Source organism: Salmo salar, chromosome ssa16, assembly GCF_905237065.1.
Source record: "Salmo salar chromosome ssa16, Ssal_v3.1, whole genome shotgun sequence".
Taxonomy (NCBI): Eukaryota; Metazoa; Chordata; class Actinopteri; order Salmoniformes; family Salmonidae; genus Salmo; species Salmo salar.
This window is the reverse complement of record NC_059457.1, coordinates 109,674-181,762: the sequence shown is the minus strand read 5'-3', so window position 1 is coordinate 181,762 and position 72,089 is coordinate 109,674. Positions and strand designations below refer to the sequence as shown.

General features: G+C 36.8%; 1 long non-coding RNA gene across 1 annotated transcript; it reads left to right on the top strand.

The window, feature by feature from the left end:
• Window positions 1–41,388: 41,388 nt before the first annotated feature.
• LOC123727749 (uncharacterized) lies at window positions 41,389–43,316 on the top strand. Its single transcript, XR_006759625.1, has 3 exons — window positions 41,389–41,804; window positions 42,526–42,572; window positions 43,015–43,316. It is a non-coding gene; the product is annotated as an uncharacterized lncRNA (long non-coding RNA).
• Window positions 43,317–72,089: the final 28,773 nt, after the last annotated feature.

Genomic DNA, 72,089 nt, shown 5'->3' with positions numbered 1-72,089 from the left:
CCTAGCAGTACTACTGATTTCTCTGAGAGTGAGACATATATATATATTATTACTGTATAAAACCTAACAGTACTACTGATTTCTCTGAGAGTGAGGTATATTATTACTGTATAAAACCAAACAGTACTACTGATTTCTCTGAGAGTGAGGCAGATATATATTATTACTGTATAAAACCTAGCAGTACTACTGATTTCTCTGAGAGTGAGAAAGATATATATTATTACTGTGTAAAACCTAGCAGTACTACTGATTTCTCTGAGAGTGAGACATATATATATATATATATATATATTATTACATATAAAACCTAGCAGGGCAACTGATTTCTCTGAGAGTGAGTCAGATATATATTATTACTGTGTAAAACATATCAGTAATACTGATTTCTCTGAGAGTGAGGCAGATACATATTCTTACTGTGTAAAACCTAGCAGTACTACTGATTTCTCTGAGAGTGAGGCAGATATATATTCTTTCTGTGTAAAACCTAGCAGTACTACTGATTTCTCTGAGAGTGAGGCAGATATATATTATTACTGTGTAAAACCTAGCAGTACTACTGATTTCTCTGAGAGTGAGACATATATATATATATATTACTGTATAAAACCTAACAGTACTACTGATTTCTCTGAGAGTGAGGTATATTATTACTGTATAAAACCAAACAGTACTACTGATTTCTCTGAGAGTGAGGCAGATATATATTATTACTGTATAAAACCTAGCAGTACTACTGATTTCTCTGAGAGTGAGAAAGATATATATTATTACTGTGTAAAACCTAGCAGTACTACTGATTTCTTTGAGAGTGAGACATATATATATATATATATATATATATTATTACATATAAAACCTAGCAGGGCAACTGATTTCTCTGAGAGTGAGTCAGATATATATTATTACTGTGTAAAACATATCAGTAATACTGATTTCTCTGAGAGTGAGGCAGATACATATTCTTACTGTGTAAAACCTAGCAGTACTACTGATTTCTCTGAGAGTGAGGCAGATATATATTCTTTCTGTGTAAAACCTAGCAGTACTACTGATTTCTCTGAGAGTGAGGCAGATATATATTATTACTGTGTAAAACATATCAGTAATACTGATTTCTCTGAGAGTGAGGCAGATATATATTATTACTGTATAAAACCTAGCAGTACTACTGATTTCTCTGAGAGTGAGGCAGATATTATTATTACTGTGTAAAACCTAGCAGTACTACTGATTTCTCTGAGAGTGAGGAAGATATATATTATTACTGAATAAAACCTAGCAGTACTACTGATTTCTCTGAGAGGGAGGCAGATATATATTATTACTGTATAAAACCTAGCAGTACTACTGATTTCTCTGAGAGTGAGGCAGATATTATTATTACTGTGTAAAACCTAGCAGTACTACTGATTTCTCTGAGAGTGAGGAAGATATATATTATTACTGAATAAAACCTAGCAGTACTACTGATTTCTCTGAGAGGGAGGCAGATATATATTATTACTGTGTAAAACCTAGCAGTACTACTGATTTCTCTGAGAGTGAGACATATATATATATTATTACTGTATAAAACCTAGCAGTACTACTGATTTCTCTGAGAGTTATTCAGATATATATTATTACTGTGTAAAACCTAGCAGTACTACTGATTTCTCTGAGAGTGAGGCAGATATATATTATTACTGTATAAAACCTAGCAGTACTACTGATTTCTCTGAGAGTGAGAAAGATATATATTATTACTGTGTAAAACCTAGCAGTACTACTGATTTCTCTGAGAGTGAGACATATATATATATATATATTATTACTGTATAAAACCTAGCAGGGCAACTGATTTCTCTGAGAGTGAGTCAGATATATATTATTACTGTGTAAAACATATCAGTAATACTGATTTCTCTGAGAGTGAGGCAGATACATATTCTTACTGTGTAAAACCTAGCAGTACTTCTGATTTCTCTGAGAGTGAGGCAGATATATATTCTTTCTGTGTAAAACCTAGCAGTACTACTGATTTCTCTGAGAGTGAGGCAGATATATATTATTACTGTGTAAAACCTAGCAGTACTACTGATTTCTCTGAGAGTGAGACATATATATATATTATTACTGTATAAAACCTAACAGTACTACTGATTTCTCTGAGAGTGAGGTATATTATTACTGTATAAAACCAAACAGTACTACTGATTTCTCTGAGAGTGAGGCAGATATATATTATTACTGTATAAAACCTAGCAGTACTACTGATTTCTCTGAGAGTGAGAAAGATATATATTATTACTGTGTAAAACCTAGCAGTACTACTGATTTCTTTGAGAGTGAGACATATATATATATATATATATATATATTATTACATATAAAACCTAGCAGGGCAACTGATTTCTCTGAGAGTGAGTCAGATATATATTATTACTGTGTAAAACATATCAGTAATACTGATTTCTCTGAGAGTGAGGCAGATACATATTCTTACTGTGTAAAACCTAGCAGTACTACTGATTTCTCTGAGAGTGAGGCAGATATATATTCTTTCTGTGTAAAACCTAGCAGTACTACTGATTTCTCTGAGAGTGAGGCAGATATATATTATTACTGTGTAAAACATATCAGTAATACTGATTTCTCTGAGAGTGAGGCAGATATATATTATTACTGTATAAAACCTAGCAGTACTACTGATTTCTCTGAGAGTGAGGCAGATATTATTATTACTGTGTAAAACCTAGCAGTACTACTGATTTCTCTGAGAGTGAGGAAGATATATATTATTACTGAATAAAACCTAGCAGTACTACTGATTTCTCTGAGAGGGAGGCAGATATATATTATTACTGTGTAAAACCTAGCAGTACTACTGATTTCTCTGAGAGTGAGACATATATATATTATTACTGTATAAAACCTAGCAGTACTACTGATTTCTCTGAGAGTTATTCAGATATATATTATTACTGTGTAAAACCTAGCAGTACTACTGATTTCTCTGAGAGTGAGGCAGATATATATTATTACTGTATAAAACTTAGCAGTACTACTGATTTCTCTGAGAGTGAGAAAGATATATATTATTGCTGTGTAAAACCTAGCAGTACTACTGATTTCTCTGAGAGTGAGACATATATATATATATTTATTATTACTGTATAAAACCTAGCAGGGCAACTGATTTCTCTGAGAGTGAGTCAGATATATATTATTACTGTGTAAAACATATCAGTAATACTGATTTCTCTGAGAGTGAGGCAGATACATATTCTTACTGTGTAAAACCTAGCAGTACTACTGATTTCTCTGAGAGTGAGGCAGATATATATTCTTTCTGTGTAAAACCTAGCAGTACTACTGATTTCTCTGAGAGTGAGGCAGATATATATTATTACTGTGTAAAACCTAGCAGTACTACTGATTTCTCTGAGAGTGAGACATATATATATATATTATTACTGTATAAAACCTAACAGTACTACTGATTTCTCTGAGAGTGAGGTATATTATTACTGTATAAAACCAAACAGTACTACTGATTTCTCTGAGAGTGAGGCAGATATATATTATTACTGTATAAAACCTAGCAGTACTACTGATTTCTCTGAGAGTGAGAAAGATATATATTATTACTGTGTAAAACCTAGCAGTACTACTGATTTCTCTGAGAGTGAGACATATATATATATATATATTATTACATATAAAACCTAGCAGGGCAACTGATTTCTCTGAGAGTGAGTCAGATATATATTATTACTGTGTAAAACATATCAGTAATACTGATTTCTCTGAGAGTGAGGCAGATACATATTCTTACTGTGTAAAACCTAGCAGTACTACTGATTTCTCTGAGAGTGAGGCAGATATATATTCTTTCTGTGTAAAACCTAGCAGTACTACTGATTTCTCTGAGAGTGAGGCAGATATATATTATTACTGTGTAAAACCTAGCAGTACTACTGATTTCTCTGAGAGTGAGACATATATATATATATTATTACTGTATAAAACCTAACAGTACTACTGATTTCTCTGAGAGTGAGGTATATTATTACTGTATAAAACCAAGCAGTACTACTGATTTCTCTGAGAGTGAGTCATATATATATTATTACTGTGTAAAACCTAGCAGTACTACTGATTTCTCTGAGAGTGAGACATATATATATATATATATTATTACATATAAAACCTAGCAGGGCAACTGATTTCTCTGAGAGTGAGTCAGATATATATTATTACTGTGTAAAACATATCAGTAATACTGATTTCTCTGAGAGTGAGACAGATATATATTATTACTGTATAAAACCTAGCAGGGCAACTGATTTGTCTGAGAGTGAGGCAGATATTATTATTACTGTGTAAAACCTAACAGTACTACTGATTTCTCTGAGAGTGAGGCAGATATATATTATTACTCTATAAAACCTAGCAGGGCAACTGATTTCTCTGAGAGTGAGTCAGATATATATTATTACTGTGTAAAACATATCAGTAATACTGATTTCTCTGAGAGTGAGGCAGATATATATTCTTACTGTGTAAAACCTAGCAGTACTACTGATTTCTCTGAGAGTGAGGCAGATATATATTATTACTGTATAAAACCTAGCAGGGCAACTGATTTCTCTGAGAGTGAGGCAGATATATATTATTACTGTATAAAACCTAGCAGGGCAAATGATTTCTCTGAGAGTGAGTCAGATATATATTATTACTGTGTAAAACCTAACAGTACTACTGATTTCTCTGAGAGTGAGCAGATATATATTATTGCTGTGTAAAACCTAGCATTACTACTGATTTCTCTGAGAGTGAGGCAGATATATATTATTACTGTATAAAACCTAGCAGTACTACTGATTTCTCTGAGAGTGAGGCAGATATATATTATTACTGTGTAAAACCTAACAGTACTACTGATTTCTCTGAGAGTGAGGCAGATATATATTATTACTGTATAAAACCTAGCAGGGCAACTGATTTCTCTGAGAGTGAGTCAGATATATATTATTACTGTGTAAAACCTAACAGTACTACTGATTTCTCTGAGAGTGAGCAGATATATATTATTGCTGTGTAAAACCTAGCATTACTACTGATTTCTCTGAGAGTGAGGCAGATATATATTATTACTGTATAAAACCTAGCACTACTACTGATTTCTCTGAGAGTGAGGAAGATATATATTATTACTGTGTAAAACCTAGCAGTACTACTGATTTGTCTGAGAGTGAGGCAGATATATATTATTACTGTTTAAAACCTAGCAGTACTACTGATTTCTCTGAGAGTGATGCAGATATATATTATTACTGTGTAAAACCTAGCAGTACTACTGATTTCTCTGAGAGTGAGGCAGATATATATTATTAATGTATAAAACATAGCAGTACTACTGATTTCTCTGAGAGAGTGGGGCAGATATATATTATTACTGTGTAAAACCTAGCAGTACTACTGATTTCTCTGCGAGTGAGGCAGATATATATTATTACTGTATAAAACCTAGCAGTACTACTGATTTCTCTGAGAGTGAGGCAGATATTATTATTACTGTGTAAAACCTAACAGTACTACTGATTTCTCTGAGAGTGAGGCAGATATATATTATTACTGTATAAAACCTAGCAGGGCAACTGATTTCTCTGAGAGTGAGTCAGATATATATTATTACTGTGTAAAACATATCAGTAATACTGATTTCTCTGAGAGTGAGGCAGATACATATTCTTACTGTGTAAAACCTAGCAGTACTACTGATTTCTCTGAGAGTGAGGCAGATATATATTCTTTCTGTGTAAAACCTAGCAGTACTACTGATTTCTCTGAGAGTGAGGCAGATATATATTATTACTGTGTAAAACCTAGCAGTACTACTGATTTCTCTGAGAGTGAGACATATATATATATTATTACTGTATAAAACCTAACAGTACTACTGATTTCTCTGAGAGTGAGGTATATTATTACTGTATAAAACCAAACAGTACTACTGATTTCTCTGAGAGTGAGGCAGATATATATTATTACTGTATAAAACCTAGCAGTACTACTGATTTCTCTGAGAGTGAGAAAGATATATATTATTACTGTGTAAAACCTAGCAGTACTACTGATTTCTCTGAGAGTGAGACATATATATATATATATATATATTATTACATGTAAAACCTAGCAGGGCAACTGATTTCTCTGAGAGTGAGTCAGATATATATTATTACTGTGTAAAACATATCAGTAATACTGATTTCTCTGAGAGTGAGGCAGATACATATTCTTACTGTGTAAAACCTAGCAGTACTACTGATTTCTCTGAGAGTGAGGCAGATATATATTCTTTCTGTGTAAAACCTAGCAGTACTACTGATTTCTCTGAGAGTGAGGCAGATATATATTATTACTGTGTAAAACATATCAGTAATACTGATTTCTCTGAGAGTGAGGCAGATATATATTATTACTGTATAAAACCTAGCAGTACTACTGATTTCTCTGAGAGTGAGGCAGATATTATTATTACTGTGTAAAACCTAGCAGTACTACTGATTTCTCTGAGAGTGAGGAAGATATATATTATTACTGTGTAAAACCTAGCAGTACTACTGATTTGTCTGAGAGTGAGGCAGATATATATTATTACTGTTTAAAACCTAGCAGTACTACTGATTTCTCTGAGAGTGATGCAGATATATATTATTACTGTGTAAAACCTAGCAGTACTACTGATTTCTCTGAGAGTGAGGCAGATATATATTATTAATGTATAAAACATAGCAGTACTACTGATTTCTCTGAGAGAGTGGGGCAGATATATATTATTACTGTGTAAAACCTAGCAGTACTACTGATTTCTCTGCGAGTGAGGCAGATATATATTATTACTGTATAAAACCTAGCAGTACTACTGATTTCTCTGAGAGTGAGGCAGATATTATTATTACTGTGTAAAACCTAACAGTACTACTGATTTCTCTGAGAGTGAGGCAGATATATATTATTACTGTATAAAACCTAGCAGGGCAACTGATTTCTCTGAGAGTGAGTCAGATATATATTATTACTGTGTAAAACATATCAGTAATACTGATTTCTCTGAGAGTGAGGCAGATACATATTCTTACTGTGTAAAACCTAGCAGTACTACTGATTTCTCTGAGAGTGAGGCAGATATATATTCTTTCTGTGTAAAACCTAGCAGTACTACTGATTTCTCTGAGAGTGAGGCAGATATATATTATTACTGTGTAAAACCTAGCAGTACTACTGATTTCTCTGAGAGTGAGACATATATATATATATTATTACTGTATAAAACCTAACAGTACTACTGATTTCTCTGAGAGTGAGGTATATTATTACTGTATAAAACCAAACAGTACTACTGATTTCTCTGAGAGTGAGGCAGATATATATTATTACTGTATAAAACCTAGCAGTACTACTGATTTCTCTGAGAGTGAGAAAGATATATATTATTACTGTGTAAAACCTAGCAGTACTACTGATTTCTCTGAGAGTGAGACATATATATATATATATATATTATTACATGTAAAACCTAGCAGGGCAACTGATTTCTCTGAGAGTGAGTCAGATATATATTATTACTGTGTAAAACATATCAGTAATACTGATTTCTCTGAGAGTGAGGCAGATATATATTATTACTGTGTAAAACATATCAGTAATACTGATTTCTCTGAGAGTGAGGCAGATATATATTATTACTGTATAAAACCTAGCAGTACTACTGATTTCTCTGAGAGTGAGGCAGATATTATTATTACTGTGTAAAACCTAGCAGTACTACTGATTTCTCTGAGAGTGAGGAAGATATATATTATTACTGAATAAAACCTAGCAGTACTACTGATTTCTCTGAGAGGGAGGCAGATATATATTATTACTGTGTAAAACCTAGCAGTACTACTGATTTCTCTGAGAGTGAGACATATATATATTATTACTGTATAAAACCTAGCAGTATTACTGATTTCTCTGAGAGTTATTCAGATATATATTATTACTGTGTAAAACCTAGCAGTACTACTGATTTCTCTGAGAGTGAGGCAGATATTATTATTACTGTGTAAAACCTAACAGTACTACTGATTTCTCTGAGAGTGAGGCAGATATATATTATTACTGTATAAAACCTAGCAGGGCAACTGATTTCTCTGAGAGTGAGTCAGATATATATTATTACTGTGTAAAACATATCAGTAATACTGATTTCTCTGAGAGTGAGGCAGATACATATTCTTACTGTGTAAAACCTAGCAGTACTACTGATTTCTCTGAGAGTGAGGCAGATATATATTCTTTCTGTGTAAAACCTAGCAGTACTACTGATTTCTCTGAGAGTGAGGCAGATATATATTATTACTGTGTAAAACCTAGCAGTACTACTGATTTCTCTGAGAGTGAGACATAAATATACATATTATTACTGTATAAAACCTAACAGTACTACTGATTTCTCTGAGAGTGAGGTATATTATTACTGTATAAAACCAAACAGTACTACTGATTTCTCTGAGAGTGAGGCAGATATATATTATTACTGTATAAAACCTAGCAGTACTACTGATTTCTCTGAGAGTGAGAAAGATATATATTATTACTGTGTAAAACCTAGCAGTACTACTGATTTCTCTGAGAGTGAGACATATATATATATATATATTATTACATGTAAAACCTAGCAGGGCAACTGATTTCTCTGAGAGTGAGTCAGATATATATTATTACTGTGTAAAACATATCAGTAATACTGATTTCTCTGAGAGTGAGGCAGATACATATTCTTACTGTGTAAAACCTAGCAGTACTACTGATTTCTCTGAGAGTGAGGCAGATATATATTCTTTCTGTGTAAAACCTAGCAGTACTACTGATTTCTCTGAGAGTGAGGCAGATATATATTATTACTGTGTAAAACATATCAGTAATACTGATTTCTCTGAGAGTGAGGCAGATATATATTATTACTGTATAAAACCTAGCAGTACTACTGATTTCTCTGAGAGTGAGGCAGATATTATTATTACTGTGTAAAACCTAGCAGTACTACTGATTTCTCTGAGAGTGAGGAAGATATATATTATTACTGAATAAAACCTAGCAGTACTACTGATTTCTCTGAGAGGGAGGCAGATATATATTATTACTGTGTAAAACCTAGCAGTACTACTGATTTCTCTGAGAGTGAGACATATATATATTATTACTGTATAAAACCTAGCAGTATTACTGATTTCTCTGAGAGTTATTCAGATATATATTATTACTGTGTAAAACCTAGCAGTACTACTGATTTCTCTGAGAGTGAGGCAGATATATATTATTACTGTATAAAACCTAGCAGTACTACTGATTTCTCTGAGAGTGAGAAAGATATATATTATTACTGTGTAAAACCTAGCAGTACTACTGATTTCTCTGAGAGTGAGACATATATATATATATATATATTATTACTGTATAAAACCTAGCAGGGCAACTGATTTCTCTGAGAGTGAGTCAGATATATATTATTACTGTGTAAAACATATCAGTAATACTGATTTCTCTGAGAGTGAGGCAGATACATATTCTTACTGTGTAAAACCTAGCAGTACTACTGATTTCTCTGAGAGTGAGGCAGATATATATTCTTTCTGTGTAAAACCTAGCAGTACTACTGATTTCTCTGAGAGTGAGGCAGATATATATTACTACTGTGTAAAACCTAGCAGTACTACTGATTTCTCTGAGAGTGAGACATATATATATATATATATTATTACTGTATAAAACCTAGCAGGGCAACTGATTTCTCTGAGAGTGAGTCAGATATATATTATTACTGTGTAAAACATATCAGTAATACTGATTTCTCTGAGAGTGAGGCAGATACATATTCTTACTGTGTAAAACCTAGCAGTACTACTGATTTCTCTGAGAGTGAGGCAGATATATATTATTACTGTGTAAAACCTAGCAGTACTACTGATTTCTCTGAGAGTGAGACATATATATATATTATTACTGTATAAAACCTAACAGTACTACTGATTTCTCTGAGAGTGAGGTATATTATTACTGTATAAAACCAAACAGTACTACTGATTTCTCTGAGAGTGAAGCAGATATATATTATTACTGTATAAAACCTAGCAGTACTACTGATTTCTCTGAGAGTGAGACATATATATATATATATATATATTATTACATATAAAACCTAGCAGGGCAACTGATTTCTCTGAGAGTGAGTCAGATATATATTATTACTGTGTAAAACATATCAGTAATACTGATTTCTCTGAGAGTGAGGCAGATACATATTCTTACTGTGTAAAACCTAGCAGTACTACTGATTTCTCTGAGAGTGAGGCAGATATATATTCTTTCTGTGTAAAACCTAGCAGTACTACTGATTTCTCTGAGAGTGAGAAAGATATATATTATTACTGTGTAAAACCTAGCAGTACTACTGATTTCTCTGAGAGTGAGACATATATATATATATATATATATTATTACTGTATAAAACCTAGCAGGGCAACTGATTTCTCTGAGAGTGAGTCAGATATATATTATTACTGTGTAAAACATATCAGTAATACTGATTTCTCTGAGAGTGAGGCAGATACATATTCTTACTGTGTAAAACCTAGCAGTACTACTGATTTCTCTGAGAGTGAGGCAGATATATATTCTTTCTGTGTAAAACCTAGCAGTACTACTGATTTCTCTGAGAGTGAGGCAGATATATATTATTACTGTGTAAAACCTAGCAGTACTACTGATTTCTCTGAGAGTGAGACATATATATATATATTATTACTGTATAAAACCTAACAGTACTACTGATTTCTCTGAGAGTGAGGTATATTATTACTGTATAAAACCAAACAGTACTACTGATTTCTCTGAGAGTGAGGCAGATATATATTATTACTGTATAAAACCTAGCAGTACTACTGATTTCTCTGAGAGTGAGACATATATATATTATTACTGTATAAAACCTAGCAGTATTACTGATTTCTCTGAGAGTTATTCAGATATATATTATTACTGTGTAAAACCTAGCAGTACTACTGATTTCTCTGAGAGTGAGGCAGATATATATTATTACTGTATAAAACCTAGCAGTACTACTGATTTCTCTGAGAGTGAGAAAGATATATATTATTACTGTGTAAAACCTAGCAGTACTACTGATTTCTCTGAGAGTGAGACATATATATATATATATATTATTACTGTATAAAACCTAGCAGGGCAACTGATTTCTCTGAGAGTGAGTCAGATATATATTATTACTGTGTAAAACATATCAGTAATACTGATTTCTCTGAGAGTGAGGCAGATACATATTCTTACTGTGTAAAACCTAGCAGTACTACTGATTTCTCTGAGAGTGAGGCAGATATATATTATTACTGTGTAAAACCTAGCAGTACTACTGATTTCTCTGAGAGTGAGACATATATATATATTATTACTGTATAAAACCTAACAGTACTACTGATTTCTCTGAGAGTGAGGTATATTATTACTGTATAAAACCAAACAGTACTACTGATTTCTCTGAGAGTGAGGCAGATATATATTATTACTGTATAAAACCTAGCAGTACTACTGATTTCTCTGAGAGTGAGACATATATATATATATATATATATATATATATATTATTACATATAAAACCTAGCAGGGCAACTGATTTCTCTGAGAGTGAGTCAGATATATATTATTACTGTGTAAAACATATCAGTAATACTGATTTCTCTGAGAGTGAGGCAGATACATATTCTTACTGTGTAAAACCTAGCAGTACTACTGATTTCTCTGAGAGTGAGGCAGATATATATTCTTTCTGTGTAAAACCTAGCAGTACTACTGATTTCTCTGAGAGTGAGGCAGATATATATTATTACTGTGTAAAACCTAGCAGTACTACTGATTTCTCTGAGAGTGAGACATATATATATATATTATTACTGTATAAAACCTAACAGTACTACTGATTTCTCTGAGAGTGAGGTAAATTATTACTGTATAAAACCAAGCAGTACTACTGATTTCTCTGAGAGTGAGACATATATATATTATTACTGTATAAAACCTAACAGTACTACTGATTTCTCTGAGAGTGAGGTATATTATTACTGTATAAAACCAAGCAGTACTACTGATTTCTCTGAGAGTGAGGCATATATATATTATTACTGTGTAAAACCTAGCATTACTACTGATTTCTCTGAGAGTGAGATATATATATATATATTATTACTGTATAAAACCTAGCAGGGCAACTGATTTCTCTGAGAGTGAGTCAGATATATATTATTACTGTGTAAAACTTATCAGTACTACTGATTTATCTGAGAGTGAGGGAGATATATATTCTTACCGTGTAAAACCTAGCATTACTACTGATTTCTCTGAGAGTGCGGCAGATATATATTATTAATGTAAAAAACATAGCAGTACTACTGATTTCTCTGAGAGTGAGACATATATATATTATTACTGTATAAAACCTAACAGTACTACTGATTTCTCTGAGAGTGAGGTATATTATTACTGTATAAAACCAAGCAGTACTACTGATTTCTCTGAGAGTGAGGCATATATATATTATTACTGTGTAAAACCTAGCATTACTACTGATTTCTCTGAGAGTGAGATATATATATATATATTATTACTGTATAAAACCTAGCAGGGCAACTGATTTCTCTGAGAGTGAGTCAGATATATATTATTACTGTGTAAAACTTATCAGTACTACTGATTTATCTGAGAGTGAGGGAGATATATATTCTTACCGTGTAAAACCTAGCATTACTACTGATTTCTCTGAGAGTGAGGCAGATATATATTATTAATGTAAAAAACATAGCAGTACTACTGATTTCTCTGAGAGTGGGGCAGATATATATTATTACTGTGTAAAACCTAGCAGTACTACTGATTTCTCTGAGAGTGAGGCAGATATATATTATTACTGTATAAAACCTAGCAGGGCAACTGATTTGTCTGAGAGTGAGGCAGATATTATTATTACTGTGTAAAACCTAACAGTACTACTGATTTCTCTGAGAGTGAGGCAGATATATATTATTACTCTATAAAACCTAGCAGGGCAACTGATTTCTCTGAGAGTGAGTCAGATATATATTATTACTGTGTAAAACATATCAGTAACACTGATTTCTCTGAGAGTGAGGCAGATATATATTCTTACTGTGTAAAACCTAGCAGTACTACTGATTTCTCTGAGAGTGAGGCAGATATATATTATTACTGTATAAAACCTAGCAGGGCAACTGATTTCTCTGAGAGTGAGGCAGATATATATTATTACTGTATAAAACCTAGCAGGGCAACTGATTTCTCTGAGAGTGAGTCAGATATATATTATTACTGTGTAAAACCTAACAGTACTACTGATTTCTCTGAGAGTGAGCAGATATATATTATTGCTGTGTAAAACCTAGCATTACTACTGATTTCTCTGAGAGTGAGGCAGATATATATTATTACTGTATAAAACCTAGCAGTACTACTGATTTCTCTGAGAGTGAGGCAGATATATATTATTACTGTGTAAAACCTAACAGTACTACTGATTTCTCTGAGAGTGAGGCAGATATATATTATTACTGTATAAAACCTAGCAGGGCAACTGATTTCTCTGAGAGTGAGTCAGATATATATTATTACTGTGTAAAACCTAACAGTACTACTGATTTCTCTGAGAGTGAGCAGATATATATTATTGCTGTGTAAAACCTAGCATTACTACTGATTTCTCTGAGAGTGAGGCAGATATATATTATTACTGTATAAAACCTAGCACTACTACTGATTTCTCTGAGAGTGAGGAAGATATATATTATTACTGTGTAAAACCTAGCAGTACTACTGATTTGTCTGAGAGTGAGGCAGATATATATTATTACTGTTTAAAACCTAGCAGTACTACTGATTTCTTGAGAGTGATGCAGATATATATTATTACTGTGTAAAACCTAGCAGTACTACTGATTTCTCTGAGAGTGAGGCAGATATATATTATTAATGTATAAAACATAGCAGTACTACTGATTTCTCTGAGAGTGGGGCAGATATATATTATTACTGTGTAAAACCTAGCAGTACTACTGATTTCTCTGCGAGTGAGGCAGATATATATTATAACTGTATAAAACCTAGCAGTACTACTGATTTCTCTGAGAGTGAGGCAGATATTATTATTACTGTGTAAAACCTAACAGTACTACTGATTTCTCTGAGAGTGAGGCAGATATATATTATTACTGTATAAAACCTAGCAGGGCAACTGATTTCTCTGAGAGTGAGTCAGATATATATTATTACTGTGTAAAACATATCAGTAATACTGATTTCTCTGAGAGTGAGGCAGATACATATTCTTACTGTGTAAAACCTAGCAGTACTACTGATTTCTCTGAGAGTGAGGCAGATATATATTCTTTCTGTGTAAAACCTAGCAGTACTACTGATTTCTCTGAGAGTGAGGCAGATATATATTATTACTGTGTAAAACCTAGCAGTACTACTGATTTCTCTGAGAGTGAGACATATATATATATATTATTACTGTATAAAACCTAACAGTACTACTGATTTCTCTGAGAGTGAGGTATATTATTATTGTATAAAACCAAACAGTACTACTGATTTCTCTGAGAGTGAGGCAGATATATATTATTACTGTATAAAACCTAGCAGTACTACTGATTTCTCTGAGAGTGAGAAAGATATATATTATTACTGTGTAAAACCTAGCAGTACTACTGATTTCTCTGAGAGTGAGACATATATATATATATATATATTATTACATATAAAACCTAGCAGGGCAACTGATTTCTCTGAGAGTGAGTCAGATATATATTATTACTGTGTAAAACATATCAGTAATACTGATTTCTCTGAGAGTGAGGCAGATACATATTCTTACTGTGTAAAACCTAGCAGTACTACTGATTTCTCTGAGAGTGAGGCAGATATATATTATTACTGTGTAAAACCTAGCAGTACTACTGATTTCTCTGAGAGTGAGACATATATATATATATTATTACTGTATAAAACCTAACAGTACTACTGATTTCTCTGAGAGTGAGGTATATTATTACTGTATAAAACCAAACAGTACTACTGATTTCTCTGAGAGTGAGGCAGATATATATTATTACTGTATAAAACCTAGCAGTACTACTGATTTCTCTGAGAGTGAGAAAGATATATATTATTACTGTGTAAAACCTAGCAGTACTACTGATTTCTCTGAGAGTGAGACATATATATATATATATATATATTATTACATATAAAACCTAGCAGGGCAACTGATTTCTCTGAGAGTGAGTCAGATATATATTATTACTGTGTAAAACATATCAGTAATACTGATTTCTCTGAGAGTGAGGCAGATACATATTCTTACTGTGTAAAACCTAGCAGTACTACTGATTTCTCTGAGAGTGAGGCAGATATATATTCTTTCTGTGTAAAACCTAGCAGTACTACTGATTTCTCTGAGAGTGAGGCAGATATATATTATTACTGTGTAAAACATATCAGTAATACTGATTTCTCTGAGAGTGAGGCAGATATATATTATTACTGTATAAAACCTAGCAGTACTACTGATTTCTCTGAGAGTGAGGCAGATATTATTATTACTGTGTAAAACCTAGCAGTACTACTGATTTCTCTGAGAGTGAGGAAGATATATATTATTACTGAATAAAACCTAGCAGTACTACTGATTTCTCTGAGAGGGAGGCAGATATATATTATTACTGTGTAAAACCTAGCAGTACTACTGATTTCTCTGAGAGTGAGACATATATATATTATTACTGTATAAAACCTAGCAGTACTACTGATTTCTCTGAGAGTTATTCAGATATATATTATTACTGTGTAAAACCTAGCAGTACTACTGATTTCTCTGAGAGTGAGGCAGATATATATTATTACTGTATAAAACCTAGCAGTACTACTGATTTCTCTGAGAGTGAGAAAGATATATATTATTACTGTGTAAAACCTAGCAGTACTACTGATTTCTCTAAGAGTGAGACATATATATATATATATATATTATTACTGTATAAAACCTAGCAGGGCAACTGATTTCTCTGAGAGTGAGTCAGATATATATTATTACTGTGTAAAACATATCAGTAATACTGATTTCTCTGAGAGTGAGGCAGATACATATTCTTACTGTGTAAAACCTAGCAGTACTACTGATTTCTCTGAGAGTGAGGCAGATATATATTCTTTCTGTGTAAAACCTAGCAGTACTACTGATTTCTCTGAGAGTGAGGCAGATATATATTATTACTGTGTAAAACCTAGCAGTACTACTGATTTCTCTGAGAGTGAGACATATATATATATTATTACTGTATAAAACCTAACAGTACTACTGATTTCTCTGAGAGTGAGGTATATTATTACTGTATAAAACCAAACAGTACTACTGATTTCTCTGAGAGTGAGGCAGATATATATTATTACTGTATAAAACCTAGCAGTACTACTGATTTCTCTGAGAGTGAGACATATATATATTATTACTGTATAAAACCTAGCAGTATTACTGATTTCTCTGAGAGTTATTCAGATATATATTATTACTGTGTAAAACCTAGCAGTACTACTGATTTCTCTGAGAGTGAGGCAGATATATATTATTACTGTATAAAACCTAGCAGTACTACTGATTTCTCTGAGAGTGAGAAAGATATATATTATTACTGTGTAAAACCTAGCAGTACTACTGATTTCTCTGAGAGTGAGACATATATATATATATATATTATTACTGTATAAAACCTAGCAGGGCAACTGATTTCTCTGAGAGTGAGTCAGATATATATAATTACTGTGTAAAACATATCAGTAATACTGATTTCTCTGAGAGTGAGGCAGATACATATTCTTACTGTGTAAAACCTAGCAGTACTACTGATTTCTCTGAGAGTGAGGCAGATATATATTATTACTGTGTAAAACCTAGCAGTACTACTGATTTCTCTGAGAGTGAGACATATATATATATTATTACTGTATAAAACCTAACAGTACTACTGATTTCTCTGAGAGTGAGGTATATTATTACTGTATAAAACCAAACAGTACTACTGATTTCTCTGAGAGTGAGGCAGATATATATTATTACTGTATAAAACCTAGCAGTACTACTGATTTCTCTGAGAGTGAGACATATATATATATATATATATATTATTACATATAAAACCTAGCAGGGCAACTGATTTCTCTGAGAGTGAGTCAGATATATATTATTACTGTGTAAAACATATCAGTAATACTGATTTCTCTGAGAGTGAGGCAGATACATATTCTTACTGTGTAAAACCTAGCAGTACTACTGATTTCTCTGAGAGTGAGGCAGATATATATTCTTTCTGTGTAAAACCTAGCAGTACTACTGATTTCTCTGAGAGTGAGAAAGATATATAATATTACTGTGTAAAACCTAGCAGTACTACTGATTTCTCTGAGAGTGAGACATATATATATATATATATATATATATATTTATTACTGTATAAAACCTAGCAGGGCAACTGATTTCTCTGAGAGTGAGTCAGATATATATTATTACTGTGTAAAACATATCAGTAATACTGATTTCTCTGAGAGTGAGGCAGATACATATTCTTACTGTGTAAAACCTAGCAGTACTACTGATTTCTCTGAGAGTGAGGCAGATATATATTCTTTCTGTGTAAAACCTAGCAGTACTACTGATTTCTCTGAGAGTGAGGCAGATATATATTATTACTGTGTAAAACCTAGCAGTACTACTGATTTCTCTGAGAGTGAGACATATATATATATATATTATTACTGTATAAAACCTAACAGTACTACTGATTTCTCTGAGAGTGAGGTATATTATTACTGTATAAAACCAAACAGTACTACTGATTTCTCTGAGAGTGAGGCAGATATATATTATTACTGTATAAAACCTAGCAGTACTACTGATTTCTCTGAGAGTGAGACATATATATATTATTACTGTATAAAACCTAGCAGTATTACTGATTTCTCTGAGAGTTATTCAGATATATATTATTACTGTGTAAAACCTAGCAGTACTACTGATTTCTCTGAGAGTGAGGCAGATATATATTATTACTGTATAAAACCTAGCAGTACTACTGATTTCTCTGAGAGTGAGAAAGATATATATTATTACTGTGTAAAACCTAGCAGTACTACTGATTTCTCTGAGAGTGAGACATATATATATATATATATTATTACTGTATAAAACCTAGCAGGGCAACTGATTTCTCTGAGAGTGAGTCAGATATATATTATTACTGTGTAAAACATATCAGTAATACTGATTTCTCTGAGAGTGAGGCAGATACATATTCTTACTGTGTAAAACCTAGCAGTACTACTGATTTCTCTGAGAGTGAGGCAGATATATATTATTACTGTGTAAAACCTAGCAGTACTACTGATTTCTCTGAGAGTGAGACATATATATATATTATTACTGTATAAAACCTAACAGTACTACTGATTTCTCTGAGAGTGAGGTATATTATTACTGTATAAAACCAAACAGTACTACTGATTTCTCTGAGAGTGAGGCAGATATATATTATTACTGTATAAAACCTAGCAGTACTACTGATTTCTCTGAGAGTGAGACATATATATATATATATATATTATTACATATAAAACCTAGCAGGGCAACTGATTTCTCTGAGAGTGAGTCAGATATATATTATTACTGTGTAAAACATATCAGTAATACTGATTTCTCTGAGAGTGAGGCAGATACATATTCTTACTGTGTAAAACCTAGCAGTACTACTGATTTCTCTGAGAGTGAGGCAGATATATATTCTTTCTGTGTAAAACCTAGCAGTACTACTGATTTCTCTGAGAGTGAGGCAGATATATATTATTACTGTGTAAAACCTAGCAGTACTACTGATTTCTCTGAGAGTGAGACATATATATATATATTATTACTGTATAAAACCTAACAGTACTACTGATTTCTCTGAGAGTGAGGTATATTATTACTGTATAAAACCAAGCAGTACTACTGATTTCTCTGAGAGTGAGACATATATATATTATTACTGTATAAAACCTAACAGTACTACTGATTTCTCTGAGAGTGAGGTATATTATTACTGTATAAAACCAAGCAGTACTACTGATTTCTCTGAGAGTGAGGCATATATATATTATTACTGTGTAAAACCTAGCATTACTACTGATTTCTCTGAGAGTGAGATATATATATATATATTATTACTGTATAAAACCTAGCAGGGCAACTGATTTCTCTGAGAGTGAGTCAGATATATATTATTACTGTGTAAAACTTATCAGTACTACTGATTTATCTGAGAGTGAGGGAGATATATATTCTTACCGTGTAAAACCTAGCATTACTACTGATTTCTCTGAGAGTGAGGCAGATATATATTATTAATGTAAAAAACATAGCAGTACTACTGATTTCTCTGAGAGTGGGGCAGATATATATTATTACTGTATAAAACCTAGCAGTACTACTGATTTCTCTGAGAGTGAGGCAGATATATATTATTACTGTGTAAAACCTAACAGTACTACTGATTTCTCTGAGAGTGAGGCAGATATATATTATTACTGTATAAAACCTAGCAGGGCAACTGATTTCTCTGAGAGTGAGTCAGATATATATTATTACTGTGTAAAACCTAACAGTACTACTGATTTCTCTGAGAGTGAGCAGATATATATTATTGCTGTGTAAAACCTAGCATTACTACTGATTTCTCTGAGAGTGAGGCAGATATATATTATTACTGTATAAAACCTAGCACTACTACTGATTTCTCTGAGAGTGAGGAAGATATATATTATTACTGTGTAAAACCTAGCAGTACTACTGATTTGTCTGAGAGTGAGGCAGATATATATTATTACTGTTTAAAACCTAGCAGTACTACTGATTTCTTGAGAGTGATGCAGATATATATTATTACTGTGTAAAACCTAGCAGTACTACTGATTTCTCTGAGAGTGAGGCAGATATATATTATTAATGTATAAAACATAGCAGTACTACTGATTTCTCTGAGAGTGGGGCAGATATATATTATTACTGTGTAAAACCTAGCAGTACTACTGATTTCTCTGCGAGTGAGGCAGATATATATTATAACTGTATAAAACCTAGCAGTACTACTGATTTCTCTGAGAGTGAGGCAGATATTATTATTACTGTGTAAAACCTAACAGTACTACTGATTTCTCTGAGAGTGAGGCAGATATATATTATTACTGTATAAAACCTAGCAGGGCAACTGATTTCTCTGAGAGTGAGTCAGATATATATTATTACTGTGTAAAACATATCAGTAATACTTATTTCTCTGAGAGTGAGGCAGATACATATTCTTACTGTGTAAAACCTAGCAGTACTACTGATTTCTCTGAGAGTGAGGCAGATATATATTCTTTCTGTGTAAAACCTAGCAGTACTACTGATTTCTCTGAGAGTGAGGCAGATATATATTATTACTGTGTAAAACCTAGCAGTACTACTGATTTCTCTGAGAGTGAGAAATATATATATATATTATTACTGTATAAAACCTAACAGTACTACTGATTTCTCTGAGAGTGAGGTATATTATTATTGTATAAAACCAAACAGTACTACTGATTTCTCTGAGAGTGAGGCAGATATATATTATTACTGTATAAAACCTAGCAGTACTACTGATTTCTCTGAGAGTGAGAAAGATATATATTATTACTGTGTAAAACCTAGCAGTACTACTGATTTCTCTGAGAGTGAGACATATATATATATATATATATTATTACATATAAAACCTAGCAGGGCAACTGATTTCTCTGAGAGTGAGTCAGATATATATTATTACTGTGTAAAACATATCAGTAATACTGATTTCTCTGAGAGTGAGGCAGATACATATTCTTACTGTGTAAAACCTAGCAGTACTACTGATTTCTCTGAGAGTGAGGCAGATATATATTATTACTGTGTAAAACCTAGCAGTACTACTGATTTCTCTGAGAGTGAGACATATATATATATATTATTACTGTATAAAACCTAACAGTACTACTGATTTCTCTGAGAGTGAGGTATATTATTACTGTATAAAACCAAACAGTACTACTGATTTCTCTGAGAGTGAGGCAGATATATATTATTACTGTATAAAACCTAGCAGTACTACTGATTTCTCTGAGAGTGAGAAAGATATATATTATTACTGTGTAAAACCTAGCAGTACTACTGATTTCTCTGAGAGTGAGACATATATATATATATATATATTATTACATATAAAACCTAGCAGGGCAACTGATTTCTCTGAGAGTGAGTCAGATATATATTATTACTGTGTAAAACATATCAGTAATACTGATTTCTCTGAGAGTGAGGCAGATACATATTCTTACTGTGTAAAACCTAGCAGTACTACTGATTTCTCTGAGAGTGAGGCAGATATATATTCTTTCTGTGTAAAACCTAGCAGTACTACTGATTTCTCTGAGAGTGAGGCAGATATATATTATTACTGTGTAAAACATATCAGTAATACTGATTTCTCTGAGAGTGAGGCAGATATATATTATTACTGTATAAAACCTAGCAGTACTACTGATTTCTCTGAGAGTGAGGCAGATATTATTATTACTGTGTAAAACCTAGCAGTACTACTGATTTCTCTGAGAGTGAGGAAGATATATATTATTACTGAATAAAACCTAGCAGTACTACTGATTTCTCTGAGAGGGAGGCAGATATATATTATTACTGTGTAAAACCTAGCAGTACTACTGATTTCTCTGAGAGTGAGACATATATATATTATTACTGTATAAAACCTAGCAGTACTACTGATTTCTCTGAGAGTTATTCAGATATATATTATTACTGTGTAAAACCTAGCAGTACTACTGATTTCTCTGAGAGTGAGGCAGATATATATTATTACTGTATAAAACCTAGCAGTACTACTGATTTCTCTGAGAGTGAGAAAGATATATATTATTACTGTGTAAAACCTAGCAGTACTACTGATTTCTCTAAGAGTGAGACATATATATATATATATATATTATTACTGTATAAAACCTAGCAGGGCAACTGATTTCTCTGAGAGTGAGTCAGATATATATTATTACTGTGTAAAACATATCAGTAATACTGATTTCTCTGAGAGTGAGGCAGATACATATTCTTACTGTGTAAAACCTAGCAGTACTACTGATTTCTCTGAGAGTGAGGCAGATATATATTCTTTCTGTGTAAAACCTAGCAGTACTACTGATTTCTCTGAGAGTGAGGCAGATATATATTATTACTGTGTAAAACCTAGCAGTACTACTGATTTCTCTGAGAGTGAGACATATATATATATTATTACTGTATAAAACCTAACAGTACTACTGATTTCTCTGAGAGTGAGGTATATTATTACTGTATAAAACCAAACAGTACTACTGATTTCTCTGAGAGTGAGGCAGATATATATTATTACTGTATAAAACCTAGCAGTACTACTGATTTCTCTGAGAGTGAGACATATATATATTATTACTGTATAAAACCTAGCAGTATTACTGATTTCTCTGAGAGTTATTCAGATATATATTATTACTGTGTAAAACCTAGCAGTACTACTGATTTCTCTGAGAGTGAGGCAGATATATATTATTACTGTATAAAACCTAGCAGTACTACTGATTTCTCTGAGAGTGAGAAAGATATATATTATTACTGTGTAAAACCTAGCAGTACTACTGATTTCTCTGAGAGTGAGACATATATATATATATATATTATTACTGTATAAAACCTAGCAGGGCAACTGATTTCTCTGAGAGTGAGTCAGATATATATAATTACTGTGTAAAACATATCAGTAATACTGATTTCTCTGAGAGTGAGGCAGATACATATTCTTACTGTGTAAAACCTAGCAGTACTACTGATTTCTCTGAGAGTGAGGCAGATATATATTATTACTGTGTAAAACCTAGCAGTACTACTGATTTCTCTGAGAGTGAGACATATATATATATTATTACTGTATAAAACCTAACAGTACTACTGATTTCTCTGAGAGTGAGGTATATTATTACTGTATAAAACCAAACAGTACTACTGATTTCTCTGAGAGTGAGGCAGATATATATTATTACTGTATAAAACCTAGCAGTACTACTGATTTCTCTGAGAGTGAGACATATATATATATATATATATTATTACATATAAAACCTAGCAGGGCAACTGATTTCTCTGAGAGTGAGTCAGATATATATTATTACTCTGTAAAACATATCAGTAATACTGATTTCTCTGAGAGTGAGGCAGATACATATTCTTACTGTGTAAAACCTAGCAGTACTACTGATTTCTCTGAGAGTGAGGCAGATATATATTCTTTCTGTGTAAAACCTAGCAGTACTACTGATTTCTCTGAGAGTGAGAAAGATATATAATATTACTGTGTAAAACCTAGCAGTACTACTGATTTCTCTGAGAGTGAGACATATATATATATATATATATATATATATTATTACTGTATAAAACCTAGCAGGGCAACTGATTTCTCTGAGAGTGAGTCAGATATATATTATTACTGTGTAAAACATATCAGTAATACTGATTTCTCTGAGAGTGAGGCAGATACATATTCTTACTGTGTAAAACCTAGCAGTACTACTGATTTCTCTGAGAGTGAGGCAGATATATATTCTTTCTGTGTAAAACCTAGCAGTACTACTGATTTCTCTGAGAGTGAGGCAGATATATATTATTACTGTGTAAAACCTAGCAGTACTACTGATTTCTCTGAGAGTGAGACATATATATATATATTATTACTGTATAAAACCCTAACAGTACTACTGATTTCTCTGAGAGTGAGGTATATTATTACTGTATAAAACCAAACAGTACTACTGATTTCTCTGAGAGTGAGGCAGATATATATTATTACTGTATAAAACCTAGCAGTACTACTGATTTCTCTGAGAGTGAGACATATATATATTATTACTGTATAAAACCTAGCAGTATTACTGATTTCTCTGAGAGTTATTCAGATATATATTATTACTGTGTAAAACCTAGCAGTACTACTGATTTCTCTGAGAGTGAGGCAGATATATATTATTACTGTATAAAACCTAGCAGTACTACTGATTTCTCTGAGAGTGAGAAAGATATATATTATTACTGTGTAAAACCTAGCAGTACTACTGATTTCTCTGAGAGTGAGACATATATATATATATATATTATTACTGTATAAAACCTAGCAGGGCAACTGATTTCTCTGAGAGTGAGTCAGATATATATTATTACTGTGTAAAACATATCAGTAATACTGATTTCTCTGAGAGTGAGGCAGATACATATTCTTACTGTGTAAAACCTAGCAGTACTACTGATTTCTCTGAGAGTGAGGCAGATATATATTATTACTGTGTAAAACCTAGCAGTACTACTGATTTCTCTGAGAGTGAGACATATATATATATTATTACTGTATAAAACCTAACAGTACTACTGATTTCTCTGAGAGTGAGGTATATTATTACTGTATAAAACCAAACAGTACTACTGATTTCTCTGAGAGTGAGGCAGATATATATTATTACTGTATAAAACCTAGCAGTACTACTGATTTCTCTGAGAGTGAGACATATATATATATATATATATATTATTACATATAAAACCTAGCAGGGCAACTGATTTCTCTGAGAGTGAGTCAGATATATATTATTACTGTGTAAAACATATCAGTAATACTGATTTCTCTGAGAGTGAGGCAGATACATATTCTTACTGTGTAAAACCTAGCAGTACTACTGATTTCTCTGAGAGTGAGGCAGATATATATTCTTTCTGTGTAAAACCTAGCAGTACTACTGATTTCTCTGAGAGTGAGGCAGATATATATTATTACTGTGTAAAACCTAGCAGTACTACTGATTTCTCTGAGAGTGAGACATATATATATATATTATTACTGTATAAAACCTAACAGTACTACTGATTTCTCTGAGAGTGAGGTATATTATTACTGTATAAAACCAAGCAGTACTACTGATTTCTCTGAGAGTGAGACATATATATATTATTACTGTATAAAACCTAACAGTACTACTGATTTCTCTGAGAGTGAGGTATATTATTACTGTATAAAACCAAGCAGTACTACTGATTTCTCTGAGAGTGAGGCATATATATATTATTACTGTGTAAAACCTAGCATTACTACTGATTTCTCTGAGAGTGAGATATATATATATATATTATTACTGTATAAAACCTAGCAGGGCAACTGATTTCTCTGAGAGTGAGTCAGATATATATTATTACTGTGTAAAACTTATCAGTACTACTGATTTATCTGAGAGTGAGGGAGATATATATTCTTACCGTGTAAAACCTAGCATTACTACTGATTTCTCTGAGAGTGAGGCAGATATATATTATTAATGTAAAAAACATAGCAGTACTACTGATTTCTCTGAGAGTGGGGCAGATATATATTATTACTGTGTAAAACCTAGCAGTACTACTGATTTCTCTGAGAGTGAGGCAGATATATATTATTACTGTATAAAACCTAGCAGGGCAACTGATTTGTCTGAGAGTGAGGCAGATATTATTATTACTGTGTAAAACCTAACAGTACTACTGATTTCTCTGAGAGTGAGGCAGATATATATTATTACTCTATAAAACCTAGCAGGGCAACTGATTTCTCTGAGAGTGAGTCAGATATATATTATTACTGTGTAAAACATATCAGTAACACTGATTTCTCTGAGAGTGAGGCAGATATATATTCTTACTGTGTAAAACCTAGCAGTACTACTGATTTCTCTGAGAGTGAGGCAGATATATATTATTACTGTATAAAACCTAGCAGGGCAACTGATTTCTCTGAGAGTGAGGCAGATATATATTATTACTGTATAAAACCTAGCAGGGCAACTGATTTCTCTGAGAGTGAGTCAGATATATATTATTACTGTGTAAAACCTAACAGTACTACTGATTTCTCTGAGAGTGAGCAGATATATATTATTGCTGTGTAAAACCTAGCATTACTACTGATTTCTCTGAGAGTGAGGCAGATATATATTATTACTGTATAAAACCTAGCAGTACTACTGATTTCTCTGAGAGTGAGGCAGATATATATTATTACTGTGTAAAACCTAACAGTACTACTGATTTCTCTGAGAGTGAGGCAGATGTATATTATTAATGTATAAAACCTAGCAGGGCAACTGATTTCTCTGAGAGTGAGTCAGATATATATTATTACTGTGTAAAACCTAACAGTACTACTGATTTCTCTGAGAGTGAGCAGATATATATTATTGCTGTGTAAAACCTAGCATTACTACTGATTTCTCTGAGAGTGAGGCAGATATATATTATTACTGTATAAAACCTAGCACTACTACTGATTTCTCTGAGAGTGAGGAAGATATATATTATTACTGTGTAAAACCTAGCAGTACTACTGATTTGTCTGAGAGTGAGGCAGATATATATTATTACTGTTTAAAACCTAGCAGTACTACTGATTTCTTGAGAGTGATGCAGATATATATTATTACTGTGTAAAACCTAGCAGTACTACTGATTTCTCTGAGAGTGAGGCAGATATATATTATTAATGTATAAAACATAGCAGTACTACTGATTTCTCTGAGAGTGGGGCAGATATATATTATTACTGTGTAAAACCTAGCAGTACTACTGATTTCTCTGCGAGTGAGGCAGATATATATTATTACTGTATAAAACCTAGCAGTACTACTGATTTCTCTGAGAGTGAGGCAGATATTATTATTACTGTGTAAAACCTAACAGTACTACTGATTTCTCTGAGAGTGAGGCAGATATATATTATTACTGTATAAAACCTAGCAGGGCAACTGATTTCTCTGAGAGTGAGTCAGATATATATTATTACTGTGTAAAACATATCAGTAATACTGATTTCTCTGAGAGTGAGGCAGATACATATTCTTACTGTGTAAAACCTAGCAGTACTACTGATTTCTCTGAGAGTGAGGCAGATATATATTCTTTCTGTGTAAAACCTAGCAGTACTACTGATTTCTCTGAGAGTGAGGCAGATATATATTATTACTGTGTAAAACCTAGCAGTACTACTGATTTCTCTGAGAGTGAGACATATATATATATATTATTACTGTATAAAACCTAACAGTACTACTGATTTCTCTGAGAGTGAGGTATATTATTACTGTATAAAACCAAACAGTACTACTGATTTCTCTGAGAGTGAGGCAGATATATATTATTACTGTATAAAACCTAGCAGTACTACTGATTTCTCTGAGAGTGAGAAAGATATATATTATTACTGTGTAAAACCTAGCAGTACTACTGATTTCTCTGAGAGTGAGACATATATATATATATATATATATTATTACATATAAAACCTAGCAGGGCAACTGATTTCTCTGAGAGTGAGTCAGATATATATTATTACTGTGTAAAACATATCAGTAATACTGATTTCTCTGAGAGTGAGGCAGATACATATTCTTACTGTGTAAAACCTAGCAGTACTACTGATTTCTCTGAGAGTGAGGCAGATATATATTCTTTCTGTGTAAAACCTAGCAGTACTACTGATTTCTCTGAGAGTGAGGCAGATATATATTATTACTGTGTAAAACCTAGCAGTACTACTGATTTCTCTGAGAGTGAGACATATATATATATATTATTACTGTATAAAACCTAACAGTACTACTGATTTCTCTGAGAGTGAGGTATATTATTACTGTATAAAACCAAACAGTACTACTGATTTCTCTGAGAGTGAGGCAGATATATATTATTACTGTATAAAACCTAGCAGTACTACTGATTTCTCTGAGAGTGAGAAAGATATATATTATTACTGTGTAAAACCTAGCAGTACTACTGATTTCTCTGAGAGTGAGACATATATATATATATATATATATTATTACATATAAAACCTAGCAGGGCAACTGATTTCTCTGAGAGTGAGTCAGATATATATTATTACTGTGTAAAACATATCAGTAATACTGATTTCTCTGAGAGTGAGGCAGATATATATTATTACTGTATAAAACATAGCAGTACTACTGATTTCTCTGAGAGTGAGGCAGATATTATTATTACTGTGTAAAACCTAGCAGTACTACTGATTTCTCTGAGAGTGAGGAAGATATATATTATTACTGAATAAAACCTAGCAGTACTACTGATTTCTCTGAGAGGGAGGCAGATATATATTATTACTGTGTAAAACCTAGCAGTACTACTGATTTCTCTGAGAGTGAGACATATATATATTATTACTGTATAAAACCTAGCAGTACTACTGATTTCTCTGAGAGTTATTCAGATATATATTATTACTGTGTAAAACCTAGCAGTACTACTGATTTCTCTGAGAGTGAGGCAGATATATATTATTACTGTATAAAACCTAGCAGTACTACTGATTTCTCTGAGAGTGAGAAAGATATATATTATTACTGTGTAAAACCTAGCAGTACTACTGATTTCTCTAAGAGTGAGACATATATATATATATATATATTATTACTGTATAAAACCTAGCAGGGCAACTGATTTCTCTGAGAGTGAGTCAGATATATATTATTACTGTGTAAAACATATCAGTAATACTGATTTCTCTGAGAGTGAGGCAGATACATATTCTTACTGTGTAAAACCTAGCAGTACTACTGATTTCTCTGAGAGTGAGGCAGATATATATTCTTTCTGTGTAAAACCTAGCAGTACTACTGATTTCTCTGAGAGTGAGGCAGATATATATTATTACTGTGTAAAACCTAGCAGTACTACTGATTTCTCTGAGAGTGAGACATATATATATATTATTACTGTATAAAACCTAACAGTACTACTGATTTCTCTGAGAGTGAGGTATATTATTACTGTATAAAACCAAACAGTACTACTGATTTCTCTGAGAGTGAGGCAGATATATATTATTACTGTATAAAACCTAGCAGTACTACTGATTTCTCTGAGAGTGAGACATATATATATATATATATATATATATATATTATTACATATAAAACCTAGCAGGGCAACTGATTTCTCTGAGAGTGAGTCAGATATATATTATTACTGTGTAAAACATATCAGTAATACTGATTTCTCTGAGAGTGAGGCAGATACATATTCTTACTGTGTAAAACCTAGCAGTACTACTGATTTCTCTGAGAGTGAGGCAGATATATATTCTTTCTGTGTAAAACCTAGCAGTACTACTGATTTCTCTGAGAGTGAGGCAGATATATATTATTACTGTGTAAAACCTAGCAGTACTACTGATTTCTCTGAGAGTGAGACATATATATATATTATTACTGTATAAAACCTAACAGTACTACTGATTTCTCTGAGAGTGAGGTATATTATTACTGTATAAAACCAAACAGTACTACTGATTTCTCTGAGAGTGAGGCAGATATATATTATTACTGTATAAAACCTAGCAGTACTACTGATTTCTCTGAGAGTGAGACATATATATATATATATATATATATATATATATTATTACATATAAAACCTAGCAGGGCAACTGATTTCTCTGAGAGTGAGTCAGATATATATTATTACTGTGTAAAACATATCAGTAATACTGATTTCTCTGAGAGTGAGGCAGATACATATTCTTACTGTGTAAAACCTAGCAGTACTACTGATTTCTCTGAGAGTGAGGCAGATATATATTCTTTCTGTGTAAAACCTAGCAGTACTACTGATTTCTCTGAGAGTGAGGCAGATATATATTATTACTGTGTAAAACCTAGCAGTACTACTTATTTCTCTGAGAGTGAGACATATATATATATATATTATTACTGTATAAAACCTAACAGTACTACTGATTTCTCTGAGAGTGAGGTATATTATTACTGTATAAAACCAAGCAGTACTACTGATTTCTCTGAGAGTGAGTCATATATATATTATTACTGTGTAAAACCTAGCAGTACTACTGATTTCTCTGAGAGTGAGACATATATATATATATATATATATATATATATATATATGTATATATTATTACTGTATAAAACCTAGCAGGGCAACTGATTTCTCTGAGAGTGAGTCAGATATATTTTATTACTGTGTAAAACATATCAGTAATACTGATTTCTCTGAGAGTGAGGCAGATATATATTCTTACTGTGTAAAACCTAGCAGTACTACTGATTTCTCTGAGAGTGAGGCAGATATATATTCTTTCTGTGTAAAACCTAGCAGTACTACTGATTTCTCTGAGAGTGAGGCAGATATATATTATTACTGTGTAAAAGCTAGCAGTACTACTGATTTCTCTGAGAGTGAGACATATATATATTATTACTGTATAAAACCTAACAGTACTACTGATTTCTCTGAGAGTGAGGTATATTATTACTGTATAAAACCAAGCAGTACTTCTGATTTCTCTGAGAGTGAGGCATATATATATTATTACTGTGTAAAACCTAGCATTACTACTGATTTCTCTGAGAGTGAGATATATATATATATATATTATTACTGTATAAAACCTAGCAGGGCAACTGATTTCTCTGAGAGTGAGTCAGATATATATTATTACTGTGTAAAACCTAACAGTACTACTGATTTCTCTGAGAGTGAGCAGATATATATTATTGCTGTGTAAAACCTAGCATTACTACTGATTTCTCTGAGAGTGAGGCAGATATATATTATTACTGTATAAAACCTAGCAGTACTACTGATTTCTCTGAGAGTGAGGCAGATATATATTATTACTGTGTAAAACCTAACAGTACTACTGATTTCTCTGAGAGTGAGGCAGATATATATTATTACTGTATAAAACCTAGCAGGGCAACTGATTTCTCTGAGAGTGAGTCAGATATATATTATTACTGTGTAAAACCTAACAGTACTACTGATTTCTCTGAGAGTGAGCAGATATATATTATTGCTGTGTAAAACCTAGCATTACTACTTATTTCTCTGAGAGTGAGGCAGATATATATTATTACTGTATAAAACCTAGCACTACTACTGATTTCTCTGAGAGTGAGGAAGATATATATTATTACTGTGTAAAACCTAGCAGTACTACTGATTTGTCTGAGAGTGAGGCAGATATATATTATTACTGTTTAAAACCTAGCAGTACTACTGATTTCTCTGAGAGTGATGCAGATATATATTATTACTGTGTAAAACCTAGCAGTACTACTGATTTCTCTGAGAGTGAGGCAGATATATATTATTAATGTATAAAACATAGCAGTACTACTGATTTCTCTGAGAGTGGGGCAGATATATATTATTACTGTGTAAAACCTAGCAGTACTACTGATTTCTCTGCGAGTGAGGCAGATATATATTATTACTGTATAAAACCTAGCAGTACTACTGATTTCTCTGAGAGTGAGGCAGATATTATTATTACTGTGTAAAACCTAACAGTACTACTGATTTCTCTGAGAGTGAGGCAGATATATATTATTACTGTATAAAACCTAGCAGGGCAACTGATTTCTCTGAGAGTGAGGCAGATATATATTATTACTGTATAAAACCTAGCAGGGCAACTGATTTCTCTGAGAGTGAGTCAGATATATATTATTACTGTGTAAAACCTAACAGTACTACTGATTTCTCTGAGAGTGAGCAGATATATATTTTTGCTGTGTAAAACCTAGCATTACTACTGATTTCTCTGAGAGTGAGGCAGATACATATTATTACTGTATAAAACCTAGCAGTACTACTGATTTCTCTGAGAGTGAGGCAGATATATATTATTACTGTGTAAAACCTAGCAGTACTACTGATTTGTCTGAGTGTGAGGCAGATATATATTATTACTGTATAAAACCTAGCAGTATTACTGATTTCTCTGAGAGTGAGGCAGATATATATTATTACTGTGTAAAACCTAGCAGTACTACTGATTTCTCTGAGAGTGAGACAGATATATATATTATTACTGTATAAAACCTAGCAGTACTACTTATTTCTCTGAGAGTGAGACAGATATATATTGTTACTGTATAAAACATAGCAGTACTACTGATTTCTCTGAGAGTGAGAAAGATATATATTATTACTGTATTAAACCTAGCAGTACTACTGATTTCTTTGAGACTGAGGCAGATATATATTAATACTGTATATAACCTAGCAGGCAACTGATTTCTCTGAGAGTGAGTCAGATATATATTATTACTGTGTAAAACCTAGTATTTCTACTGATTTCTCTGAGAGTGAGGCAGATATATATTATTACTGTTTAAAACCTAGCAGTACTACTGATTTCTCTGAGAGTGATGCAGATATATATTATTACTGTGTAATTCCTAGCAGTACTACTGATTTCTCTGAAAGTGAGGCAGATATATATTCTTACTGTGTAAAACCTAGCAGTCCTACTGATTTCTCTGAGAGTGAGGCAGATATATATTATTACTGTGTAAAACCTAGCAGTACTACTGATTTCTCTGAGAGTGAGACATATATATATTTTATTACTGTATAAAACCTAGCAGGGCAACTGATTTCTCTGAGAGTGAGTCAGATATATATTATTACTGTGTAAAACATATCAGTACTACTGATTTCTCTGAGAGTGAGGCAGATATATATTCTTACTGTGTAAAACCTAGCATTACTACTGATTTCTCTGAGAGTGAGGCAGATATATATTCTTACTGTGTAAAACCTAGCAGTACTACTGATTTCTCTGAGAGTGAGGCAGATATATATTCTTACTGTGTAAAACCTAGCAGTACTATTGATTTCTCTGAGAGTGAGACAGATATATATTATTACTGTATAAAACCTAGCAGTACTACAGATTTCTCTGAGAGTGAGGCAGATATATATTATTACTGTGTAAAACCTAGCAGTACTTCTGATTTCTCTGAGAGTGGGGCAGATATATATTATTACTGTGTAAAACCTAGCAGTACTACTGATTTCTCTGAGAGTGAGGCAAATATATATTATTACTGTATAAAACCTAGCAGTACTTCTGATTTCTCTGAGAGTGAGGCAGATATTATTATTTCTGTGTAAAACCTAACAGTACTACTGATTTCTCTGAGAGTGAGGCAGATATATATTATTACTGTATAAAACCTAGCAGGGCAACTGATTTCTCTGAGAGTGAGGCAGATATATATTATTACTGTGTAAAACCTAGCAGGGCAACTGATTTCTCTGAGAGTGAAGCAGATATATATTATTACTGTGTAAAACCTAGCAGTACTACTGATTTCTCTGAGAGTGAGAAAGATATATATTATTACTGTATTAAACCTTGCAGTACTACTGATTTCTCTGACAGTGAGTCAGATATATTTTATTACTCTGTAAAACCTATCAGTACTACTGATTTCTCTGAGAGTGAGTCAGGTATATATTATTACTGTATAAAACCTAACAGTACTAGTGATTTATCTGAGAGTGAGGCAGATATATATTATTACTGTGTAAAACCTAGTAGTTCTACTGATTTCTCTGAGAGTGAGGCAGATATATATTATTACTGTGTAAAACCTAGCAGTACTAATGATTTCTCTGAGAGTGAGGCAGATATATATTACTACTGTGTAAAACCTAGCAGTCCTACTGATTTCTCTGAGAGTGAGGCAGATATATATTATTACTGTATAAAACCTAGCAGTACTACTGATTTTTCTGAGAGTGAGGCAGATATATATTATTACTGTGTAAAACCTAGCAGTACTACTGATTTGTCTGAGAGTGAGGCAGATATATCTTATTACTGTATAAAACCTAGCAGTACTACTGATTTCTCTGAGAGTGAGGCAGATATATATTATTACTGTGTAAAACCTAGCAGTACTACTGATTTCTCTGAGAGTGAGACATATATATATATATATTATTACTGTATAAAACCTAGCAGTACTACTAATTTCTCTGAGTGTGAGGCAGATATGTATTATTACTGTGTAAAACCTAGCTGTACTACTGATTTCTCTGAGAGTGAGGCAGATATATATTATTACTGTATAAAACCTAGCAGTACTACTGATTTCTCTGAGAGTGAGAAAGATATATATCATTACTGTATAAAACCTAGCAGGGCAACTGATTTCTCTGAGAGTGAGGCAGATATATATTATTACTGTGTAAAACCTAGCAGTACTACTGATTTCTCTGAGCGTGAGGCACATATATATTATTACTGTCTATTACCTAGCATTACTACTGATTAAACTGAGAGTGAGGCAGATATATATATTATTACTGTATAAAACCTAGCAGTACTTCTGATTTCTCTGAGAGTGAGGCAGATATATATATTATTACTGTATAAAACCTAGCAGTACTACTGATTTCTTGAGAGTGAGGCAGATATTTAGCATTTTGCAAAAAAACATGATTATTTGTCTCTCTGAAATGAAACCATCAAGTCATACATTTTAAACAAATACATATCTGTCATTGAACAACCCCATGATTAGATAGTGAAAAAACACACCAATCTCTTTCAAAATGTCTTTAAGAAATAAAATAAAATTTACGAACATTTCTGAAAAGTGATATATAGCATTTTGGATTTAAACTCTTCTTATGTTTCCACATCTGAGCTCAGAGTAGATGAGAGATGTAATGTTTGTCTCTGTTGTGTTGAAACCCAATCCAGCAGGAGAGACCAGCCTCCCCTGTAACCAGCTGTGTGTCCATGAAGAGTGATGAGTCTATGGGTCCTACTATAAACTTTAGAGAGGGAGACTTTTCTACTGAACAAAGGTAAGAAGAACTCATGGGTCATAATCAGTGAGTTAAACAACACTGTCTCTAGTCATTTCTCCTCTCCCATTTTGTGTGTGTGTGTGTGTGTGTGTGTGTGTGTGTGTGTGTGTGTGTGTGTGTGTGTGTGTGTGTGTGTGTGTGTGTGTGTGTGTGTGTGTGTGTGTGTGTGTGTGTGTGTGTGTGTGTGTGTGTGTGTACTCCCTGGATGAGGAGATGTAATCTCATGTTTTGTCCACAGAAACCACCAGGAGAGATCAGAGTCAGAGATTCTCAGTGGTCAGTCTTCCCAGAGTCATCAAACAGACCTGGCCTCCATGTTCAGTGTATGTGGTCCTGTTATGTACATTTGTTTTAGTTTACCTCAAGTATAGTTGATCTGTCAATCATTCATTAATGTGTTAATGAGAAAGCATTTATTCTCTTGCTTAACTTATTTACTTTATTTATTTCAGTTGCTTGAAGAGAATATTATGAAATTTGTGAAGAACGAGCTGAAGATGTTCAAGAGGATTCTTAGTCCAGAACTCCCAGAAGGCTTTGAGAGTCAGAAGCAGGATAAGGAAGTGGTGGATGCTGAAGATGAGAAGCAGGAGAGCAGTGCCAGAGAGGGTGCTCTGAAGATCACACTGCACATCCTGAGGAAAATGAACCAGAAGGAGCTTGCTGACACACTGGAGAAATGTAAGATATGTCTGCCTCATGTTGAATGCTGTTTTATAACATTTAAAAGCTGTAGCTAAAGTACAGCTAAAGTAGCTGTGTAACTCAATGATATTGTAGCAGCCTTAACACAACACCTAGTGACCTCATCAAGTAGCAGCAGGGATGTTTGTGGTGATTAATTTAGAGAGAGAGAGACAACACTAATAATACCATCAGTAATACCAATAATAATATAATCAGTCACACCAGTCTGTAATGCATTATGAAAACATTTACACATTTATACAGTCAGTTAAGATAATACATTATTATAATTTAAAACTTTATAAAAGTCTTACAATACTGTGGACATTAACCTGTTGGGTCTAGGGGGCAGCATTTGCACGTCTGGATAAAAAAAATGTACCCGATTTAATCTGGTTACTAATCCTACCCAGTAACTAGAATATGCATATACTTATTATATATGGATAGAAAACACTCTAAAGTTTCCAAAACTGTTTGAATGGTGTCTGTGAGTATAACAGAACTCATTTGGCAGGCAAAACCCTGAGACATTTTCTGACAGGAAGTGGATACCTGATGTGTTGTATTGACTTTAAACCTATCCCATTGAAAAACACAGGGGTTTAGGAATATTTTGGCACTTCCTATTGCTTCCACTAGATGTCACCAGCCTTTACAAAGTGTTTTGAGTCTTCTGGAGGGAGATCTGACCGAACAAGAGCCATGGAACGATGATGTCCCACTAGACACCTGGCGCGCGAGTTCATGTTGGGTACCCTCGTTCCAATACGTTATAAAAGAGTATGCATTCGTCCACCTTGAATATTATTCATGTTCTGGTTAAAAAAGGCCCTAATGATTTATGCTATACAACGTTTGACATGTTTGAACGAACGGAAATATATTTTTCCCCTCGTTCATGATGAGAAGTCCGGCTGGCTTACATCATGTGCTAACGAGACGGAGATTTTTGGACATAAATGATGAGCTTTTTTGAACAAAACTACATTCGTTATGGACCTGTGATACCTGGAAGTGACATCTGATGAAGAGAATCAAAGGTAATGGATTATTTACATAGTATTTTCGATTTTAGATCTCCCCAACATGACGTCTAGTCTGTATCGCAACGCCGTATTTTTCTGGGCGCAGTGCTCAGATTATTGCAAAGTGTGATTTCCCAGTAAGGTTATTTTTAAATCTGGCAAGTTGATTGCGTTCAAGAGATGTAAATCTATAATTCTTTAAATGACAATATAATATTTTACCAATGTTTTCTAATTTTAATTATTTAATTTGTTACGCTGACTTGACTGCCGGTTATTGGAGGGAAACGATTTCCTCAACATCAATGCCATAGTAAAACGCTGTTTTTGGATATAAATATAAACTTGATAGAACTAAAAATGCATGCATTGTCTAACATAATGTCCTAGGAGTGTCATCTGATGGAGATTGTAAAAGGTTAGTGCATCATTTTAGCTGGTTTTATGGTTTTGGTGACCCTGTCTTTGACTTGACAAAACATTACACACAACTCTTGTAAATGTACTGTCCTAACATACTCTAAATTTATGCTTTCGCCGTAAAACCTTTTTGAAATCGTAAAACGTGGTTAGATTAAGGAGATGTTTATCTTTCAAATGGTGTAAAATAGTTGTATTTTTGAAAAATTTGAATTTTGACATTTATTTGGATTCAAATTTGCCGCTCTTGAAATGCACCTGCTGTTGATGGAGTGCACCACGGGTGGCACGCTAGCGTCCCACCTAGCCCCAAGAGGTTAAAAAAGACGTAATATTAATATACTCTGTGTTATTTCTAGATTCAGATGAGCTTGCTGTGATTTGCCAACGTGAACTCAAATCTAATCTAAAGAAGAAGTTTCAATGTGTATTTTAGGGGATCGCTAAACAAGGAAACCCAACACTTCTCAATAAGATCTACACAGAGCTCTACATCACAGAGGGTGGAACAGGAGAGGTCAATAATGAACATGAGCTGAGACAGATTGAGACAACAACCAGGAAACAAGCAAGACCAGAGACTGCAATCAAATGTAACGACATCTTCAAACCCTTAACTGGACAAGACAAACGTATCAGAACTGTGCTGACAAAGGGAGTCGCTGGCATTGGAAAAACAGTCTCTGTGCAGAAGTTCATTCTGGACTGGGCTGAAGGAAAAGCAAATCAGGATGTCCAATTTGTATTTTCATTCCCTTTCCGGGAGCTGAATTTGATGAAAGAGGAAAAACACACTTTGATTGAACTTCTCAATCACTTCTCAATGGAAACCAAAGAATCAAGAATCTCCAACTACGACAAGTACAGAGTTCTGTTCATCTTTGATGGTCTGGATGAGTGCCGACTGCCCCTAGACTTCCAGAAGAACAAGATCTGTTGGGACGTCACAGAGTCAACCTCAGTGGATGTTCTGCTGACAAATCTCATCAAGGGAAATCTGCTTCCCTCTGCTCTCCTCTGGATAACTTCCCGACCTGCAGCAGCCAATAAGATCCCTTCATGGTGTGTTGACCACGTGACAGATGTACGAGGGTTCAATGACCCACAGAAGGAGGAGTACTTCAGGAAGAGATTCAGTGATGAGGACCTGGCCAGCAGAATCATCTCACACATAAAGACATCAAGGAGCCTCCACATCATGTGCCACATTCCAGTCTTCTGTTGGTTTCTGCAATAGTCCTTGAACACATGCTGAAACATAAGAGAGAAGAGATGCCCAAGACTCTGACTGAGATGTACACACACCTTGTGGTGTTTCATACCAAACAGAAGAATGAAAAGTATCTTGGGAAAGAAGAGACAGGTCCACACTGGAATAAAGAGAGTATTCTGTCACTGGGTAAACTAGCTTTTCAACAGCTTCTGAATGGCAATCTGATTTTCTATGAAGAAGACCTGAAAGAGGCTGGCATTGATGTCAATGAAGCCTCAGTGTACTCAGGATTGTGCACACTATTCTTTAAAGAGGAATGTGTGCTGTACCAGGACAAGGTGTACTGCTTTGTGCATCTGAGCATTCAGGTGTTTCTGGCTGCTGTATATGTGTTCCTCTCATTCATCAACAACAATGAGAATCTAATGGACAAACCACAATCCAAGTCCATTATTTCTGTGAGGATCAGACACAAGCGTAAAGTTACTTTCTACAAGAGTGCTGTGGATAAAGCCTTACAAAGTGAGACGGGAAACCTGGACCTTTTCCTCCGCTTCCTTTTGGGCCTCTCACTGGAGTCCAATCAGAAGCTCTTACGAGGTCTACTGACAAAGACAAGAAGCAGCTCACAGAGCCATGAAGAAACAGTCAAGTACATCAAGGAGAAGATCAGGGAGAATCTCTCTCCAGAGAGGAGCATCAATCTGTTCCACTGTCTGAATGAACTGAATGACCATTCTCTAGTGGAGGAGATCCAAAGCTACCTGAGATCAGGAAGTCTCTCTAGAACCAACCTGTCACCTGCACAGTGGTCAGCTCTGGTCTTTGTGTTGCTGACTTCAGAAAAGGAGCAGGATGTGTTTGACCTGAAGAAATACTCCAGATCAGAGGAAGGTCTACTTAGGCTGCTGCCAGTGGTAAAAGCCTCCAGAGCTGTTCTGTGAGTACATAAAATTACATATAAGATCTAATCATCAGGAAGAAATATTCAGGTTAGAGAAAAATATGTATTATAATATGTATACAATATTATATTGAATAACATATTGAATAAATGCATTGATTTTCACATTAGTATAACATTATGACAATACAATTCTAGGAGACGGAAGATGAATCTATATGTTCTTTTAGAGAATAAACCAAATGCATCTTGTCCTTCTACACTACTCATTAAATTAAAAGTGTGTTTGTGAAGTCATGATGATCTCTTTGTCAGGCTGTCAGGCTGTGGAGTCACAAAGGAAGGCTGTGCTTCTCTGGTCTCAGCTCTGAGGTCAAACTCCTCACACCTGAGAGAGCTGGATCTGAGTAACAATGACCTGAAGGATTCAGGAGTGAAGCTGCTCTCTGCTGGACTGGGGAATCCCCACTGTAAACTGGAGACTCTGAGGTCAGTATTCCTGTAGTTGGTCAACAAGTGATAACTGTTCACCAGATCCACATGTGTTTACCAGACACACATAGTCCACACCATATACCGTTTAGAAATGAAAGCACTCTGTGTATTTAGTTCTCCTATTTGAAGAAGTTGTAAATATTGGGACAAATTCACTTATATTGTATTAAAGTAGTCATAAATTTAGTATTTTGTCCCATATTCCATTGCTGCAGTGATTACATCAAGCTTGTGATTCTACAAACTTGTTGAATTCATTTGCAGTTTGTCATGGTTGTGTTTTGGATGATGTTGGTAATGGTGAGAGGTTAGCATGTTTTGTTGTAGCCTCTGTTATTGGTAATGGTGAGAGGTTAGCATGTTTTGTTGTAGCCTCTGTTATTGGTAATGGTGAGAGGTTAGCATGTTTTGTTGTATCCTCTGTTATTGGTAATGGTGAGAGGTTAGCATGTTTTGTTGTAGCCTCTGTTATTGGTAATGGTGAGAGGTTAGCATGTTTTGTTGTAGCCTCTGATATTGGTAATGGTGAGAGGTTAGCATGTTTTGTTTTAGCCTCTGTTATTGGTAATGGTGAGAGGTTAGCATGTTTTGTTGTAGCCTCTGTTATTGGTAATGGTGAGAGGTTAGCATGTTTTGTTGTAGCCTCTGTTATTGGTAATGGTGAGAGGTTAGCATGTTTTGTTGTAGCCTCTTTTTATTGGTAATGGTGAGATGTTAGTATGTTTTGTTGTAGCCTCTGTTATTGGTAATGGTGAGATGTTAGCATGTTTTGTTGTAGCCTCTGTTATTGGTAATGGTGAGAGGTTAGCATGTTTTGTTGTAGCCTCTGTTATTGGTAATGGTGAGAGGTTAGCATGTTTTGTTGTAGCCTCTGTTATTGGTAATGGTGAGAGGTTAGCATGTTTTATTGTAGTCTGTTATTGGTAATGGTGAGAGGTTAGCATGTTTTGTTGTAGCCTCTGTTATTGGTAATGGTGAGAGGTTAGCATGTTTTATTGTAGCCTCTGTTATTGGTAATGGTGAGAGGTTAGTATGTTTTGTTGTAGCCTCTGTTATTGGTAATGGTGAGAGGTTAGTATGTTTTGTTGTATCCTCTGTTATTGGTAATGGTGAGAGGTTAGCATGTTTTGTTGTAGCCTCTGTTATTGGTAATGGTGAGAGGTTAGCATGTTTTATTGTAGCCTCTGTTATTGGTAATGGTGAGAGGTTAGCATGTTTTGTTGTAGCCTCTGTTATTGGTAATGGTGAGAGGTTAGCATGTTTTGTTGTAGACTCTGTAACTCTCACTCAATATTATTCATGATTCATTCATGATCTTTCTCAATCATGGCAGTCAAAGGCTTGATGGAGTCATTGTGTTCAAAGAATATGGGACCAAATACTAAACTTTTGACTACTTTAATACACTATAAGTTAATTTGTCAGAATACTCTTCAAATAGTGGGACTAGATACATAAAGTGATTTTTTTTCTAAATGGTGAAACAGATATGTATGAAAATATCTTCAAATAAAAGGTGACATTATATATCGTCACCTCATATGAAATATTTGATCTCAAATCCAACATGTTGGAGTATAGAGCCACATTTACAATATTATCTTCACTGTCAAAATAGATATGGTGTGGACTGTATACTCAATACAATCTAAATCTGATACCTCACTGTCTGTCTTTTGACTGATACTGCTTTTTAAACTGGTCTGGTCAGTCTACTCAAATATTCATACCGTACATATTTCTCTCTACAAGTAATATGAAAATTTAAAATAAAGATACATTAATTTCTGAACAGATATGGTAGGTTTCAGGACACTAATGTATCTGAATATGTTTAAAAAATTTACTGCCACTATTTTCACCACCAAAGAATAGAAGTGTGATTTTAATTGATTTGACTCTTTGCAGGCTGTCAGGCTGTTTAGTCACAGAGGAAGGCTGTGCTTCTCTGGTCTCAGCTCTGAGGTCAAACCCCTCACACCTGAGAGAGCTGGACCTGAGCTACAATCACCCAGGAGACTCAGGAGTCAGACTGCTCTCTGCTGGACTGGAGGATCCACACTGCAGACTGGAGAAACTCAAGTATTTAGAGGGTTTATGTCAATGTTCAAATCAGAGATGTTAGACTTATCAGGCGAGTTAAGACAAATATTCTGACCACCACTTGGACAAAGTTATATGCTGACTGGGTGTGTGTGTCTTGTGTGTATGTGTCCAGTGTGTGTGTGTCCAGTGTGTGTGTGTCCAGTGTGTGTGTGTCCAGTGTGTGTGTGTCCAGTGTGTGTGTGTCCAGTCTGTGTGTGTCCAGTGTGTGTGTGTCCAGTCTGTGTCCTGTCTATGTGTGTGTTCCTATGTATGTGTGTGTGTACTGTGTGTCCTATGTGTGTGTGTCCAACGTGAAACAAACACTGTACTTACACACACACACATTGGACTTACACACACACACACTGGATAAACACACACACACTGGGCACACACAGGACACACACTGTACAAACACACACACACACACACACACTGGACATATACACACACACGCACACACACTGGACACACATGCACTGGACACACATGCACTGGACACACATGCACTGGACACACACACGCACTGGACACACACATATACTGGACACACACATACTGGACACACACACACACTGGAAACACACACAGACAAACATCCTTACCAACGCTTGACCGTGTATGTCCAGTGTGTGTGTGTGTGTGTGTGTGTGTGTGTGTGAGAGAGAGTTCAGGTGTATCCCTCAATGACTGTCTGTTCTTCTGCTTACCGCTACAGTGTGGAACATGGTGGAGAGAACACAATGAAACCTGGGCTTAGAAAATGTGAGTGTTGACTGCTGTGAAGAATATGATTAGGAATAAGTCTTAATTCAAGTTAAGTCAAAGACCACCATCATTACTGACTTGGTCATATTAAATATCAGCTGTAGTTCTACAGAAGCAGAAATCAGGGACACCAACGTTTACAAAGAGTTGCTTTGACAATGTGTGTGTATGTTTGAGTTACATAAGAATTGTGTGTTTTTGTTCATGATGCATACAGGTGTGTGTGTGTGTGTGTGTGTGTGTGTGTAATTAATAGTAATAAGTGTGTTTTATATTACCATACAGTATAACATATGATCATTCAACAAGTCTCAAGTTACCTTAACTTCTCATTTTGATACCTAGAAACATCTACATTAAATGAATCAGTGAAAAGTGAGTTAACATTCTAATGTGAATGATGGTGATTTCTGATATTGTGTCTGGTTTCATCCATCAGATGTCTGTGATCTCACACTGGACCTAAACACAGTAGACAGACGCCTCTCTCTGTCTGAGGAGAACAGAAAGGTGACATGGAGTAGAGAGAAGCAGCCATATCCTGATCATCCAGAGAGATTTGAGGACTGTAGCCAGGTGCTGTGTAGAGAGGGTCTGACTGGGCGCTGTTACTGGGAGGTAGAGTGGAGTGGGGGAGGGGCTGATATAGGAGTGACATATAAAGGAATTAGCAGGAGAGGAGAGGTTAATGACTGTTGTCTTGGATACAATGACAAGTCCTGGAGTCTATTCTGCTTTGACAAAAGTAGAATAGACACACACACACACACAAACACACTGGACACACACGCTGGACACACACACAAACACACACTGGACGCACACTGACACACACACACTCACAATCACACAGAGGACACACACACTCACTGACACACACACTGGACACACACACACACACACAAACACACATTGAGGACACACACATACACACATACACTGGACTCACACACACTGACAGACACGTACACACACTGAGACACACACACACTGAGACACACACACAGTGGCCACACACACACATACTGTTGGGTTTATTTTTTTGTTCAGCATAAGCTACGGACAACGAACACAAGTACATTTTATCAATGGCAATTTGAATGCACAGAGATACCGTGATGAGATTCCATTGTCGTGCCGCCATCACCTCATGTTTCAGCATGATAATGCACGGCCCCATGTCGCAAGGATCTGAACACAATTCCTGGAAGCTGAAAAAAAATCAGTTCTTCCATTGCCTGAGTACTCATCAGATATGTCACCCATTGAGCATGTTTGGGATGCTCTGTATAAACATGTACGACAGCATGTTCCAATTCCCACCAATATCCAGCAACTTTACACAGCCATTGAAGAGGAGTGGGACAACATTCCATAGGCCAAAATCAACAGCCTGATCAACTTTATGCGAAGGAGATGTGTCGCAATGCATGAGGCAAATGGTGGTCACACCAGATACTGACTGGTTTTCTGATCCACACTCCTACTGTTTTATTAAGGTATCTGACAAACAGATGCATATCTGTATTCCCAGATGTGAAATCTGTAGATCAGGGCCTAATGAATTTAGTATTTCAACTGACTGATTTCCTTATATGAACTGTAACTCAGTAAGATCTTTGGTGTCCATTTACTTACTTTATTGTCTTATCATACCCATGGTATACAGTCTGACATAAAATGGACCTTCTGCTTGTTATGTACCCTCTGTAACCAGCTATCAAACATACTGACCTTTCTGACCCTATCCCATGGCCCTACTTTCGAGAACTAAACATTTAAAGTCCTCTGAGTTTTGCTTACTGGCCATTTATTATGTATTTGCTGTGTATTGGAGTTGTGCCGCAGAGCATCATGGGGGTTTGTATGTGTTGATATGATCACATTCCAGATAAATGGTTGAACTGATTCCTGTCTCCCGTCTCATCATTATTGAATTGTTATATAGACGTGGTTATGAAACCCACCAGACTTAACAACAGATTGGTGATGAGTAAGTCTGAATCTACAGGAACTATTCTGTCTGGAAGAAGTCAGTTTTTACAAATGTTTAAAACCTCTCTGGGATAGGCATGCCGCTAGCGACCCACCTGGCCAACATCCGGTGAAATTCGCAGAGCGCCAAATTCAAAATACAGAAATAGTCATAATAAACATTCATAAAAATACAAGTGTTATACATCAGTTTAAAGATTAACTTCTTGTTTATCCAGTGTCAGATTTCAAAAAGGCTTTACAGCGAAAGCATACCATGCGATTATCTGAGGACAGCGCCCCGCTTACAAAAGCATACAAACATTTTCCAACCAAGTAGAGGAGTCACGAAAGTCAGAAATAGCGATAAAATGAATCACTTACCTTTGAAGATCTTCATCTGGCTGCAGTCACAAGAGTCCCAGCTACACAATAAATGTTTGTTTTGTTCGATAAAATCCCTCTTTATATCTTTATGTCCCAAAAACTCAGTTTTGTTGGCACGTTTTGTTCAGTAATCCACTGGCTCAAAGGCGGTCAAAACATGCAGACAAATACATCCTAATAGTACCGGTAACATGTCAAACAATGTTTATAATTAATCCTCAGGTTGACTATTGTCTAAATAATCAATAGTATTTCAACCGGACAATAGCGTATTCAATAGAAAGGAAAAACAACAAAGGTCACGCGCGCAAACCAGTTCTGCATTCTTCCCCAGTCCCCTGACAGAAAGGTCTCATTCTTCTTCATTTTTCAGAATACAAGCCTGAAACATTGTCTAAAGACTGTTGACATCTAGTGGAAGCCATAGGAACTGCAGTCTGGGTCCTAACCCATTAGATACTCAGTAGGCATTCAATTGAAAACCATCCACATCAAACAAATCCCACTTCCTGGAGAGATTTTCCTCAGGTTTTCGCCTGCCATATCAGTTCTGTTATACTCACAGACATTATTTTAACAGTTTTGGAAACTTTAGAGTGTTTTCTATCCAATACTACCATGCATATGCATATCCTAGCTTCTGGGCCTGAGTAACAGGCAGTTTACATTTGGCACCTCATTCATCCAAACTTCCGAATACTGCCCCCTGTCCTAAAAAAGTTAACAACGTCAGGGTTGTGGGTTTGACTCCCACCGGGGACCAGTACTAAAATGTGTCACTCACTACTGTGAGTTGTGCTGGATAAGAGCTTATGCTGAATAACTGAAATGAAATAAATCATTTCCACATGTACTTACTTCCTTTTTATTTCCATGGTAACACAATGTATCTATCTTTCTTGATGTAGCCATTTCCTTTATTCCCCTCAAAACATACCACCCCTCCCCCAATTGGAGCAAACTAGTGAAAAACAACACTTAGGCCTGTACTTCCATATACTATATACATTTTATGGACACAGTCTATTTTATAATAGTTCTATTTTTGTTTGTTTTTACTCCTGTCCTTCTTTTACCCTCAACCTCTCCCATCTATTTCTGATGTCCATCTGGCTTGATTTCTATTTGCCATATCTTTCAAACTGTGCTCTTTAAGTAGTGAATGCATACATTTCATTTCATACGTTTATTTTTCTTCTCCGTACTGGCCCCCGTGGGAATCGAACCCACAAACCTGGCGTTGCAAACACCATGCTCTACCAACTGAGCCACAGGTGAATTTTTGCTGTGATGTTTCACAAAGGTTCTGAACCTTTCTATTCTCATAGTTTCTACAGATTGTAAATTGAAAATATTTTTTTTTTCTTAAAGTATTATTATATTATTGATTGATTGACTATGACTTTTCAGATCACCCAGTATTACTATCTGAAGGGTTAGCTCCAGGAAAATATTGCAATTCTTCAGCCATTCCTGGACCTGTGACCAAAAGCAAACTACTTATGGACAGTACCAAAACAAATTATCTAATGATCCTGCCTCTTCGCAGAGCTGAGAAGGTTGTCTCTCCCATGTAAATAACATTCTATTGGTTGCAAGAATTTTGTATAACAATTTCAATTGAAACATTTTAAGTTTTGAATCCGGCGTCGTTTTGTGTATCAGTTCATGAACCATGTGCCATGGAATCGGAACGTCAAAAATCTCTTCCCAACTATTTTGCAATTTATATGGCATGGCTGTCCATTTTCTGTCCTTAAATGAAACTTGTATACTTTTTTATTTATCACAATTTTCTTTAACCAATGATGGTCTTTAATGCCGACAGACAAGTTCAGTACTTTCCCCCTTCCACTTTCCTCTTCCATTGTTGCAGTAATGCTGCAATTAGTTGGTTGTAATGTTGGGTAGAGCAGACATTTCCATATATTTTGGTTAGCTGCTTGTATGACAACTCCACCAGTCCTATTTATGATATAATTTATGAAGATTATACCTTTTCTTTGGGGGTAAAAAAAAAAAGAATGTTTTCTTATCAATTTGTGAGGACCAACGCCGGAGATGAGAAGCAGCTCGGGGAGTCAACATTTAATCAGGAAACAGACAAAGACCAAGACAAGAACAGCGTCAGCACAACGGTACAAAACGAACAAACGACAATTAATGCTGCAGCAGGGAATAGAGCGGGGAACAGATAGATATAGGGGAGGTAATGACAGAGGTGATTGAGTCCAGATGAGTCCGATAATCGCTGATGCGCGGGACGGGGAAAGGCAGGTGTGCGTACTGATGGTGGCAGGAGTACGTAATGCTGGGGAGCTTGGCGCCTTCGTGCACCAGGGAGGGAGAGTGGGAGCAGGCGTGACACAATTAGTATATTTGAGTTTAACCACAATATTTGTTGCATTATTTGTTCTGTATTTTCTGGTGGATTATTAAACTGAAATTGCAACCAACTTTCTATGGCTTGTTTTAAAAATAATGATATTTGGGAGATTATTTAATTTCAAATAACTGAAAGTGAGAGGTTGTAGTCTGAATAAAGGGAAAAAGGCCTTATTTGAACATAGGGCGAGACATTCTTACTAATTTGCTAGAAAACCAGTTTGGATTTAACTATAACTTTTGTATGACTGAAGCCTTTAGTGAGAGGTCTAATGCTTAAATATTTTATAATTTCTGCCCTCCGTATTCATATTTGCTATATAAATAGGCCCGTTTAATTTTGTCTGTCTTGCCATTTCAAATAAAATAGAATTTTCTCACATCATTTTCCAAAAACGGTTTGCTAGGCGTAGGCAAGACCATAAGCAAATAGGTAAACTGGGATATGACATTTAACATTTACATTTAAGTCATTTAGCAGACGCTCTTATCCAGAGCGACTTACAAATTGGTGCATTCACCTTATAATATCCAGTGGAACAACCACTTTACAATAGTGCATCTAAATCTTTTAAGGGGGGGTTAGGAGGATTACTTTATCCTATCCCAGGTATTCCTTAAAGAGGTGGGGTTTCAGGTGTCTCCGGAAGGTGGTGATTGACTCCGCTGTCCTGGCGTCGTGAGGGAGCTTGTTCCACCATTGGGGTGCCAGAGCAGCGAACAGGTTTGACTGGGCTGAGCGGGAACTGTGCTTCCTCAGAGGTAGGGAGGCGAGCAGGCCAGAGGTGGATGAATGCAGTGCCCTTGTTTGGGTGTAGGGCCTGATCAGAGCCTGAAGGTACGGAGGTGCCGTTCCCCTCACAGCTCCGTAGGCAAGCACCATGGTCTTGTAGCGGATGCGAGCTTCAACTGGAAGCCAGTGGAGAGAGCGGAGGAGCGGGGTGACGTGAGAGAACTTGGGAAGGTTGAACACCAGACGGGCTGCGGCGTTCTGGATGAGTTGTAGGGGTTTAATGGCACAGGCAGGGAGCCCAGCCAACAACGAGTTGCAGTAATCCAGACGGGAGATGACAAGTGCCTGGATTAGGACCTGCGCCGCTTCCTGTGTGAGGCAGGGTCGTACTCTGCGAATGTTGTAGAGCATGAACCTACCTGACTAAAGAGTTAATCAGGGTGATATTTCCACAAATAGAAAGGTATTTACCTTTCCATGGCAGCAAGATCTTATCTGTTTTTGCTAACTTCCTATAAAAATGTATTGGAGTGAGATCATTTCGTTCTTTCCGGATATGTATACCAAGTAAGTCCACATCACCATCATACCATTTTATTGGTAAACTGCAGGGTAATGTAAAAGTTGTATTGTTTAGTGATCCAATACGTAATATAGAACATGGATCATAATTCGGTTGTAATCCAGAGAGGTTAGAAATAAATGATCTAGATCCTCTATGAGGCTGTGGAGGGATTCTAATTCTAAAATGATCTAGATCCTCTATGAGGCTGTGGAGGGATTCTAATTCTAAAATGATCTAGATCCTCTATGAGGCTGTGGAGGGATTCTAATTCTAAAATGATCTAGATCCTATATGAGGCTGTGGAGGGATTCTAATTCTAAAAGGATCTACATCCTCTATGAGGCTGTGGAGGGATTCTAATTCTAAAATGATCTAGATCCTCTATGAGGCAGTGGAGGGATTCTAATTCTAAAATGATCTAGATCCTCTATGATGCTGTGGAGGGATTCTAATCCTAAAATGATCTAGATCCTCTATGAGGCTGTGGAGGGATTCTAATTCTAAAATGATCTAGATCCTCTATGAGGCTGTGGAGGGATCCAAGTTGTGGATTTAAAAGAAAACATGAATCATCAGCATACAATGACACCTTTGTTTTTAAACTCTGTATTTCTAATCCCTTGATATTATTGTTGGATCAGATTTTAATAGCCAACATTTCGATGGCCATAATAAATAGATATGCCAATAGTGGACAACCTGGTTTTACTCCTCTAGACAGTTTAAAACTTTTAGAGACGTAGCCATTATTTACTATTTTACACCTAGGGTGAGAAATGTTTATGCCAATTATCTGATGGTCCGACCGCATTCTGTCCCCTATCAACACTTTGTAAACTTTTGTTGCCAACGAGAATGACATAAGAAATAAGTCAAGACGACTAGCTTGATTAAGCCTCCTCCATGTATATCTCACTAGGTCAGGATATTAAACCTCCTCAATGTATATCTCACTAGGTCAGCATATTAAACCTCCTCCATGTATATCTCACTAGTTCAGGATATTAAACCTCCTCCATGTATATCTCACTAGGTCAGGATATTAAACCTCCTCCATGTATATCTCACTAGGTCAGTATATTAATCCTCCTCCATGTATATCTCACTAGGTCAGGATATTAAACCCCCTCCATGTATATCTCACTAGGTCAGTATATTAATCCTCCTCCATGTATATCTCACTAGTTCAGGATATTAAACCTCCATATATCCACTAGTTCCAATAAACCAGGACATTCATGATTCTCTTTAAGAGCATGAGGGTGATAGTTTGCAGTGTGATTTCCTTTAAGAGCATGAGGGTGATAGTTTGTAGTGTGATTTCCTTTAAGAGCATGAGGGTGATAGTTTGTAGTGTGATTTCCTTTAAGAGCATGAGGGTGATAGTTTGTAGTGTGATTTCCTTTAAGAGCATGAGGGTGATAGTTTGTAGTATGATTTCCTTTAAGAGCATGAGGGTGATAGTTTGTAGTGTGATTTCCTTTAAGAGCATGAGGGTGATAGTTTGTAGTGTGATTTCCTTTAAGAGCATGAGGGTGATAGTTTGTAGTATGATTTCCTTTAAGAGCATGAGGGTGATAGTTTGTAGTGTGATTTCCTTTATGCTCCATTGAGGTATTTAAAACTGTATTATAATCTCTCACCATAATAATCCAGTCTAGTGCTGCTTGCCGTGTTGATCACTTAAATATGTTCTCAAAGAAATGTGGATCATCATTATTAGGTCTGTAAAGGTTAACGAGACATATTTTCTTATGGTCTAATAACACCTTGAGGATCTGTTTGGACAATTTCCCCTTTGGGTCAAAATTACTGTTAATTAATAATATCATCACCCCTTATGAGTTTCTTTGCCCATGGGAGAAGTATATTTCACCCCCCCAGTCCATTTTCCACACAGCTTCATCTAAAATTGTTGAGTGAGATTGCTGTAAACAATAGATGTTATATTCCTTCTCTTTGAGCCAGGTAAATATTGTTATGTTCTTATTATCTGCTAAGCCATTACAATTATAAGTGGTCATTCTTTTTTCACCATTTATCATAATGAGACACACGTTTAAAATCTATTCATCATAATATATGTTGGTAAACACACCATTATAAAGTACCATAGTGATTGAGTGTCTATATACAGTAGCTGTACCATGATATTTGCGTTGCTACTAAGTAAACCTCCAATTGGTCCCCACTATTCCACCCGCTAAAACCCTTCCCCATCCCGAGTTGGCTTGTCATCCCAGTGACCGGCAGACCACCCCCACCCCCCGGATCCCATGGCCCCCGATAGACCGGGACCCATCCTTGGAAAACAACACACATTGCCACCCACAGAACAGAAGCAGATGAGCCGTCAAAAGCATTTCCATCACCCTCACCTCCATTTGTATTATATATCGCTATTAAAAATTATATATTTAAAAAATCCTGCTTACCAGTATTTCCATTACAAAAATTACATTTAGGCAATTATTATTTTAGTAAACTATAATGATTCAACCTATATTGTCCCTAACATCTTTACTCCCTACCAACAGTTGTGGGATACATAAATACATGCACGCACGCACACACACACACACACACACACACACACACACACACACACACACACACACACACACACACACACACACACACACACACACACACACACACACACTCAACCACTTAGCCCCACAAACAACCATAAACTCAGATGCTCAACAGTTGTTCCATATGGAGTGACATGAGTAGCTAAGATTTATAATGTTAAATGTGGATTCTGTGAAGAGATGAAAAAAATGATAAATTGTATGTGTAATGGATTTGATAAAGTAATAATAACATACAACTATATATGTTCAAATATTCATACTAATCACACTAACCATACTACTAACCATACCACTAACCATTCTAACTGTACTATTTGTGATGTGAATTGAGCATATACGATGCTTATTGGCCATAGTATGGATATAGTTAGTTTGCCAAAAGTTCCCGTATGTCGTGTTAAATTCGTCAAAATACGAAGTATACATGCAGTGGACACTTGTTCCGTACTTGTATGGCCCATAATGCAATTCTTCAGAAATGGGCGTGGCTTCACAATGTTTTCAGATTTGAAGAAAATCTAGGAAAATATTTTTTGTTTTACCTTTATTTAAATATGCAGCTGAAGTCCGACGATAGTGGATACAAATTCGTTGCTTTAAGTAATTTTCACAAATGTTGAGCAATGTAATAAAGAAATGACTTTTCAAATAAGTTACATTACACACATTATGTTGGCTGACAATTTGCTAGCTACGCTATCCTTATGATCCGCATAGCATTACATCAATATGTGCTGGTGTGTTAGCTAGTTACCTAACGTTAGTTGGCTACTAATACATGGAACTTGCCAGGCAGTATATTAACTTTCTGCTATCTAACTAACTAACCAACGTTTATTGACTTGATTATTCACATCATTCTTAGCTAAGTGGTATAGTCGTTGTGGTTTCAATGGACATTGTTAACTCTGGCTATCTACTCCCGTCTCAGAGCATTCTCGCGCAGAATAACTGATGAATTTACTAACGCTCAACACCCGTTGAATATGGCCGGTGTCAGTAATAGTCGACAAAAAAAGCATCATTAAACTGTTGCCAGCAGCACAGTTACAGTCACCAGCGCTCTCTCATGAACACAAGCAAAATCATAAAATGCTTAGCTCGTCATTTGTTATGCTGACAAGCAAGCAGGAGGTTGCATAGCAACAGCATCAACTTCCGATAGACAGGCGAAGCTCTAGTACGCTCAACTGAAACAATACCGTTCGTTTACAGTATAAGAAAAGGAACTAATAGTGTATTATATACTCATTAAGTATGTAGTATACAGTATTAGTATGGGTATTCAAACACAGCTTATAATATTACATGCTTATAGGATTTCCTCCGTCTTGGTAATACATTTTGAAACAAAACCTATTCCCTGTTAAATAGAACCATTGAAATGTTGAACATGTAGATATTTGTTTTTAAACTTAAGGCTATAATTTATTTATAATTTATTGTATTCCCGATTAAGTTTTTGTTGATACACCAAATGTTGACGTTCTCAACCAATTTGTGAGTACGGTAGGCAAAATAGAAAGTTTCAGTTTTCCTGTCAACGCTCTCAGTCGACAGACTTATTATGGATGGAGATCGCCATCTACTGGGGACAGATGGACAGTGCCAGGCCATTCATAGTGAAAGATATAATCAGAAAGAAACCTGGTCTCAAGAGCTGCCTTGGAGAGTGGGCTCCCTCCAAAGTTAATATTTTCTCTTCTGAATTTGACCGATGTATTTTATTAAGTCGGGGCATTACATGTTAATCTTAAAATAATAAACATTTTAAAAAGTGTGAAGCAGAAAGTGAATATCCAACAGAGCTTGGTAATACAAATATAGAGTAACATTGTTAGGGTCGACTACAATGAAAACAATGCCTTATAATAAGGAAAGAATTCTCATGTTTGGTTTGTTTTGTTTTCTAAACCTTACGATAAGTGACAGTGACAAAGACATTGATAAAGAGGGTTGATGTAGTATCTAATGAGTGTTGACAGTATGTAAATGTGTCACGCCCTGATCTGTTTCACCTGTCCTTGTGCTTGTCTCCACCCCACTCCAGGTGTCGCCCATCTTCCCCATTATCCCCTGGGTACGTATACCTGTGTTCTCCATTTGACTGTTGGCAGGTCGTCTTGTTTGTCAAGTCAACCAGCATTTTCGTCTCAGCTCCTGCTTTTCCCCAGTCTCTCTTTTTCTCACCCTCCTGGTTTTGACCCTTGCCTGTCCTGACTCTGAGCCCGCCTGCCTGACCACTCTGCCTGACCCTGAGCCTGCCTGCCGTCCTGTACCTTTGCCTCTACTCTGGATTACTGACCTCTGCCTGTCTTGATCTGTCATTTGCCTGCCCCTGTTGCTGTAATAAACACTGTTACTTCAACACAGTCTGCATTTGGGTCTTACCTGAAACGTGACAGAATGGTAATATGTTGTTAGTGGGTTTTTGAATAGCACTCTCATAATGCCATATTTTAGTGAATTGAATTGGTTTCAATACAAGGTTAAATAATGAATAGAAGGTTTGAGCTTTCATCTTGACTAAATAGATACGCTGCTAGTGACAGTAAGTGGTACTCACTGAACTCCAACAGGCTGTAAGGGACAAAATGGAACATTCGGAGCAGAGGTATAAGTTGAATGGGAGGTAATGTCATCTATAATGATAATCTGTTTCCATTACGTGGAACAGTGTTTAAAATTAAAGTAGATCCAAGTAATGTTTTATTATTGAACAGGGTTTATATTTAGACTAAATCAATGATAAGACAGAACTAACTTGTTGAAGGATCTAATAGATGTGTTTAACAACAGGGTTTAAATCTAAATCAATGCAACATGTTAAAAAAGGGCCCTGGGATTGTTTTATTTTCAGAAATGTTTTAATTGAATTATTTTGGTAAGAAATGTACTGGGGGAAAAAATGTGTCAACCTGTTATACAAAATGTATGAAATGTTTGAAATGTTTTTAAATAATTAGTCTGAGGACGGGGGAAAGGAAAGGGAAATAAACACTAATTTAAAGGGGTTGAATGACCTCTGACCTGACTTTATAGTGTAGTTTGATACAATTATTTATTAATGGAGTTATTAAAGGTAGTAATTCTAATTCAGTTTTATTTTATTTTTATTATTTTTATTTACCAGCAGTGTTGTTGTTTTTTTACACATTAATCACGATGTAAGTCATGTGTCAAATAGATTTTGTTCACTTGCCTGCTTGTGAATGGAAGAAGGGTATCATTCAGGGCAGGCATGGGCCCCACATTACTAAAAAATGTATGTTTTTTTGGGGGGGGGGCTTGCCTGTTTTGCATGTTATTTTGGCATTAATATGTGTCATATCAGTTGGCAAACAATGTAAAAAAATATATATATATCATTAAGTTAATAAGGCCAAATAAACATGGTCTCCTTTTTGTTTTCTTGAATAAGGCAGCTCCAAAATGCAGATGTTTCAGCCCAGCTCAGTGCTTTGTGTGGTGGTGGGACAAGCCAGCAGAAAAATACAGAGCATTGTGCCGTGATTGGCTCAGTGTTCTGTCACTCATGGGGAAACTACGTCACCTCCAAGTCTAAGGGGAGACCTCGAGAATTTGAGCCCTTTGGGTGCTGCCATAGAGATACATTAGAAGTGCCCATCCAAGAAGGCTCAAAGTCATTGGCCACAAAATTACATCAAATCACATTATATCTACTGTAGCTTTGATTGGACTGATCATATCAACATCATACATCCAAAATCTTAGCTCACAAGCTAGACAGTCATCATCATGAATCAAGTCGAAAATCTACTGGCAAATCATATGAAGAGAAATAATGAAGAGAAATTATAGATAAAACATATCGATGTTCATCAGACATTGGACATAAAGATTACACAACACATTGGAAATCACAAATTCAACAATGAGTGGTTTGGAAGGAATCAGTGACAGTGGCTAACTACACGCATTGCAAAGCAATCACTAGCCTGTTATTCTGTGAAATGGCTGTGTGGTCCCAAATCTGGGATTAAGGGTCTCTTTTCCAAGTTTAAAATGATAAACATTCAACATTGTCCATGCTGTCAATGAAGCATGATTTGTGCCGCAGTCAAAACAACTGTTCATTCGGAACTGCTAAAACTTGACTTCAGTGAGTTCAAGACAACTGGGAAGTCGGGAATAAACGAGCTCCGACTGGGAAAATACGTTTTGAACGGTCATCCAACTCTGGTTTGTAAATCAGGCCTCTTTCTAGAGCTACGACCTGAAGATCAATGACATCATCATGATTTGACCTTGTTTTTTTCCGAGTTCCAGTTGTTTTGAAGCACCATAAATCCAGAGAATGCCAGACTTTGATGACAACATTTTCCCACGAAGGACCGCCGTGCCACCTTCCTGTTCAAGTGAGCACAGCACAACAAGGTGAGTCCAAAAATGTATTGTATGCTGCTGCATAAATTATGTAATATGCCAGGGAGATATGTATACTGTAGCTAAGAAAGTAATACTAAGTGTATGTTGTGTAGTAAGATGTTAGCAGCCCATGTGCCTCACCCTAAGAATTTGGTCTATTTACCCCTCTTAGTTTCACCTACTGTTCTGACTTGGTGGTGCACATGTAGCCTATAACCTGTTTTAGAGAAATGTAATCATTGAATATTGTCAGAGCTTTCATTGTTTGCTTATATGCCCATTTTATTTATCCTACGGTTCTGACTTGGTGTACAGGGAGAACACTGTAAGAATGGCCCACATTATGAATTCTGTCGCTGTACATTTCGAAAGTGCTGAACAAATAGTTATATTGACTACGTCCATCCTAGATCGCTCATTAATGTCTTAATCTAAATTACAGATTGCCTCTTACACACTTGTCATCCCCTTATACCATAGTTTGTACATCTCAATTGTCATTAGAAACCAAATTTGTTTCAGCAAGTCAGCCGTATCAGCTATGTTTTTTTAAAGGCAGTAAATGAGGTTAAATGAACAGTTTGGCTGCCAGACAAGGCTCCGCTGATAGCCAGGTGTAGCAGTGGTAAGATGTTGGGACAGTTTTATGTAGGCTGTTTGTGGGCACCGTTTGTCACCGTTATAGTGCAATTAATGTATTGTTTAGTGTTGTGTAGCGGCTTTGCTGGCATCCATCCCACTTGTTTTTTTTGGGCCCCACCAAGATTGCTGGGCAGATTTACGTAATCTAGTCTTCAGGAGATTTTATTAGATATTTACTTTATTTAGTCTCATTCTTAACACAATGGTCTAAAATATACAGTAAGTCTGATCAGTAGAACAATTCTCCTTCTTAAGTATGGTCTATAATATTCAGTAAGTCTGATCAGTGGGTAATCACATATTTGAAGTCTGATATCCCTACTTCTGTCTTTGAAAATGAATGATATGAGGCTGTGTATTTATTGCAGCACGTCACGGACAGTTTTGAATCAGTCATACAAATAAGCATTGGATATTAAATGTTCCAGGAATCAAATATAATTGTTGACATTTTAGTTTTGGCCACATGCAGAGATGGTAGGAGGACTTACAACTCATAAAGACATCATATATTATCTATGTAGTGATGGTAGGAGGACTTACAACTCATAAAGGCATCATATATTATCTATGTAGAGATGGTAGGGGGACTCACAACTCATAAAGACATCATATATTATCTATGTAGAGATGGTAGGGGGACTTACAACTCATAAAGACATCATATATTATCTATGTAGAGATGGTAGGGGGACTCAACTCATAAAGACATCATATATTATCTATGTAGAGATGGTAGGGGGACTCACAACTCATAAAAACATCATATATTATCTATGTAGAGATGGTAGGGGGACTCACAACTCATAAAGACATCATATATACTGCAAAAAAAAATAAAGGGAACACTTAAACAACACATCCTAGATCTGAATTAAAAAAATAATCTTATTAAATACTTTTTCTTTACATAGTTGAATGTGCTGACAACAAAATCACACAAAAATAATCAATGGAAATCCAATTTATCAACCCATGGAGGTCTGGATTTGGAGTCACACTCAAAATTAAAGTGGAAAACCACACTACAGGCTGATCCAACTTTGATGTAATGTCCTTAAAACAAGTCAAAATGAGGCTCAGTAGTGTGTGTGTGGCCTCCACGTGCCTGTATGACCTCCCTACAACGCCTGGGCATGCTCCTGATGAGGTGGCGGATGGTCTCCTGAGGGATCTCCTCCCAGACCTGGACTAAAGCATCCGCCAACTCCTGGACAGTCTGTGGTGCAACGTGGCGTTGGTGAATGGAGCGAGACATGATGTCCCAGATGTGCTCAATTGGATTCAGGTCTGGGGAACGGGTCTGAATAAAGTGTCAAAACACCTAAAGTATGTTTAATAAATACTGGCATACTTTACATTTCATCCCCACAAAGTAACAAAGTAACAAAGTTGTCGAATTATGAGTGTTCATTTAATGTTCAAAGCACCCTGAATACACTTAATTTTCCTCTCTGGTGATAGGTCTAAACCGTGTAAAAATCGTTAGAATTACAGGAAATTAGCTTTGAAACAGTAAAAAAGACCCCCAGTCCTCTGTTTAGGGACTGTGCCAGAGGGGCAATGAAATTCACATAGCAAATCTCACTCTAAACCTTTTTCAAAAATGTTCAGCCCTACCGGTTAATATAATGGATAATAATCTGTGGTTCTGTTCACGTAACAGGGTTGACCTTAAAATTAGGGAAATTATTCCTTTTTTTACATTAAAATTAATAATTTCCTTAAAATCAACACATTTATCTGACTTCTAATGTCACCAAGAAATGTGCACCATAACTTCAGCAGCCATTTTGTAACTGCATAGTAGGTTACAGACTTACCTTCATGTCCATGATATGAGCAAATCACATGGGTTGTTCCACAAAATTTGTCCCTTTATTTCACCTAATTTTAACATTTTGTCATGAAGAGTTTATGTTCAATTTAAAAAACATGTTTTCCCATCTCAAGAGGTTAAATAAATGTCTATAGTGCCTATTGAGTGCCAAATAAAGTAACATGGTTGACCATAACAGGGTTGATGATTTCATGTTAAATCAGCCATAAATCCCGGCACAGTGGACGTGTCATTATACACAGAAAAACACACAAATGGTTCCAATGGTTTTTCCACCATTCATTTTTCACACTGTGAATTTTACCAAAAATTAGAGTTAGTTGTTTGTTTTGTGTAGGCTTACCTTACATTTTGATAGCCGTGTAATTCTCTCTTGGACAAGGTGAGTTTTATCAATATATTCACCTCAATTTACAAAAAAAAATGTGCAACGATAATTATTGATAAAAGTAACCTTGTCGGAGAGAGATTTGTGCAGTTATCAAAACATCACGCCAGGTTAAACCTACATGAAACACAGACCTCACAAGTTGTTCTAAAATCCCAGATGGAAAAATGAATGGTGAAAAAACGATTGGAACCATTTCCTGTTTTTATGACTCAACTGTGTTCTTCTTATTCTACTTCTACTACTACTACTACTACTACTACTACTACTACTACTACTACTACTACTACTACTACTACTACTACTACTACTACTACTACTACTACTACTACTTCTTCTTCTTCGGTGGGGTTTAACAGCAGATGGCATCCAATGTTATTGTGCATTACCACCACCTACTGTACTGGAGTGTGGGCCAGAAACAGGGAGAAACTAAATCCTACCTGCCAGCCCTGTTGATCTTAAACCCAGGCACCACAGGCTAATAGGGATTTCTTTCCTTTACTCTCATCAGACTGAAACTTTACCAGTTGAAAGTATACATACATATAATATATTTTTGTATTACAAGTTTTATTTATTATAACATGTAAATATGCAAATGAGGCAAAACCTCCTTAAATATGCGCTAATTTGCATATTACGAGAATTCGTTTTTCAACACATTGCTTCAAGGCAGAATGTTTTTTATTTTATTATTGTGATAAGACACTCAATGGTCAGACTTTTACAGATCAGTTTATCAAAATATTGTCATTTCATGGGAATATAAAACACTATTCACATGTATGATGGATGCATATTTTTCACATATTTACAGATAATATGACACTTAAAATCAATATTACACAAGAAATAAAAAAAAATCCTCTGTAAAAGTCTGACTATAAGACCTAAGAACCTGTGTGTGAATAATGTGAATTGGAAAAATGAATTGGAGCACAGGGAACATGTCATTTTGAGAAAATGGCCGATAAAGATAGGCTAATGCAATTAAAATGTACTTTCCATAAATATGACCATTTATGTCACATTAATTAAACTCTTTTTCATATATCACCTTTTAAACTGACAAATAAACATCAAATATGCCTTTTACCAATACATCAGCACGTTTGATACATTTGTTTCAAGCAATAGAGCACATGCTTTGAATACTGGTCTGTGGGGCAAATATGCAGTTTTTGGGAAAATTCTCATATCACTTTGCTCAATTTGTCACAAACAAGGCTTTTGTATGGCTGTTGAAATGTACAGGACATTTATCAGCTATGCCTGCCCCATATGTAAGGCCCTCAATGTACAGAACATTAATCAGCCATGCCTGCCCCATATGTAAGGCCCTCTTTGAGTTGTTGCTGGTGCCACTTTACTTTCTTGACTGTGTCATGTGACCTGCTCCTACGCTTGGCACATTCCATTGAAGCAGCATCAGCTCTCAGAACTCCTCGCTGATTGAAGACAGTGTCACCAAAGTGCTGTCAACCCACAATGTGTCCATCACATTTGATATAGCAGTGGCTTCCTCATTGAACGTGGCTACTGTCATACTGGCTGCTGCATCAATGAGGCTTTTTCCCACGAAGACAGTTTTGTGGCATCGCGACCATATTAGAGTTCAGACATTCATTTGCATTCTGGGCTTTCTCCGTGCTACATTCTTTAGAGGAGGTTATCATTTGATATACAGACACCATTTTCTGTGCAACCTCTCTATTGAAAAAGGTATGGCCTCCAAGGTTTTTGTGACGGGGTGGATCTTCACCATTTTCTATGGCTCGCTGGTACCAGCACCAATACACACACCTATCCCGTAGTTGGAAGTGAATCCTCTTGTGCCAAGTGCCATCAAAGGATACATGACTGTCTATGATCTCATCCTCATCCTCCTTCAGCAACTCTGCTATGTCTGGGTCTATATCTGTATCCTCATCCTCCTTCAGTAACTCTGTTATGTCTGGGTCTATATCTGTATCCTCATCCTCCTTCAGTAACTCTGTTATGTCTGGGTCTATATCTGTATCCTCATCCTCCTTCAGTAACTCTGTTATGTCTGGGTCTATATCTGTATCCTCATCCTCCTTCAGTAACTCTGTTATGTCTGGGTCTATATCTGTACCCTCCTTCAGTAACTCTGTTATGTCTGGGTCTATATCTGTATCCTCCTTCAGTAACTCTGTTATATCTGGGTCTGTATCTGTATCCTCATCCTCCTTCAGCAACTCTGGAATGTCTGGGTCTATATCTGTATCCTCATCCTCCTTCAGTAACTCTGTTATGTCTGGGTCTATATCTGTATCCTCATCCTCCTTCAGTAACTCTGTTATGTCTGGGTCTATATCTGTATCCTCATCCTCCTTCAGCAACTCTGTTATGTCTGGGTCTATATCTATATCCTCATCCTCCTTCAGTAACTCTGTTATATCTGGGTCTATATCTGCGTATGATCTTCTAATTATCTTTGCAGCACTCTCCATTGACTGTAGCCCTCTGAATCTCTGCAACTAAAGTGTGTGTGTGTGGGGGGGGGAGTACTTACAGTCTGTCTGTGGACATTACAGTCATTTTTATTTTTATTTTTTGACCGTTATTTTACCAGGTAAGTTGACTGAGAACACTTTCCCATTTGCAGCAACGACCTGGGGAATAGTTACAGGGGAGAGGAGGGGGATGAATGAGCCAATAGGAAGCTGGGGATGATTAGGTGACCATGATGGTTTGAGGGCCAGATTGGGAGTTTAACCAGGACACCGGGGTTAACACCCCTACTCTTACAATAAGTGACATGGGATCTTTAATGACCTCAGAGAGTCATAACTACAGGACTACATTTTAGCATGTTTCCCTATGTAAATATTAACATATCAGCATGTATTTACTTTATGTAAAGCTAATTTCACACTAATCACAATAGGCTACAGCCCTATGACACTGTAGGCTACAGCCCTATGACACAGTAGGCTACAGCACTATGACACAGTAGGCTACAGCCCTATGACACAGTAGGTTACTGCCCTATGACACTGTAGGCTACAGCCCTGTGACACAGTAGACTACAGCCCTGTGACACTGTAGGCTACAGCCCTATGACACTGTAGGCTACAGCCCTATGACACTGTAGCCTACAGCCCTGTGACACAGTAGACTACAGCCCTGTGACACAGTAGACTACAGCCCTGTGACACTGTAGGCTACAGCCCTGTGACACAGTAGACTACAGCCCTATGACACTGTAGGCTACAGCCCTGTGACACTGTAGGCTACAGCCATGCGACACTGTAGGCTACAGCCCTGTGACACTGTAGGCTACAGCCCTGTGACACTGTAGGCTACAGCCCTGTGACACTGTAGGCTACAGCCCTGTGACACTGTAGGCTACAGCCCTATGACCCAGTACATATACATTTACATTTAAGTAATTTAGCAGACGCTCTTATCCAGAGCGACTTACAAATTGGTGGATTCACCTTATGATATCCAGTGGAACAACCACTTTACAATAGTGCATCTAAATCTTTTAAGGGGGGGTTAGAAGGATTACTTTATCCTATCCTAGGTATTCCTTAAAGAGGTGGGGTTTCGGGTGTCTCCGGAAGGTGGTGATTGACTCCGCTGTCCTGGCGTCGTGAGGGAGCTTGTTCCACCATTGGGGTGCCAGAGCAGCGAACAGTTTTGACTGGGCTGAGCGGGAACTGTGCTTCCTCAGAGGTAGGGAGGCGAGCAGGCCAGAGGTGGATGAACGCAGTGCCCTTGTTTGGGTGTAGGGCCTGATCAGAGCCTGAAGGTACGGAGGTGCCGTTCCCCTCACAGCTCCGTAGGCAAGCACCATGGTCTTGTAGCGGATGCGAGCTTCAACAGGAAGCCAGTGGAGAGAGCGGAGGAGCGGGGTGATGTGAGAGAACTTGGGAAGGTTGAACACCAGACGGGCTGCGGCGTTCTGGATGAGTTGTAGGGGTTTAATGGCACAGGCAGGGAGCCCAGCCAACAGCGAGTTGCAGTAATCCAGACGGGAGATGACAAGTGCCTGGATTAGGACCTGTGCCGCTTCCTGTGTGAGGCAGGGTCGTACTCTGCGAATTCTGTAGAGCATGAACCTACAGGATCGGGTCACCGCCTTGATGTTAGTAGAGAACGACAGGGTGTTGTCCAGGGTCACGCCAAGGTTCTTAGCACTCTGGGAGGAGGACACAATGGAGTTGTCAACCGTGATGGCGAGATCATGGAACGGGCAGTCCTTCCCCGGGAGGAAGAGCAGCTCCGTCTTGCCGAGGTTCAGCTTGAGGTGGTGATCCGTCATCCACACTGATATGTCTGACAGACATGCAGAGATGCGATTCGCCACCTGGTTATCAGAAGGGGGAAAGGAGAAGATTAATTGTGTGTCGTCTGCATAGCAATGATAGGAGAGACCATGTGAGGATATGACAGAGCCAAGTGACTTGGTGTATAGCGAGAATAGGAGAGGGCCAAGAACAGAGCCCTGGGGGACACCAGTGGTGAGAGCACGTGGTGCGGAGACAGATTCTCGCCACGCCACCTGGTAGGAGCGACCTGTCAGGTAGGACGCAATCCAAGCGTGGGCCGCGCCGGAGATGCCCAACTCGGAGAGGGTGGAGAGGAGGATCTGATGGTTCACCGTATCAAAGGCAGCAGATAGGTCTAGGAGGATGAGAGCAGAGGAGAGAGAGTTAGCTTTAGCAGTGCGGAGAGCCTCCGTGACAAGGAGAAGAGCAGTCTCAGTTGAATGACCAGTCTTGAAACCTGACTGATTTGGATCAAGAAGGTCATTCTGAGAGAGATAGCAGGAGAGCTGGCCAAGGACGGCACGTTCAAGAGTTTTGGAGAGAAAAGAAAGAAGGGATACTGGTCTGTAGTTGTTGACATCGGAGGGATCGAGTGTAGGTTTTTTTCAGAAGGGGTGCAACTCTCGCTCTCTTGAAGATGGAAGGGACGTAGCCAGCGGTCAAGGATGAGTTGATGAGCGAGGTGAGGTAAGGGAGAAGGTCTCCGGAAATGGTCTGGAGAAGAGAGGAGGGGATAGGGTCAAGCGGGCAGGTTGTTGGGCAGCCGGCCGTCACAAGACGCGAGATTTCATCTGGAGAGAGGGGAGAAAGAGGTCAAAGCACAGGGTAGGGCAGTGTGAGCAGGACCAGCGGTGTCGTTAGCAAACGAGGATCGGATGTCGTCGACCTTCTTTTCAAAATGGTTGACGAAGTCATCCGCAGAGAGGGAGGAGGGGGGAGGGGGAGGAGGATTCAGGAGGGAGGAGAAGGTGGCAAAGAGCTTCCTAGGGTTAGAGGCAGATGCTTGGAATTTAGAGTCGTAGAAAGTGGCTTTAGCAGCAGAGACAGAGGAGGAAAATGTAAAGAGGAGGGAGTGAAAGGATGCCAGGTCCGCAGGGAGGCGAGTTTTCCTCCATTTCCGCTCGGCTGCCCGTAGCCCTGTTCTGTGAGCTCGCAATGAGTCGTCGAGCCACGGAGCAGGAGGGGAGGACCGAGCCGGCCTGGAGGATAGGGGACATAGAGAATCAAAGGATGCAGAAAGGGAGGAGAGGAGGGTTGAGGAGGCAGAATCAGGGGATAGGTTGGAGAAGGTTTGAACAGAGGGAAGAGATGATAGGATGGAAGAGGAGAGAGTAGCGGGAGAGAGAGAGCGAAGGTTGGGATGGCGCAATACCATCCGAGTAGGGGCAGAGTAAGAAGTGTTGGATGAGAGCGAGAGGGAAAGGGATACAAGGTAGTGGTCGGAGACTTGGAGGGGAGTTGCAATGAGATTAGTGGACGAACAGCATCTAGTAAAGATGAGGTCAAGCGTATTGCCTGCCTTGTGAGTAGGGGGGGAAGGTGAGAGGGTGAGGTCAAAAGAGGAGAGGAGTGGAAAGAAGGAGGCAGAGAGGAATGAGTCAAAGGTAGACGTGGGGAGGTTAAAGTCACCCAGAACTGTGAGAGGTGAGCCATCCTCAGGAAAGGAACGTATCAAGACGTCAAGCTCATTGATGAACTCTCCAAGGGAACCTGGAGGGCGATAAATGATAAGGATGTTAAGCTTGAAAGGGCTGGTAACTGTGACAGCATGGAATTCAAATGAGGAGATAGACAGATGGGTCAGGGGAGAAAGAGAGCATGTCCACTTGGGAGAGATGAGGATTCCAGTGCCACCACCCCGCTGGCCAGATGCTCTCGGGGTATGCGAGAACACGTGGGCAGACGAGGAGAGAGCAGTAGGAGTAGCAGTGTTATCTGTGGTAATCCATGTTTCCGTCAGTGCCAAGAAGTCGAGGGGCTGGAGGGTAGCATAGGCTGAGATGAACTCTGCCTTGTTGGCCGCAGACCGGCAGTTCCAGAGGCTGCCGGAGACTTGGAAGTCCACGTGGGTCGTGCGTGCTGGGACCACCAGGTTAGAGTGGCAGCGGCCACGCGGTGTGAAGCGTTTGTGTGGCCTGTGCAGAGTGGAGAGAACAGGGATAGACAGACACATAGTTAACAGGCTACAGAAGAGGCTACGCTAATGCAAAGGAGATTGGAATGACAAGTGGACTACACGTCTCGAATGTTCAGAAAGTTAAGCTTACGTTGCAAAAATCTTATTGACTAAAATGACGAAGATGATACAGTACAGCTGGCTGGTGAAGTAGGCTAGCTAGCAGTGGCTGCGTTGTTGACTTTGTTTCAACGTGTAGCTGGCTAGGTAACCTCGATAGTTTCAGTACTACACCTTATCATGATACAAAAGCAACTATGTAGCTGGCTAACATAGCGCTAATCAAGTCGTTCCTTTGTAATGTATTTAGTTTCTACAATGCTGCTCGTCGGTAATAGTTGGCTAGGTTTGGAAAAATGGCGTCGCGGGGGACGAAAATAGCTGGCTAGCTAACCTCGATAATTACTCTAAACTACACAATTATCAAACTATGACAAAGACAACTTTTTAGCTAGCTAACACTGCACTAGTCAAATCGTTCCGTTGTAATGTATTAGTTCCTACAGTGCTGCTAGTCAGTAAAGGTTGGCTAGCTAGCAGTGGGTTTGATGATGACTAGGTGTGTTGACTAAGTCTGGAGTCTGGACAACGGCGTCGCGGCGCGGCTGGTTAGCTAACCTCGATAATTACTCTAAACTACGCAATTATCTTAGATACAAAGACAGCAAAGACAACTATGTAGCTAGCTAACACTACACTAATCAAGTCATTACGTTGTAATGTAATAGTTTCTACAGTGCTGCTAGTCGGTAGAAGTTGGCTAGTTGGCTAGCTAGCAGTGTTGACTAAGTTAGGAGGACGAAAACAGCTGGCTGGCTAGCTAACCTCGATAATTACTCTAAACTACACAATTATCTTTGATACAAAGACGGCTATGTAGCTAGCTAAGAAAAAATGCTCAGATCAAACAAATCAAACCATTGTAATGTAATGAAATGTAATGAAATGTAATATTACCTGTGGAGCGAAGCGAAGTGCGACTACTCGCTCCAAACCCGAAAACCCGGAAAAGTAGGCTACAGCCCTATGACACTGTAAACTACAGCCCTATGACACAGTAGACTACAGCCCAATGACACTGTAGGCTATAGCCCTATGACTCTGTAGACCTATGTGACAGTCTCATTGTAGAGTTATGTTTTCCTGTCACTGTTTTATTCACTTTGAATACATTTGCTGAAGCAAGGAAATAAATATGATTTATACACAGCAAGTCACCTGGCAATAATGGGCCACTCTCCTCTTTTATTTACCTGTCACTCTCCTGCCATGTCTCTGATATGAGCTGAGATGCAAGGAAGGAATCCCCAGAACTTTGCTTATTTTCTTTAGAGCTGCATAAGTCCAAATTTGTGGGCAAGAAGTACCATCCTCACATTTATATCAGCCTAGAGGAAGTGTAAACACTCCACATCTCCTCTGGAGCACTCCTGCAGCCTGGTGTAAACACTCCACATCTCCTCTGGAGCACTCCTGCAGCCTGGAGGAAGTGTAAACACTCCACATCTCCTCTGGAGCACTCCTGCAGCCTGGAGGAAGTGTAAACACTCCACATCTCCTCTGGAGCACTCCTGCAGCCTGGAGGAAGTGTAAACACTCCACATCTCCTCTGGGACACTCCTGCAGCCTGGAGGAAGTGTAAACACTCCACATCTCCTCTGGAACACTCCTGCAGCCTGGAGGAAGTGTAAACACTCCACATCTCCTCTGGAGCACTCCTGCAGCCTGGAGGAAGTGTAAACACTCCACATCCCCTCTGGAACACTCCTGCAGCCTGGAGGAAGTGTAAACACTCCACATCTCCCCTGGAACACTCCTGCAGCCTGGAGGAAGTGTAAACACTCCACATCTCCTCTGAGACACTCCTGCAGCCTGGAGGAAGTGTAAACACTCCTCCCAAATGCATCATGATCACCTTCAGTGTTTACATTCCATCATGACAGAATGACAGAATCCCTACAATTCTACATGAAACCTGCTAACAGAAACAACATTGATGCTGTAGTTGACGGAGTTGATAAGGATAAAGGATAAAATGATACAAATCAATTATTTATATATATTTTTGCTGATGTATTTGTTCATTTTATGAAAGTATGGAAGTTATAGTTCCAAAATATCCCAACATCTGAAAATTGACAGATGGATGCAAAATCTACATTTTTCACTTTGCCCTTACAAAAAAGCACTATAGCATTCCTATAAGATTCCTATAAGAAACTGTATGTTTTTATAATACCATATAGTTAGCTTATAGTGTGCTATGATATATTATTTTGCTATGAAAATCCTATAGAATGATTATAGGAGTCTCTATAGTATGTATTTTTGACCTATAATAACTTTAATGTCCAATTAGATTTCAATAGCATAAATATTATGCAGTATTCTACAGAATTCTTATGAATTTAAATAGCGTTCCTGTATGATTTTTTATAGTATTCCCCTGAAGTTATTGAAAGCATTCCTATAGGCTATTCCTGTTGGGTTTGTAATAGTATTCTAATTGAAGTGATGAAAATTATCAAAGAAAAAACATTTCCTGCCAGAAAAAGAAGAAAGCCAACCAATATGTATTTAATATGCCAACATGGGTATAGCAGGTTACTTATAAAGTAGTGTGAATTTTTGGGATGGATACTTTCAATACATTACATCAATTAAAAACGTTACATCTTAGTAAAAACAGACAAATAATATTAATGTTAATTTATTTTAATTTTAAAAAACATCTATTCCACTGAACATGTTAACCACATGTACAATACAATATATGAGTGATGGCCCTTGCATCACTGATGTATGTCCCTGATAAGTTATCAATGAGGGATACTATTAGAATCACACAGATTCAATAACATACAACACACATTCTGTGATCTCCAACTATTGGTCAATTCTAGTGAAACTAAATGCTGCACGTCCCTAACATATCCTCACACTGGACAGACCTGAATTAAAGTGTGTTGATGCTGCATGTCCCTAACATATCCTCACACTGGACGGACCTGAATTAAAGTATGTTGATGCTGCATGTCCCCAACATATCCTCACACTGGACGGACCTGAATTAAAGTATGTTGATGCTGCATGTCCCTAACGTATCCTCACACTGGACAGACCTGAATTAAAGTATGTTGATGCTGCATGTCCCTAACATATCCTCACACTGGACAGACCTGAATTAAAGTATGTTGATGCTTTTCTTGGCCAGGTCACCATTGCAAATGAGAATCAGCTCTCATTATCAATCAGCTCAATAACATCAACCAGGTCTCTAAAAAACACCCATAACTAATCTCTCTCATATGTGTTTGGCATAGGGACTAGCCAGCCATCTACATAAATACCTTTACACTTGATATCTTCCAAAGAATAATATTTTTGTTGTCTCAACCTCTCAACTTCCACACACATTTTTTTGATGAGATGCCTAGATTGCGGTTGATGAACAAACTGCTTGAACTACATCTGGTTGAACCACAACAATGGGAATAGGTTGAGCTACATCTGGTTGAACCACACCAATGGGAATAGGTTGAATTACTTCTGGTTGAACCACAACAATGGGAATAGGTTGAGCTACATCTGGTTGAACCACAACAATGGGAATAGGTTGAATTACTTCTGGTTGAACCACAACAATGGGAATAGGTTGAGCTACATCTGGTTGAACCACAACAATGGGAATAGGTTGAATTACATCTGGTTGAACCACAACAATGGGAATAGGTTGAACTACATCTGGTTGAACCACAACAATGGGAATAGGTTGAACTACATCTGGTTGAACCACAACAATGGGAATAGGTTGAACTATATCTGGTTGAACCACAACAATGGGAATAGGTTGAACTACATCTGGTTGAACCACAACAATGGGAATAGGTTGAACTACATCTGGTTGAACCACAACAATGGGAATAGGTTGAATTACATCTGGTTGAACCACAACAATGGGAATAGGTTGAATTACATCTGGTTGAACCACAACAATGGGAATAGGTTGAACTACATCTGGTTGAACCACAACAATGGGAATAGGTTGAACTACATCTGATTGAACCACAACAATGGGAATAGGTTGAATTACATCTGGTTGAACCACAACAATGGGAATAGGTCGACATCAGCAATTAGTCAGACAAATGCTAATCAGTCTAACAAAGAAACAGAACAGCAGTTGTGCCCAACATCCATGTTTAAACACGACTGAGGTATTATCCCTTTTCTCTGACATGTTGTAGTTAGTTGTGTGATAAACAATCTGTTCATAAATGAATTGACCGTATGACTCCACAGGCTGGGACGGGACAGATCCGGTAATTAGTTATTCTACAGCAAGTTTTACAGAATCTGTGAGGTGAAGAGGTAAAGATTTTCCAGGAGTTTTGAGGGAGCCTGAGATTTTTTTCTCCTTTCAGTCTTCTGTCTGCAAGCTTTGTAATGAATATACCGAACTCTGACTCTGGGTGAAATCCTAAAACACTAAGACGTTTGGGAATGTCTCGCCAAGGAAGGAAAAAATGGCAAATTTGTTGTGGAACATACTGCATCCCACGGAAAAGAGATGTCAAACTTCCATTGTTACCCTGAAATGTAAAAGATGACGATGCCGAGAGAGGCCCCCAGTTCAGTACACTATCATTAAGGTGGATTAGCTGATGACAATTGAAATAAACATTATCTCGTCCATATAATTGTTCAATTTTCTTGACAAAGAGGACTAAAGAAATGTGAGCTAATCTAAGGTCATGCTGTGAAATAGATCCTTGAAGCAAAATATGCATGCTGAATGTCAATAGAAACATTTTTTGTAGAAATGGAGCCGGAAGGATGCCAGGCAGAACAGTGATTGAAGAAAACAGAAGAAATGAACAGCACTGCTTTCCAAAATGTTGTAATTTGCAGTGATCGTGGTAATCTTGTAATTTCCTTTGGCGACTTGAGATTTATCAGTCGAGAGTCTAATTCTGTAATTGGTCGACCTACGTACCATGGATTCAAACAGTTGAACATGTCCAACCAAAGAGACAGAAGTTGTCGAGTTATGCCGAGGAGAACAGAATGCATGTAGTCAGGCACAAAACCAAACACAATGTTGAACAATGGAAGCAAAAACAGTGTTGACAACCACTTAGCATTTGCGGAATGTTAGTGTGAGCAGCATGACATGCTTTGTCTTTAAATTAATTGTGTGATCTTTCAATTTGCAGTTGTTGATAGTAAGGATAGGATCTTACATATCTTCTGCCTTTGGGGACAACTTTACCAGGGTGCAAGCACCAATCACAATGTCACGGGTGTCGGAAGGAGCGGACAATAATGCAGCGTGTGTGTAGTTCCACATATTTATTTAGACAGTGAAACTTAATGCAATACATAAATAAACTTGAATGACAAAACAACAAACTGTGACGTAGAGGAGAAACAAACACTACTCAAAAATAATCACCCACAAAACCCAGGAAGAAAAACCCCTACTTAAGTATGATCTCCAATTAAAGACAACGAGGACCAGCTGCCTTCAATTGGAGATCATCCCAAACAAACCAACATAGAAATACAAAAACTAGAACCTAAGAACATAGAAATACAAAACAGAAAAACACAAAACACCCCTTGTCACGCCCTGACCTACTCTACCATAGAAAATAACATCTTACTATGGTCAGAACGTGACACACTACCATATTAACCATTGAATTGCTTACAGTAACGAAGGATTGGCCTGGTAATTGCATCTGAGGAACAAATCAAGGAGAAGACCTTTGTCCTCTTCAGAATCCCACTGTCTCCATAGTAATGGGTTTTGAACTAAATCGCAACATTCATCAATAAATTTTTTTAAAAAGGTATCCATTCTGGGGTTTTTTGGGCCAAAGGGTTTTTCTGGGTTTTTCTGGGCCAAGTCCTGCAACCATTACATTTTCTTTCTGATGTCTTTCTGATGTATGAAGACTCTGCAGCCCAGAGTCTTCAGCGGCGGCCTGCAGTCCAGAGTCTTCAGCGGCGGTCGGCAGTGCAGAGCCTCTGGCGATGATCCACGGTCTGGTCCCGCCGGCGACACAGAAGCGGGGGGATCGGTGGGCGGAGTGGCGGCTATGCCCCGAACCAGAGCCGCCACCAAGAATAGATGCCCACCCGGACCCTCCCCTAGAGGTTCAGGTTTGCGGCCGGGAGTCCGCACCATTGGGGGGGTTGGGGGGGTACTGTCACGCCCTGACATGAGAGAGACGGTTTATTTCTCTATTTTGTTAGGTCAGGGTGTGGGGTGGGCATTCTATGTTTTGTATTTCTTTGTTTTGGGCCGAGTGTGGTTCCTAATCAGAGGCAGCTGTCTATCGTTGTCTCTGATTAGGAATCATACTTAGGCAGCCTTTTCCCACCTGTGTTTTGTGGGTATATGTTTTCTGTTTTGTGTTTTACCTGACAGAACTGTGTGCTTTCGTTTCCATTGTTTGTTATTTTGTTTAAGTGTTCTGCTTTAAATAAATAATCATGAACACGTGCCACGCTGCATCGTGGTCCCCTCATTGCGACGGTCGTTACAACCTGTAATTTCCTGACTGTAGCTGTGTTACTCTACCAGAGTGGATCACAGAAAAAGAAGAGTCCTGACTGTAGCTGTGTTACTCTACCAGAGTGGATCACAGAAAAAGAAGAGTCCTGACTGTAGCTGTGTTACTCTACCAGAGTGGATCACAGAAAAAGAGTCCTGACTGTAGCTGTGTTACTCTACCAGAGTGGATCACAGAAAAAGAAGAGTCCTGACTGTAGCTGTGTTACTCTACCAGAGTGGATCACAGAAAAAGAGTCCTGACTGTAGCTGTGTTACTCTACCAGAGTGGATCACAGAAAAAGAAGAGTCCTGACTGTAGCTGTGTTACTCTACCAGAGTGGATCACAGAAAAAGAAGAGTCCTGACTGTAGCTGTGTTACTCTACCAGAGTGGATCACAGAAAAAGAAGAGTCCTGACTGTAGCTGTGTTACTCTACCAGAGTGGATCACAGAAAAAGAGTCCTGACTGTAGCTGTGTTACTCTACCAGAGTGGATCACAGAAAAAGAAGAGTCCTGACTGTAGCTGTGTTACTCTACCAGAGTGGATCACAGAAAAAGAAGAGTCCTGACT